The sequence below is a fragment of the Gallinula chloropus genome (genome assembly GCF_964237585.1).
Source record: "Gallinula chloropus genome assembly, chromosome: 2".
NCBI lineage: Eukaryota > Metazoa > Chordata > Aves > Gruiformes > Rallidae > Gallinula > Gallinula chloropus.
This window is the reverse complement of record NC_140086.1, coordinates 158,933,385-159,004,421: the sequence shown is the minus strand read 5'-3', so window position 1 is coordinate 159,004,421 and position 71,037 is coordinate 158,933,385. Positions and strand designations below refer to the sequence as shown.

The 71,037-nt window shown below is 48.9% G+C and overlaps 2 protein-coding genes across 2 annotated transcripts; one reads left to right on the top strand and one right to left on the bottom strand.

The window, feature by feature from the left end:
- Positions 1–13,040: 13,040 nt before the first annotated feature.
- Positions 13,041–14,909, top strand: LOC311189126 (uncharacterized protein; the record flags this gene model as incomplete). The annotated part of the gene is made up of 1 exon (XM_084260706.1): positions 13,041–14,909. The coding sequence occupies one exon, from the start codon at positions 13,041–13,043 to the stop codon at positions 14,907–14,909; it is 1,869 nt and encodes a 622-aa protein (XP_084116832.1).
- Positions 14,910–30,271: 15,362 nt separating this feature from the next.
- On the bottom strand, positions 30,272–61,167 carry GARS1 (glycyl-tRNA synthetase 1). The gene is made up of 17 exons (XM_084260546.1): positions 60,959–61,167; positions 57,267–57,368; positions 53,819–53,921; positions 52,416–52,557; positions 51,312–51,400; positions 48,890–48,966; positions 47,059–47,204; positions 45,374–45,523; positions 43,677–43,839; positions 42,137–42,301; positions 40,502–40,649; positions 39,325–39,463; positions 37,178–37,263; positions 35,107–35,216; positions 34,019–34,112; positions 32,930–33,120; positions 30,272–30,643 (listed from the first exon to the last, which is right to left on the bottom strand). Exons 1-17 carry the CDS (start codon positions 61,133–61,135, stop codon positions 30,518–30,520), a joined length of 2,208 nt encoding a protein of 735 aa, XP_084116672.1. The 5' UTR covers positions 61,136–61,167; the 3' UTR covers positions 30,272–30,517.
- Positions 61,168–71,037: the final 9,870 nt, after the last annotated feature.

The window sequence follows — 71,037 nt, the reverse complement described above, 5'->3', positions numbered from 1 at the left end:
TACATGCTTCAAGATCAATGGAGAGCGCCTAGTTCCACTCCAGCACAAGCCAGTATTAGAGTTCTCATTGACTTCAATAGCAGAACAACAAAGCTCTGGCACTTCAAAGGTTTCTTTTATGGTGCTTATCCTGTTAATAAGCACCATCCGTTCCTTTCAACAGGGGAGCCATCCACTGATTTGCTAACAGGGCTTTGCTCTCCAGGGATGTAGCCTGTGTTTATATAATCATGGCAGTTCGCCTACACAGGCGGAGAGGGGACTAACAGCTTCCTACTGCACACAGAAGGAGCCCTGGAGAAGCAACAGGGGATTTTGCTTTCAACAAAGGCGTTGTGCTTGTGTTGAAAGACCTCCCAGTCTTCAGTTCTGCAGCACAAACTGCTAACTCAGCCCAGTCCCAGTGGAGGAGATCAGCGCTTGGGTTCACACTGATTGAGACTGATTATCACACCATTGGCATCTGTATTAGTTAAGGAGTTGGAGAAGTCCTTTGAAGAGCCCAAAAGAGAATGGTTGAAGACCATCTGTTCTCACCATTTTTAAAGCTGGAACAACTCAATAGCATTATTTCATATGTGTATATATATATATTTACTTAAAACTGTAGTCATTTGGACATGGTTCTGGGCAACCACCTCTGGGTGGTCCTGCTGGATAGAGCTGTTGGAACAGCATCATCCGGAGGCCCCTTCCAACCTCAACCAGTCTGTGATTCTGTGGAATCCCTTTAAGTACAGGAATAAAATATCTGTTGAACCTACCTAATTTTTATTGGAGAAGAAATTTTGTATCACCCTGGGCACCCCAGGGTTTTACATATACACACAAAAAGAGTAAATCTATACAAGACCTATGAAGGAAATTAAAGAAGAGATAGACAAACAAGCCTTGCTCTGAATTCACATCTCAGGCCAGAGCAATACAAGAATCCCAGGGAAGCAAGACAGACTCAGGTACCAATGACATGCTCAGATGTACCACAGCTTTACAGGGTTTCTCTTCAAAGAGGGGGAAGGAATATCCTTGGTATTTGCTGTCACAGAAATTGACCTCTCACCACTGCAGAATCACACTTGCAGTGCTCTGGCATGTCCAAACGACCACATCCTGGCATGGGGAATCAGGTCTTGTGCATCACCTAAGGGAAAAGGTTTTCCTAATGCCTGGCCTACATTTCACAAGCTGCAATCTGTGGTCACTGCCACTGGTTGTATCATCTACCACTGCTGAGAAGAGCATGGCTCCTCCAATGTCTTTGCAACTCCCCTGCAAGTACTTGCAGGTAGCTGTTAGATGACGCTTCAGCCTCACTTCACCTGGCTGGATAAGCTCAGGTCCCTCAACTTCTCTGCAGGCTTCCCAAGGTCCCTCTGAATCTTAGGATCTTAGGGTCAAGAACAAAACAGTTCAGGCTGGAAGGGATCTCAGAGGTCTACAACTCAACCTCCTGCTCACAGTAGGCCCAGCCTTAGGGGCAGAGTTGCTCAGGGCTCTATACAGCTGGGTCTTGAAAACCTGCAGGGATGGCCACAGCACCACTTTGCTGTGCAGCCTGTTCCTCCTCTTAACTGAAGATCACAAGCATGCTGGACAACATGGACTTTGTGGTGACCCTTGGTGCACTCTGCTTATCACTAGCTGTTAGGTGGACACTAAGCCATTGATCCACACCCTTGGCTTATGATGGATGGCCTCCCACTGCAGATTAGCACTAAACCCCCATTTACTTCTCCGGCTGTTGCTCAGTGATAACAGGTCTCTTGCCTTACTCTGATGCTTGCAAACAAACCAGTACCAAGAGCCTCAAATTAATTACCCAGAGAATGAAATCACACATTCAAAGAGCAAAGCTACTCAGGCTGCTTTCACATCCACTCTGCTCTTGCAAAGAAGTCACTGTTTTGTTCATTTTGAAAGCCAGGGTTGGGGTTTTTTTTTGCTACAAATAAAGGACTTGGCTTGCTCCAAAACAAAGAGAATTAAAATTAAATGGGGAGAGCATGAGAGCTGTGTGAAGGTGTTTGGAATGCTATGCAGAGCTATGGGTGCCTGACAGCACGTCATAGCCCACGCTGACTGAGTGGCTAACAAGGAAACAGGGCTCTCTTCATTCCCAGCCCTATTTTCTGACCTTTAAAGAAACCTCTCCTCTGAAGTAGCATGTAAAGTACAAGGACCAGGATGCCACTCATTTTTCTCCACCTCTAAAAGAAGCGTAAGAAAACAAGGTGATAAACCCTCAAATGTCAATAATCTTTTCTTCTCTGAGCAGGCACCCAACAAATCCATGTGTCTACTGTAACCTCACGTTGCAGACACCCCCTCGCTGGGAATGTGGGCACTTTACCATGACTTTTCACCTGGGAAAGATGTTAAATATTTATAATCAACTGCCAAAAGCCACCCTTGCTGTGCCTCTCATAAGAGCTAACCAGCAGCGATGTGGAGTATAGATGAGGGTCTGGGGGTCCCCTTTCAGGGTGCTGGCTGAGTCATTAGGAGCATGAAAGCTACTGGTCCTAGATGCTTTTGAGCAGGAGGGCTCCCAGACTTTTTTTTTCCTTGAAAAATCGGCTTCCACATCCTGAATACCTCCACAAGACCCCGTTTCTTCGACAGAAAGTTTGGTATTAAGGCTGCTTGGCTTGAATCCAAAGGATTTTCTGGAGGCATTGGCTAAAAGCACTCTCTAAACGTGCGAACAGCTAGGCTTGGCAGGACAAAGGCTTTCATTCCACTGGCCTTTCACATTATTTAGAAGCAAATTTGTGAACTGCTCCCTGGGTCTTTGAGGAAGCCACAAAAGCTGATGAGAGGTCTTGCTTGGGTTGTCCTCTGCCCCAGGCAGTTCGTCCTCTAAAGATAAAACCCACTTTGAACATTGTCACTGTCTAAAACCCACTTTATTATCCTTATTAAGTCTTGTAGACTTTATATATAGCTAAATCCTGACCACCCTTTCTCAAGTGAAGGGGAGTGAATGAATCTGAGGAGGGGTGATAGAGGGGATCAGAGTGAGGAAACCAGTTGCAGCTGAAAGAGGAAGAGGGAACTGCCCATGGCAAAGGGCATCCTTTGAGCATGGACCAAGCATTTCCATAAGGGGGTACTTTGGGTGGGCATTGGAACGGGTTGCACAGGGAGGTGGTGGAGTCACTGTCCCTCGGCGTGTCCAAGGAAAGGTTGAGTCAGGTACTTAGGGACTTGAGGTACTTGGATGAGGTACTTAGGGACATTATATCAGTGATAAGGGGATGGTGTGACTTGATGATCTTGAAGTTCTTTTCCAACCTGATACTATGATTCTTGTCTGCTTGGGTCAGAGGACTGGGTGACGCTCTTCTCCTGGGATATATTCTTACTGCATGGAGGATGTATCTGGGAGGCAAGGAGGAAAGAAATATCCTTTAAACTAGAAGGCAAGGAAAGAGACATCTCAGCACAGCAAGGTCTCTCCAGGCAGCCTAGGGGATTTAGTTACACATCTATTAGCAGCTCTCCCACAGCTATTCACAGCTCTCAGGGCAGCACGCAGCAGCAGCACGCTGGGGTTCCCCAGAGCCCTGCATCTTGTGACACAGGCAGCATCAGAGGAGTGATATCAGGTCCTTGGCTTCCCGGTGGCAAATTCACACCTGCCTCTTTGCTTTAGATGAATCCCAGAGAGGAGCGGGGTGGGCAAGAGTCAGGAGAAGAGGGGAGCCAGTGCATCAGGGTTCAGTCCTTGGGGCAGGTGGCTGACTGCAGGATTTACACAGCAGTATGTGCACGTCTATGTCTGAGCCAGGCTTCCTAGGTAGCATGCAGAAACAAGGGGGGGGGGGGGAGGGAGGGGGGTGGGGGTAGGCTGATTCATCTCAGCCTAAGGCAGATGTTTAAATTAAAGCACATGAATCATGCCATTGAAATTCCTCCACTGAATACAAGCTCCTCACACTACCAGGGAGCCCAGCTCTGCTGCAGGTATTTGAAAGCAAAGTCTGTGTCTTCTCAGCAATGCCTATGGCTGGGTTTGCCCATACTGCCCTGCAGGCAGGGAAACTGAGGCACCAGCATGGGACAGGCTCACGCCTAGACTCCACTTTTATAATCTGGACTTGGAAGATGAAACCAATTTTAGGAATAAATGCTTGGTTCCCTCTCAGTAGGATGTGGGGAATTAGACATTATAGGGATCACTTACTATAGCTACAACTATATTGCACGTGACTATGAGCAGGGAGGACCTATGGGATTTCTCTGTGAAGGAAGGATGAAGCAAGGAGAGTAAGAGCATTGGATAGCAGCTGCTGTGTTAAGAAGGCATTGGGAAGGCTGCTTTGTTAAGCAGCAGAGCTGTGCTGCCTTACACCAGCTTCTGAGACATTGCTCTGCTACTGATGTGCTGTCCAACCTTGGGCATGTCACTTAAACCTCAAGTTTTTTTAAGCTACCTTATGATGGGGTTGTCATTTTGGAGAAGAAAGTTGCACATGAGATGAAGAGCGTGGGACTCAGGGGATGAAAGGGTGACCGGTGCAGGACTGGATTATCACAGAATCATAGAATGGTCTGGGTTGGAAGGGACCCCAAGGATCACAGAGCTCAACCCCCCTGCCTCAGGCAGGGCCACCAACCTCCAGGCCTGGAGCTACACAAGGCTGCCCAGGACCCCATCCAACATGCCCTTGAATACCTCTAGGGATGGGGCATCTACCACCTGTCTGGGCAGCCTGTTAAAGGATTCCAAGGTCTTTCTGCATCCCAGTTCCCTGCTTACCACATAGCAGACCTGGAGATGTTTGATCCCTGCCACAATGCTGACAGAACTTGGGGCACAGTGAGCAGGGCAAGGAAGGCTTTCTGGTTTGGGGACATTACTATAACCCTTCCTCTTCCCTCTGGACAGAAGCCCTGCAATCACCAGCCCTGACAGCACCTCTCCCTAGCAAAACAAAACCAAAAAAACCCTTGAGTCTTTACACAAGAGAAGCCCATCACTTGTAGGGCAGACGTGTCTCTGTGACCTGGTCAGGCTCGAAATCAGTGTGGGACACACTGGTGCTTAAACCAGTTTTTCATTTCCAGCCCTTATCAGGTTGGTGTGGTGGATATGGAAGTGGCCACAGACACTGTGATTAACCTAATGGCAGCAGGATAGGAAGCTGTGGGCTTGGGCTACACAATGTGGGCTGAAGAAAGAAAAGCTTCCCTTCCTAATCAGATGCTCAACAGCAATTAAAGAAAAGCAAGGGGGATGGAATAGCATGGAAAATTACTTGTCATTTAAACACTTTATTCTCCTTTATCACATTTGCCTTACTGCGAGACTTGTTCCCTGAATTAATAAAAACAGACCAGAGTGTAGCTGGCACCTATCATGTTTGCAAATCTCAGGAACAATTGCAGACTCACCTGAACAAATAACTTCTCTCTCCATTGCCACGCTGCCCAGCTCTCCTGCATTGTGTGTCTCCAGTACAACAAGGCACCTCGCGCCCTCGAGCCTCCTGATGTGATTAACTGTGGCATCTTTAATAAAACCCACGGCAATATTTCCATCCAAAGCAGAGTGAAGATTTCATTTCCCCCCCCTCCTCCCTTATTTTACCCAATTCCATTTTTATTCCATTGTATAATTAATCAGGCACCGGAGCATATGACAGCTCAGCTTAAATTTAGTTCTCACTTCTCCTCTGCAGCCCTGTTGGATATAGTTGGCTGGTCAAACACAGAGTTGGATTTGTCTGGGAAAAAAAGCAGCACAGAAATTACCAAACTGGAGCATTCCTTTACTCCATCAAGGATAGCATCTTGTCTCCAATGTGATAAGTCAACGAGGTGATGGAGGAGAAGGCAACACCAAAACACAACTTGCCTAAAGGGGAAGCCATTCCTAACCCTGGTGGTCCTCTGCCAGGTTTAGCATAGGATGGGAATGGTTGGACTTGATGATCTTAAAGGTCTTTTCCAACCTTGTGATTCTGTGGTTCTGTGAAAGGGTGGCTGTGCCCAGCATGTGAAGGATGCCCACACATCCCTCCTGCAGCCTGGGTAGCTGCTGAGCTTTGCGGTCACACTGAGAGCCCGTGGGGCAGTCTGATCTACTCAGACCTTGCCCAGGAGAAAATAAAAATGGTGCATGCAAAGCCTGGAAGGCTTAGACCTGGCACAAACACCAGCAGGCAACATGGGCAGATTTTCTTCTGCGAAGTGCAGAACTCCAGGCATGAAAAGCTAAAACATGAGACTGGTTGTGTCCCTGTCCTTTACACCAGGGCAGGGCAGCACACAGCTTGCTTGTGGGCTTTGTGTTTTACCCTCTCTCCATGTAGAGTTTCTTTCCTGGTATCACGGTGTCTACAGGTTTCGTTCCTTTCACTTTCCCACTGAAGAACAAACAGGTACAAGCTGGTTATCAGCTGCACTACTGCACTAACTTTCTTCTGCTCCATGACCCCCTCTGCAGCCCCACACAGATCTGTTCCTCCAGGTAATTATTCCCACTAGTGGACCTAGAGCTGGGCTCTTCGCAAGGAAAAGCTTTCCCAGAGCAGGACAGGGCTTGGACATGCCAGGCCAGCACCTGTATGTTTCTTGGACTGAATGTTCATGTCAGGACAGCTAGAAGATTTGGCACATGAAGGATTTGGGGAGTTGGAGGGTTTAGTAGGAAGGGGTGAAGAAAGGAGAATGGGAATGAAATCCTGGTCTGGGGAGACACTGGGAAGAAATTAGAACCATAGAATCATTAAGATTGGAAAAGACCTCCAAGACCACCTAGACCAACCGCATCCCTACCACCCATATTACTGAACCATGTCCCTAAGTACCTCATCCAACCTTTCCTTGAACACCCTGAGGGACGGTGACTCTACCACCTCCCTGGACAACCCCTTCCACTCTAAAGTTCTACTCTAAACAAAGCAAATATATAGTAAACAGCAAACAAAGGCAAATATGTATGTGTGTGTATGTGTGTGTGTGTGTATATATATACATATATATGAGAAACAGAGTGATAAACAGAAACAGAGGGAGAGGAGATATACAAAACATATTCATACATATATTTATACATACTACGTAAATTCCCAGATGCAAGGACGCCTTATTAGATCAAATGTGAAGGATTAGCCTTAAAAAATACAATAGAACAAATCAAATTGCCCAAAGTGTGGGATTTTCTAAGTGGGAGCAGGCTGGGAAGAGCTTTCACTGGCATCTAGTGGTATGTTGCAGAGGCAGAGTCACTGCAGCTGAGGCACAGCTTCATAGAATCATAGACTGGTCTGGGTTGGAAGGGACCCCAAGGATCACAGAGTTCCAACCCCCCTGACACAGGCAGGGCCACCAACCTCCAGCCTGGATCTACACAAGGTTGCCCAGGGCCCCATCCAACCTGGCCTTGAACACCTCCAGGGACGGGGCATCCACCACCTCTCTGGGCAGCCTGTTCCAGCCCCTCACCACTCTCTCTATAAAAAACGTCCTCCTTCACTTCTAAGATGGGTCCCCCTGTGTTAGTGGAGACTCTGCTCAGGTTGGGAGGTCACCATTTCCAAACTGGGCTTAGAAAGATGTTTTTTTGGACAGTTAGTCTAGCCCTTCCCTGATGGCTGTTTCTATGAAGCCCTGTTGGGGATGACCATGAGGCTGAGTCTGGTTTTGACCATACGAGCAAAACCTCAGCAAAACCTTGGTGGCTTATTTTCTTGGGCTTTGTTTGAGCTTCAGGGACAGTGAGCAGATCTGGGCTGTTTGAAGGAGAAGGGGACATCTGGGGGGACTCACCTGGGAAAATGCAGATCTCAGTGGAGAAAAACAGCTTTGAGGGCACAAGTCATCTGTCCTACTTGGAGACGCTGGCTTTAGGATAAGATGAATTGTGCTCCCATGGGTGGATGGACACTGACACAGCTGAAACAGCATGATCCTGACAGCAAAGGAGTCACACAAATATTGCCCCTGGATGTTCCAGGTAAGCCCCTCATCTATGTCCCATTTCAATCTCTGTCCCTCCATGGTGCCACTCACCAAGATAGGGACAGCTGATGGAATTGCTGACTGCCATCATCCAAAGTCCCAGGGAAAGGCAGGATTTGTGGGAAGGTATAGAAATGACAAGGGTGGAAAAGGGGGACAAGTTGCCTATTCAGTCCTGCACATGACGAATCTCACTTCAGCACACCTGAGGTGTACTGTGGCCAACCATCTCAGACTCTCCTGTCTGTCTGGGACCTGCTGTGGCTCTTTCATGCATCAAGATTGTCAGTGACACTTGTCTATCTTCTGCTGTGCACGTACTGGTATAGAGATGGTTGTATGACTTCCTCCTTCCCTGGGCTGGGATACAAGCTGGCATACAGGAGCACCTTCATAGTGGTGCTGCTGACTCATACTGCTGGTTTATACTGGGGTAGGAAATACATCAGCAGACTTTAACCAAAGCACATACAGTGTGTAGACCAGATCTGAACCCCAGGTAATCTTCACCTTCCTTATGTGATTTGAGTCAGACACCTTACCACTTCCTGCCTCAGTTTCCCTGAATGGAAGAGAGAGATAATAGCTTGCTTGCAGCCTTCTGTCTCATTTAGCACAGGTTCAAGATGCTATGTTATGAAGGACTGAGTGCTATTGTTCAACCTCAGGGATGTAGGACAGCCCCTAAAAGTCTTCCTGAAGCATCTTTTCAGCTTGCACTGTGCTCCTACACCCCTCCCAGAGAAGCACCCTGGGCTAGAGCTTCCTGATGGATCTCCAAGCCTTGTTGTGCAAGGCAGATCCAGAGCTGGGTGCTTTCTGTGAGGTCCTACTGAGGGTCAGCCTCTCTGGGAGGTGCTCACCACTCTGCTAAATCAAGTCCATATGCCTCAGTGTCCACCCTTGTCAAATCTACTCGCTCCTTTTGTGCTTTCACTGAGCATCCTTTGCTGGTAACTAGGCACCAGTCTCAGTTGCTACCTCCTCCCCCGTCTCCGGGGGGTTGTAGGCTGCTGGGGACACAAAAATACTCCCTGAAACGCATCTTCCCTCTCTTGACACTTCCTGGAGCAAGTCCCAGACACACAGCCTGGGAGGGAAGGAGGATGCTGGCAGCACTGCGGGATGTTTTCCTTCCTGCAACAAAAGCGTCAACACTTCCAGCTGGGGCAAGAGAGAAGCGGCCTGACCCACTGGCTGCCCTGGGGAAGCCAAGGCAGGATTGCGGGGGGGGAGCAGAGATGCTGGGGAGAACTACAATTCCCAGAAGGCAGTGCGAGCTGGGAACCCTTCCAGCTTCCCACCAACATAGCTGTGCAGAAGAAAGGCACATCGGGGAGAAATTCCCTCCTTCTCCCTCCCCACACTCCCGCTATCGCCTTGGCGATGGCGTGAAAATTCTCCCCGGTGGGGCGAGTCGCGAGCGGCTCCCCTGTCCTCCCTCTGCGCCTTCAACCTTTGCTCTTTGTCTTTGTTTCGCTTCACCCTTCCTCCGGTAGCTCTCACTGCACTGGCCACAGACTTCCTTTAGGTCAGCCCGGCTGCGGCTGCAACACAACTTGCAGCCAAGTCGAAAACACTGTTGTGCCATTGAGACTGCCCAGGAGGAGAGAAATGCCAGCCAGAGATTGATGGCCAGCTCAGGTAAGATGCTTTCAGCCAACTGCCCTTGATTTGCCCAAATAAAAGATGAAGCAACTCCTTGGGATCTGGTTCTGCCCTTGATTCAAACCCTGAGCTCAGGGGACCGCAGAGCTGGAAGTAAAGGCAGGGTTTGGATCTGTAGGGTCTGGATGCTGGAAACAAAGAATTAAAAATAAAGGATGAAAGTAGGCAGGAATTTCTTATTGTACCCTGATCTGAATTCAGGGATTCGTTGCTTTTTCCAAAACACTGCTGCTGGCGAGATGTTTCCTCTAAGGGACCAGCGTGAGCATCCCTGGTGAGGAGAGAGGCCATGGACACAGCAGGGAGCCCAGCGCCTGCTGCACCCACAGCTGGGGCTGAACACATCCCCTCAGCAGCAGGGAGATGTGATAGGATGGTCCTTAGTGGTGGGAGGCTAAATCTGCTATCTGCTCAGGGAGGGGTAATGACCTTCCTCATTAAAAATACACTAATGAACATTACTGACCCTTCTTTCCAGCCTGTGTGATGCTGAGGCTTTGCCTTCTGAATTAACACCTGCTGTAGGTGTGATGTAGCTGCTCTCCCACTTAGGGAGGGAGCCTGGTCGACCCCCCCTGAGTCTCCTCTCCACTAGCAAACACTAAATCCAGTTCCTGCTCCAAGCCTGGCTCAGTATAACTTTGCAGGTAGTTTTCTGGGGGAAGGGTTTTGTTGCTTTTGTTCTCCTGTGGTTCCTCTGTACTGGCCTGAAGAATGCAGCTGGGACAGGACCAGCATGAGGTGATGGCTCTTACCAGCATCAGGGAGCATCCAGGTGGGTTAGCTGAAAGGGAGACACAGCAAATTTCCCCATTACAACTGTATAACCAAAATCTGGAATAGCTGCCCACTGACTGCTCACCCCTGAGGAGCGATGCTTGAATGTTTGCAGTGCACATCTCCCATCGCTGGTGCTTTGAGCTGTGCCATTCCTCCTCCCTAGCCCCATGCACCTCGGTGACAGGCTCCCCAGGGACTCGTCTTCTCAGCCACAGCCTTCCCAGAGATCCAGGCTCCCAGGGACAGATTTCACTGACAACCCATGCCCTTGCTGGCAGCCTGCCCCATAACTGGTGATTTTGGCAGCGGCAGCTTCAGCCATCAGTAAAGGCTTGCCCAGCCAGGCATACTCTTGTTGACAGCCATCTCCAGCACCACTGTCTTCCTCCCCTCAGACTTTCTGGCTCTGTTTCCCTGCTGCAATCCAGTCTTGACAGGAGATGTTGCTCACATCTCCATTGGCCCTGATTTTCAATATATTTTTCTGCTGTCAGTTGAACCCCCTTGAAAAGGACAAAGTCTCTTATGGTTTCCATGTCTCACTTCTCCAGCTGCTCACTGAGGACACCACTGACATGTGGTATCGACAGGGAGCTCTGCCAGTGATGTGTATAAAGTAGAATTTTTCCACTTCACAGGGAGAGAAGTGTGTTTGTGTTGGTGCTCAGGCACTGTACTTCAGGGTTAAACGTACTACTTTGCTTTGCTAACAACTTGAAGAAAAGCTGGAGGACTGTTAAAGAGCACACTTTGCTAAGCAGCATCCTTGGAGAAGAGCTGAGAGACTGATAAAGAGGAAACCTCCTGCCCCAGCAGGCATGAGAGCTGGGGGATGGCCAGAGGCCTGAAGGCAACAAAAATGGGCAGAAACTGGGGGAAGGGAAGCATAAAATCATAGAATGGTATGAGTTGGAAGGGACCCCAAGGATCACAGAGTTCCAACCCCCCTGACACAGGCAGGGCCACCAACCTCCAGGCCTGGATCTACACAAGGCTGCCCAGGGACCCATCCAACCTGACCTTGAACACCCCCAGGGATGGGGCATCCACCACCTCTCTGAGCAGCCTGTTCCAGCCCCTCACCACTCTCTCTGTAAAGAACTAATTCCCCCTAATATCTAATATAAACCTTTAGCTTCAATCCATCCCCCTTCTCCTGCCATTGTCTGCCCTTCTAATAAATTGATTCCCCTCCTGTTTCTCTGCTCCTTTCAGGGAAGGAAGGCTGCAATGAGGTCCCCCCACATCCTTCTCTTCTCCAGGCTGAACAAGCGCAGCTCCTTCAGCCTCTCTCCATTGGGGAGGTGCTTGAGCCCTCTAATCATCTCCATGGCTTCCTCTGAACCCTCTCCAACAGTTCCACATCTTTCTGGTATTGGGGGCCCCAGATCTGGACATGGGACTCCAGCTGGGGCCTCATGAGGGCAGAGTAGAGAGGGACAATCACCTTCCTGTCCCAGCTGGCCACCCCTCTTCTGATGGAGCCCAGGATCCCATCGCCCTTCCGAGCTGCAGGAACATAGTGCCCAGATCCCTCTGAAAGGGAAGGGTGGCAGGGGGGAGTTTGCAACCACCCACCCAATTAAAGGCCCATGCAAATGGCCCTCACATGCCTTCAAGGAGCATGCATGCTAATTTCAATATGCTTGACCAACAGCAGAAGACGCAGTAATTACTAACCAATTAGCATAACTTTTTTCTAATCCTGCAACAAGGTTGGTGTGCTGCAGATTCTGTGTGCAGGGTGCCAGCTTTGTGGACTCACCACTGAGCACCCATCTCTGCTCAGACATGGCACAGCTCAAATACCTCTGCTCTGGGCACGTGGTGGCATCCTGCACACCAGGTAGTGACCCCTCTTTGGGGCAGCACCAGTACTGCCCATTCCAGTTTCCAAATGGTACCCAGTTTGGTTTTCTTCTAGGTTTTGGGGGGTTTTGGTTGCAGCACAGTCACTCCTCAAAAAATGCAAATAATTAAAATAATTACTGCAAAATGCATTAATTAATTAGCTTATTTACTTCTAAATCTTCTTGGTGAGAGGGTAGAGGACTATTCTGGGAGCAAGTCACCAGTGCAGCAATGGCAGAGCTGAAAGCTTAGTGTCACTGCAGCAGTGAGTGCATCACTGATCTCCCACCTGTTGATGGAGCCTAGATGAACCTGTGCCTTCTAAGGTCATGGGTTCAGTCTTGCTTGGAGCACCAGGGTGCCACCTATAGTGTTTGCACAGTGAGCAAGAATTAATGGACTTAATTAGTGGAGAAGAATTAATAACTTAATAATTTTCCCTCTATTTTTTCAGTTTGGCAATCCAAGCCTCCAGCAATGCTAGGGAAGTTCTCCAGGAGATCAGAGGAGGCAGGAGGTGGAGTGTCAAACATGGTGTCTGCAAGCTGAGGAAGAAGGAGCCTGTAAAATGAGGACTGACACATACTCCTTGTTGGCCCAAAGCTGGCGTACAGCCCCAGCACCCTTTCCCTTATGGGGAATAAAGTGCAACCATTAAAGACACTCTGATGTGTGTGTCCTGATGGTCTTTGCATCCTCCCAGACAGTCCATCCTCAAAACACTGTGGCTGCTTTGTACCTGCCAGCTGCTTGGGTTGCAGGGCACTGCTGCCATGAAGGACTTGGTTAAGCCTGTGATGCTAAAGATGCACCCATGTCAGGAGTGTGGTAAATCCTTCAGCAAGAAAGGAAACCTGAAGAGACACCAGCGGATCCACACAGCAGAGGACCTCTTCACATGCAGGGAGTGTGGGAGGCGCTTCACCACCCAGGGCCACCTCAGAACCCACCAGAGCATCCACACAGGAGAGAGGCCCTTCTGCTGTGGGGAGTGTGGGCGCTGCTTCTGCCTGGAGATATGCCTGGCCGCCCACCAGAAGACACATGCCAAGGGTGGTCCCTACCTCTGTGCCCACTGTGGCAAGAGCCTGAGCACAAAGATCTACTTCAACATCCACATGCGGACCCACACGGAGAAGAGACCATTCGCCTGCACGGAGTGTGGGAAGAGCTTTGTGAAGAAGGGGACCCTGACCACCCACAAGGAGATCCACAAGAGGGAGAAGCCCTTCAAATGCCCCGACTGCAGCAGGTGCTTTGGGCAAAGTGCCACACTACTGGCCCACCAGAAGATACACCTCCGCGGGGGGCCTTTCATTTGTACTGAGTGTGGGAAGAGCTTGAGCACCAAGCGGTATTTCAACGTCCACCAGAGGAACCATGCTAAGCAGAAGCCACTCGAGGGACATACCAATGGTGTGTCTCTCCAGGTCATCCAGATTAAAGAGGAGCCTGATTTTGCCTTCAGGTTAGAGGAAAATATGTTCCATGAAGATGTAGCCCAAGGGTGTAGCACTCCTAGGAACCTATCCAATCCAAAAAGCCCTCCTTGGAAAATCCAGATGAAGGAGGAAGCAGAACGACCCACTGCTGACACAGAAAATGTTACTGCTATAGCCTGCCAGAAACCTTACATCAAGGAAGAACCACCAGAAAACCCAGAGTATGGAAGGTTCTTTGATCCAGAGATCCCACTGATGGCTTTACAGGGAAGACAGCTTAAAAAGGAAGAAGATGCTGATGGGCAGCATGAATGGGAAGTCCCCATAGCCTGTAACCGGGTGCTCCAAGTAAAGGAAGAAGCACAGGAAAAGTCTGAGTTTGGGACGTATTATGGACATAAGCCAAACCTCAGTGCTATCCAGAGGATCCAGATTAAAGAGGAACCTGGTGTGAAGGCAAATAACCACGAGAGCCAGAGCCCAAAGAGGAAGCAGGAGAAATGCCATCGGCCCACCAAAGAGAAGATGCTGCAGAACAGGGAGAAACCCATGCCCAAGAAAGATCCCTCAGCAAAAGGAGCTCCCAAGGGTGAACGGATATTCCCCTGCCCCGAGTGCGGGAAGACTTTCAATCAGAAATCCAACCTGACAAGACACAGGAAGATCCACACGAGCGAGGGGCCCTACAAGTGCGGCGAGTGTGGAGAGAGTTTCCGCATGAACCGCAAGCTGATCCGCCACCAGCGAGTCCACGTGAGCGAGCCCTTCAAATGCCCCGAGTGCGGGAAGAGCTTCACTCAGCGGTCAAATCTGGTTCGGCATCAGAGGATTCACACCAAGGAGGAGCCCTACCAGTGCCCTGAGTGCGAGAAGACCTTCAACCAGAAGGCCAACCTCTTCCGTCACCAAACAATCCATGTCCGCATGGGGCCTTGCAAGTGCACCAAGTGTGGGAAATGCTTCCCCCACAAGCGCCACCTGATTAAACACCAGCTGCTCCACTCCCGAGGTGGGGCCTACAAGTGTGGGGCCTGTGGGAAGCGCTACCGGCTAAAGAAGTACCTGAGGAGGCACCAGAAAATCCACACGCGGGAAGGAGCTTCTTCAGCAAAATGGGGGGAGGCCACAAGGACTGGTAGTGAAGCCCACCACACTGAACAGAGAGCACTGGCCTCCATGAAGAGCGAAGAGGAGGACTGAGCACGTGTGGGGCCTGGTCCTGAGGGAACATCGTTTGGGAAAAGGTGGAGACAAATTCTGCTCACCTTATATGTGTAGTATCTGGGGGTGGGTAGGTCAACCTCGTGGGACAAGTGAGGTCAAGGGGGCAGAGCCCTGCTGCTTTTCTGAAGACAACCCTTGGGGTTTCATTTGCTTACCACTATGGGATGGGGCTGGAGAGCTCTCGGAGATGAAGGGTTAAGAGCTTGATACCTTTTATAATGGTATGCTTGCACCTCTAAATGCTGCCAAAATTGTGGACGCTAAAATGGTCTTGTGTGGGCATCGTATACCATACTTCTGAGAAAGCTGAAGGGTACCTCTCCCACCTAGAAAAAGATTTAAAGCAACAGCCAGCTCTGTTTTCCTTCACGTAGCACTGGTCCACACTTCGACCCTACTGGGCTAATAGACCCTAGCAAACTGGATGTTACACTACTGCCAGCTAGACCAGGGCTTTAAGCCTTTAAAAAAAAACCCACAACGCTCTCAGACTGGCTTAAGCCAGGCCCCTACGAGTAAGTTGTGCAAAATCAGTGATGTTTTTTCCAAAGCTAGCCCAGAGTCCAGCAAATAGTAGCTTGGTTTGTGACCCCCACAACCCTACTGTGTGCATGTAAAAGAGAATGGCTTTTCTTAGCATCAGAGAGCTTTACATCTCTGATATACAGGTCGCTTTGCCACTGCAAGTCCCAGAGGCGTCAGTGACTTCACCAGCTTGAGTGACATCGGTGCTGTTTCTCAGCCACCTGCTTCCCTACCTGTTATTGTGAAGCTCCTGCTGGGATGCTGACTTCATTGAGCACAGTTTAGGGAAGTAAAACCAAGCAGCAGAAGTAGTAGTAACAGTCTTCAGACCTTATGAACTAGAGAACTGCAAACTATTTTCCTGTTGGGATGCTTTCCCTTCCTCTCCCTGGTGAGACTGTGCAGCTACTCAAAAGCATGTACAGGTCAGGAGTCTTTATTGCCCACTGCTAATGATTTGATTTGAGTGCTCACTAGTCAGATGGGTCCTAGTGTCTTGAAAGTCCTTAGTGAAGTGGAGATGTGGAGGGAATTCCCAATCCGTTGAGCCATTTTGACTTCCCTGCAGCACTGCTTCCTGGACACCTGGGCACTGCAGAACAAAGATACATTAGGGTTCATTGTGTTGCTATAATATGTGGAGTCCAAGAGGCAAGTGGAAAAATGTCCCATGGTGAAACAGGTAGCTCTACCTCTCTGGTTTTGTGCAGGTAAAGAAGCCCCATCCCCAAAGCACACACTGCTTCCTTTTCCCAGGACACAATGTGGATGGCATCCTTTTGGAGCCATCTGAGAATCATGTCCAAGACTTTGGGCAACTATCAGCTGTAATGCTTTACACCCACGCTGCTGGTTGTCTCTGCTGCCTACTCTGGAGCAGCTGCTTCTCTGGGAAGGGAAAATGAGGGATGGAGAGAAGGAAAGGAACAGGAGAAAATGTTCTTGAGCTTTGTCTTTACCAGCTGCTTGGACATTCATGTGTTGAGGGGCTTTGTTGCAGTGACTCAAGCACAACACCGAGTACAGCTGCCAAACCCCAAAAGCACAGAGTAATTTTCATGTTTAGAGACCCTCAGACTTTGATATGTCAGGCCCAGGACATGATATCAAACAGCAAACCTCACCAACAGCCTCTGAAGGAGCCCATCTCTGTACCCCCATCTATAAACCACAGCCAAACTGCTGGAGATGAAGTTTTCCCTCAAATCCATGAGACCTGGTGGAGGTTTGTTTCTGGGACAGAAAATGCAGACATACAGGCAGAAATTACAAGTTTAGGATGTTCTAGGGGCATCTAAGGGATGCCCTCGTTAGAAAAATGGGCCTGGATTAGATGGTGGGTAGATGGTTCACTATAGTATTAGAAAACTATATTCCTTGGGAAGAACATGGATGAGCCATGCTAGCAAAGCAAAACAGCTTCTGGTAGGCTTGCTGAGGGGCAGAAGTCCATCAGAGGCCTTTTGTGAGGAGAAACTATCCATCAGTTGGCTGGCATTTATTTCCTTTCCATTAGCTTAGGGTAGCGCCGTAGAGCTTCTTACCAGCAAGAGGAACTGGTATGGGAGGTTTGCTGGTTGTAATACTGTGTCCCTGCACATATACAGGGTGGTGAGCCAATGTCCAAGTCTTTCATGGGTACCACTGGATCTTCCACTGTTGACCATGGCCAGTGTGGGTGTCCCAGCTTTGGAGGAAAATCAGGGTTGATTGATGGTTTGTAATATCCCCTCAATAAAGTCAATATTTAAAGAAAAAAGGAAACAAGGTGAGTGTGGCTTTTGTTTAATTTTGTTTTGTGGGTTTTCTTCATAAGCTATCACTGAAAGCACACTACATTCTACCCACAGTGCAACAGGGGAACAATGCCAGAGCAAGCTTCATGCCACTGGTAACCCAATGGATGTTGCTGGTGAAGAACTGACTGCATTGACCAGCTCTCCCCCAGCTGTGTTAAGAGCTCAGACCTCTACATACTGAAACACAGGGCTCCAGTGTGTGACCCACACACAGGTCCCATATGAGGTGCCCAAGCTCAGGGCTAGAAGGATAAAGGCCTTAATGGGAGGCCTTGACCTTTCTGGATGACCAACTGGAGGCCAGGAAGAGCATCTCAAATTAGACCAGACACCATGGTGTGAGAAACTGAAACAATGTCCTCAGTGTGGGTGTTTTTATCCATAAGCTAAACACCTTCAGTGTCCTGCCCATGACAGCACAATGCTCGAAGTGCAAAGGGAGTCTTCCTTGGCTACAACAAAGATCTGTCTGGGACATTACCCTACACCTTCCTCCAGGATGCCTCCAAAGAGGTGCCTTGCAGATAGCTTGGGCTGCCAGCTGTGATGCCTGCTGCTGACAGTTGTGTTGGGTTTGGATCAAGACCATGGAATAATACCAGCTCCATGAGAAAAAAAAATCAGTTATCTGTTGTTTGAACAGAGCCAAATCCTCACTCCTCAGCAGACAAACAGCCTTCATTCTTTTCTCCCTAAACCCATTCAAAGAGCTCCCAGAAAATAATAAAATGCTTGAATTCCAAATCACTGCCCCATTCTCCGCTGCATGGATTTTATGCAGAAAACCATATCTGTAAGCACTCACTGAACAGGGTGAGTCACCAAGAGAAAAGAAGGACCATAAGGTTTGATTTTGCCTTCAGGTCTATGCAGCAAATTCAGCGTGGTCAAGCTGAAACCAATGGAGTTACATCAAAGTTAATCAAAGCTCTGATGGATGACTCTTACAAAGAAACATTCTGGTCTTGCACAGTGGGTCAGGTAGGGCTTTGTCTTGAGACAACTGCTCTGCTATTTCTAGCCAATCCACATTGTTTCTGTGGATTTCAGGAGGAATTTTACTGTGAGACTTTGTTTTGATCACCTTGTTGATTCATTGACTATCTGTGTATGTCACCTCAGCACCAGTTCTGTCTCCACCATGTGGCACAGCCTGGCTGGAGGAAGGATGTAGATAGGCTGTGTTGAGGAGCACTGGTGCAAGAGTGTATATTCTGTGCTTCGATGGGATGTATGGTGCTGATTTGTGCTCAGCATGTTCTGGTATGGTGGGAATGAGAGGGTCTTTAGGGCCAGAGCAAACATCTGCTCCGACATAAGTGCCTTGGGATGTTTACTTGGCCTTTGAGAACATGACAGTTCCCATGAGAACTTCTTTGAGACTCCCAGGCTGCAGGGAGCCTGGTGTCCCCACAGATGGAGAGTGAGGAGAGGAAAATGACCAGGGTGAAAAGTGGGTGAGCATCACATACTTGGACACGTGCTTCATCTGTTTGCTTTCAACAAGCAGCCTCCATGAGGAATGAGCATTTACCACCACTTTAGCTTCTTTCCATCCTCTCTGGAGCCACAGTGATGCAACCAGGTAGCACCTTCTGGGACCAGGTTATCAAGCTGCATGGGCACACATGGTGCACACCACAGTGTTCCCAAAAGCACCTGTAAACCTCTCTGCCTGCATCTGTGCACAAGAGCTGAAGCACAGGAAGGAAAGGTGAACCAGGAGAACTCGTTTCCTTACCACGAGCCCATGTCCACTCATAGCTACAAGCTGATTCTTAATTGCAAAACCCACTAAGCAGCCACTTGCACGCCTGCCTCTGTTCCCAGCTAAGGATTCAGGCATGACCAGAAGCTGAGGAGTTTGTGATTAATTTCCTTATCCCTGGATAAGAGCCACCCAAAATCAGGTAGCTCACACATACACCCCAGCCCTACGGATGTAACAGGTAAGATGGTCACTCTGCAGGCAGCAGCATCTTAGAGGTACCAGTGGAGCAGAGCTGAGCTCTCTGAGACTTTCCTCCTGTCTATGAAGTGCTGCACAGTAGAAATCACCCCAGACCCTACAGATGTTCCTTATTGCCTTTCTCTATTGAAGCCCAGGGGGACAGAGAGCTCTCATGGGGAGCTCTTGTTCCAAGCAGGACCTGCAGAGGTTCACCCTTTGCTTTCCCAGCCCTTTCCCCATCTTATCATCCTGGGGAAGCGAGATGCTCTCAGAGACAACAGACACACCTAGCCAAGATGGTCCAGGAGCTCAGTTCCTGCAGCACTGTCTGCATCCCTTTGAGCCCCTTTCTCTCCTCCTTTTCTGGGTAGTTTTAGCAAGGGCTTCCTGTGGCTGGGGGAACAGGGAGTCCTTGACATCTGCACTCCTGAGAAAGATGGGCTTGGATTGCCTCCTTCATTAACAAGGCCTTGTCTGCCTGAGAAACTCTCAGCCAGCTAACTCTTAATGAAGGTAAAGTAAATGGGGCTGGAGGGAGGCTGTCCCTGCAGCTGGGACATTCACTGTCCCTCTGTCCTTTGCTACACTGACACTGGGAGTTGGCAGGGAAGAAGAAAGGGGAGGGAGGGATTCACTGATGCCTGAAAATATTTCTCATCGATAGGAAAGCCTATTTCCAGCAACATTTCCATGGGGTATTTCCCAGTCCTCACCAGATGCTCCTTGAGTGTACTCACTCTGGTTTTTATGCTAAGCACTCTTGTGTTTCCCAGGCCCAAGGACACACCATGATTAGTTGCCTGTCAGCATGGGATTTCTTTTACCTCAAAGATTGTCTTGTTAAACATCTAGCAAAGTCTGTAGCAAAGAAAACAACAGTGTACTTTTCATCTCAACTTCTCCTTCCAAACAATAAGCCAAATCCAACTTTAGCTCAACATAAGGGGGCCCCTTTCTGCTCAACAAATTGCTTGCAGATGCTGGGGCTCAAAGCAGCTCAGACACTCAGGCACAGCCTAACTGACATTGCTGAACTCCACTCCAGTTTCTTTTCCTGTTTTCCATGAAAAAAAAGGTTGAAAAAGATTTATTATTTAAGTTTACATGGAACAAACTCTTGGCTTGCCAGCAGATGAGTTGCTGCCACGTACTCATCCAGGTTTACTTTAAATAAAGGGCTCTTGAGATTTCCTAAGTGCCTAAATAAAAATGGGTGGATGAATCTGGGGTGTAAGTGCTTTCGATGGAAACAACAGCACACGTTTCCAACACCCCAACAGCGAGAAAGGGTGGTGGGTGTGACCAAGCCTGCTGTATTTCCATGGTTGGCTACAACCAGAGTAGTTGTCTGGATGAAAGAGGGAGTAAAACAAGCACTCTGCCTTCCAAATATATAGGCAAAACTTGGAAATGAACTGAAGCAGAAGCTGAGGGGATAACTCAATGCCAGAGCGCAGAGCTGAACACAGAAGTCCCAATAGCAACCTCTGCTTGGTGCTTTCTACATCAAGCCTGCATGGTACTTTGACTTCCCTTGCTCAGCAGTAGTGCCAACAGTCAGTAAGGTCAGCTCATTGATCCAGCCAAAATGGAATCTTACTTTGAGATTGCACCTGGAATATTGTGTCCAGTTCTGGTCCCCTCAGCTCAAGAAGGACACAGAACTCCTTGAGAGAGCCCAGTGCAGGGCCACCAAGATGATGAAGGGAGTGGAACACCTTCCTTATGAGGAGAGGCTGAGGGAGCTGGGCCTCTTTAGCTTGGAGAAGAGGAGACTGAGGGGTGATCTCATTGGGGTGATCTCATTAGTGTTTATAAATATGCAAAGGGTGAGAGTCAGGAGGATGGAGCCAGGCTCTTCTCAGTGATGGCAGCGAAAGGACAAGGGGCAATGGGTGCAAACTGGAGCAGAGGAAGTTCCATGTGAATGTAAGGAGGAACTTTCACTGTGAGGGTGACAGAGCCCTGGGACAGGCTGCCCAGAGAAGTTGTGGATTCTCCTTCTCTGGAGACGTTCAAACCCACCTGGATGTGTTCCTGTGTGATTTAGTCTGGGTGATCCTGCTCTGGCAGGGGGGTTGGACTAGGTGATCTTTCGAGGTCCCCTCCAACTCCTGACGTGCTGTGATTCTGTGAAGCTGCAGTTCCTGCTCTTCGCTGTATCTAGGGCAGTTCAAGCACTTACTTCACAAATGACAATTCTGGATGTGCTTTTTCTCCAGCTTTGGCACCAAGATGCAGTTTTATTTTTTTTTGCCCAGCAGGTCTACAGTCTGGTGGTTTGAAGAAAGTAGAAGCATCATGAAAGGGATGCTAAAAACAGGAACCAGATCAGGAATCGTAATCGGCAAGGAGAAGTGAGAGCTTCTCCCCCCCACCAAAAAAACCCCAAACCCTCAACAAAGCTAAATAAAGACAAGAATCAAGATATGTTGGCTGGAAGCACGGTAGCTGCAAACATTTATTCCCTGGCAGCAAAGCAGCTGGCTCTGCACATCAGGCCATGCTTCTGGGGAAAGCTGGGAACAAAAAGAACATGGCCATGTGGCCTCCAGACCCTCAAGACACCCAACCAGGTCTGTACACCACACATGGGAAAAACAAAGGCAAGGGGGTGTGAAGGGGACTCTGCCAGCAAAGCCAGTGCAGGGAAAACAAGATAAAGAAAAGAAAAGTCATTTTCAGGAAGTAATATGTACCAAGCCATCAAAACACACACCTGTGGGAATAGCTTCTTGAAGAAGAGACAACCTACAGCCCACCAGGGAACGGTTCAAAGTTGTCTACAGGGTTGGAAGGATTCACACCAGGACCAAGCCACATCCTTACAATGAATAAGACAAGCAAGGCCAAGTAGACACCATCCCCAGGGCCAGGAGAGCTATGCCAAGGATAAACCTTATGAGACCTTCACTGTGGTGCACAAGGTGGTGCAGGTCCCCAGGTAAGAGTGGGGATATAGTAGGCTAACATACCCACCATGAAAGGTGGCCCAGGCTGCTCATCTCTGCAGTAGGCTCTGCTTTCTCCTCTCTGTGGTGATAGTGTCTGAATGACTAGAGGGACTGGGGATGGCTAGGGTGAACAGGAATGTAAAGGTCCCACAGAATCCCTACTGGCAGCTGCTGTCCTGATGTGGTGAAAATCATTTGGGCTGATGGGACTTCGCTCCCCTTCAGACCTTGAACCATGCATACAGATTTCTTCATGTCTCCCACCACCACCACACATCAAAATGGAAGTAAAAGCTATTTGAGAAGTGATCCAGGATATTTAACTGCAGAGGCCCCGTGCTGGAGCAGGTGGAGACATGCAGAAGATGCTGTGACCTGTGTTGGAGCAAGCCTCTGATGGCACTTGCAGCCCATGGAGAGAGACAGAGACACCGAGGTGAGGAGGGAGAGAGATCCACGCTGGAGCAGGTTTGCTGTGGGGGCTTGTGACCCTGTGGGGGACCGGGCTGGAGCAGTCTGGGCCTGAGAGACAGAGAGACATTCTGTGATTTATGACTGCAGCCATAGCAGTGACCCACACTGGGGCAACTGGGAAAGAGCTGAAGCCCTGTGGGAAAGGACTGATTTGGAGAAGTTCATGAAGGACCATCTGCTGTGGGTGGGACCCCACGGTGCAGCAGGGGAAGGGGGTGAGGAACCCCATGTAGTCACCAGACGAGCCAAATGGGTAGTTACACAAAATCAAGGCCCGTTTTCATTTTATTCTTTTTCCCCCAGTAGCTGGATCTGATGTTGAAGATTTCCCTCAGCATTCCTGGTGCTTTAATCGGCTTTTACTTCCTGCCTTTGTTTTGCTGGCAGTAAATTCATCAGCCCTAAATACACGGACTGAGAACAGACTGTGACAATAGTACACGTACCTACTACATGAGAAGCAGGGAATTAAACCATTCACTGGAACAGAGGCCAGGGTGGAAGGCTGCTGCTTCCTGAAAGCTTTGTATCCTTTTAAGCTTGCTCTTTGGTGCAAGGTGTTCTTGCTCCAGTGATCTTTGCATAGCTCTGCCCTGTTTCTGCAAGCTAAGGAGACACCAAGCTGGTGCCTGGGCTCAGCCCTTGCTGACCAGCTGCCCCCACCTTGTCCTTTCCTTGGACATTTTCTCTCAGGAATTAAATGATGGGGAGGAATAAATTATCCAGGTCCCCTTTTTCTAACTGATCTGCATTTCTTTAACTCACATTATGTCTTGCTAATAATCCTGCTGCACATAAACAAACTCAAGCTGGGGATGATGGGAAAGTGGTTACCATACGTCTCATGGAAAACTTCTGCCCTGATTAGGTGACCGCTTTTCCAACCAGGGGATTACGAGTGATGAGTAACAGATGAGTAACAGACAATGTTACTGGAGCAGGGATGCAAGGAGAAAGGGCTTTGCCTAAGCATTGTTCAAGAAAGACCCAGGAGGACAAAGAGTAGAGCATGAGCATGGCGTGGTTGGACCCTCCAGGTCTGTGTTTATGGGATGTGGTTGGGCAGTTCTCCATTGGCTTTCTAGAAGAGTTTGGCTGCCAAGGGGGGAAAGAAGAGGAACCCCTAGTCTAGCAAAGCCTCTCACCTGTGCATCTTCTCAGTGTCAAGTAAGACAATAAACCAATGTGGAAATATATTTATTTTTCCCCTATCTCAGTGCTTGTGGGTCCACCATGCTCTGAGGGTGGCTTCACCTCACCTGCATTTCTTCCCAGTGTTCTTTAGCAGTTTTCTGAGCCACTCTCACCAACCAGGCAAATTCCCAGACCCTCCAACCTCCAGCAGTCTCCATTTCTCTGTGCACCAACCACCCAGTCGAGAGAACAGGCTTGTTCCTTCCCTCCTAGAGAGGGACGTTTGTTATTCAGCACAAAATATTACGTTGCCGTGTTATTTAATCCAGTGGAGATCCACAGGCAGCATCTGTGCAGAAGATAACGTGTTTCGGGACAGTTTAGTCCTTTTCTTATCTGAGTGATTGCCATTATGTAAAGACTTTTCATTCAAACACAGAGATGGAGTTTCATAAGCGAGGGACCAAAATAATGCCAAGTAGCCAACCATCTCCCCTTGATCGCACTGGATTAGTACAATTAATCTGCAGGTATTAGTGGCCAGCAGGGTTTTGCCTGGAGGATATAATATATATTTATTATTTCATATCTGATTTTCCCCAAGAGGCAGAAAATTAAATCGTGGGCTTTTCTTCTCATTGTCCTGGTTGGGTTTTTTTTTTATTTTTTTTTTTTTTTGCAAATGGAGTTGCAGGATTTGGAAAATTACTGAGGGGCTCCTGATCAGAGAGGGGACAGCGAGCAGTGAGACCTCAGCTTGGTTTTTATGCCTTCAGAGAATGATGCGATTGAGAATTGCTGGCTGGATGAATACAAGGTGGTGTAGGACCCCAGCCAGGACCTGCTGGGGTTAATGGGAGGGTAGCAAATGCCACCAGTATAGCCAGCCCTGAAGGTGCTTTTCAGATGCTGTTGCACTGGAGGAAACCAAAGCTCAGAAATACAGAATTACTTACCTGGAAAAAGATCAGGAATCAGCACCTATTTAACCCAATCAATTGGCTTAAGCACAGCCAATTAAGAAGAGAAGGCTCTGGAGGGAGCAGCCTTCCAGTACCTGAAAGGTGTCTGTAGGAAAGCTGAGGAAGGACTGTTCAGGAGGGAGTGTAGCAGTAGGACATGGGGTAATGGTTTTAAACTCAAAAAGGGGAGATTTAGGTTGGATATTAGGAAATAGTTCTTCCCCATGAGGGGGGTAGATCACTGGAACAGGTTTCCCAGAGAGGTGGTGGAGGCCCCATCCCTGGAGATAGTCATGGTCAGGATTGATGGAGCTCTGAGTGACCTGATCTAGTGAAGGTGTCCCTGCTCGCTGCAGGGAGGGTGGACTAGATGGCCTCTAAAGGTCTCTTCCAACCTAACACATTCTATGATTCTGTGATTTCTAGCACTTACCAGTTAAGGGTTGGCATGGGTGGGTTTAGCTGCAGGTTGATTGGTGTGCCGAACACTGGGAAGACAACTGATTGTGGCTCTGGTTCTTCCCATACCTCATCTTCACAGGCCAGCCAATGGCCACCAGGAGATGCAAAGCAAAGAGGGGAAGACCAGCACCAACACACAGTGGCCTGTCCTCCAAGGACCTGTTTAATAGTATCACAGAATGCTTTGGGTTGAAAGGGACCTTAAAAATCACGAAGTTCAAACCCCCATGCCATGTCCAGGATCACCTCTCACTAGACCAGGCTGCTCAAGGCCCCATCCAACCTGGACATGAACACCTCCAGGGAAGGGCATCTACCACCTCCCTGGACAACCTGTGCCAGTGCCTCACCACCCTTGTAGTGAAGAATTTCTTCCTAATACCCAATCTAAATCTGCCCCCTTCCAATTTAAAACCATTCCACCTCATCCTTTGAAAAAGTCCCTCCATGCTGGAAGGTGCTATAAGATCTCCCTGGAGCCTTCTCTTCTCCAGACTGAACAGCCCCAACTCTCTAAGCCTGTCTTTATAGGAGAGGTGCTCCAGCCCCCTGATTGTCTTTGTGGCCTCTTCTGGACCTGTTCCAACAGGTCTGTGACCTTCTTATGTTGGGGACTCTAGAAGTGGTCCTGCTGGTCACGCTCCTTTTGATACAACCCAGGATACAGCTGGCCTTCTGGGCTGTGAGTGTGCATTACTGGCTCATAGAATCATAGAATCATAGAATGGTCTGGGTTGGAAAGGACCCAAGGATCACAGATTCCATCCCCCCTGCCACAGGCAGGGCCACCAACCTGGAGCTACACAAGGTTGCCCAGGGCCCCATCCAACCTGGCCTTGAACACCCCCAGGGATGGGGCATCCACCACCTCTCTGGGCAGCCTGTTCCAGCCCCTCACCACTCTCTCTGTAAAGAACTTCCCCTGCCTGAATCCACAGCTGGAATCCAGTGATGCAAGCTGAGATCCTCCTTCAAAAAGCCCAACAGGTTTTGCCAGTGCCTTTCATTTTCCATAGCTGTATGAGCAACGTGCTCCCATCCTCTTGCAGGGGGGAGAGCTGCTGGTTCCAGCAGAAAGCAGAGCGTTACATGATCAGCTGGGATAGGAACATGGAAATGAGTGTGGCAGAGCGATGAGGAGCTAGATGGAGGTTCAGCAGCCTCTCTTATACATACTAAACTCTGCCTACCTGGCGCAGAAGGTGAATCACAGGTCACAGCAAAGATAGGAATCGAAAAGGTTTAAGCTGAATTTTCAAAGTACATCTGTTGGAGCTGCCTGGGTTAGGACAAGCCTGTCACCTCCAGCTTATTTAATTATTTGTTTTAGCCAGGGGGGGATTTTTGCAAGGCACAGGCTGGGCAAGCTTCAGGTGGTACCTTCAGGTGGTACTTTCAGGTGGTGGCTGTGCTCCCTGCCCCGGCATCCCCTCAGCAGAACAAACCCAGCGTTTTCAGGATGCCTGTTTGTAATGAGCACTTAAGACCAAGACCAATCCAGCCCCCAAAACTCCTCTGATCACGCAGGTTGCCCAGCTGTAAATAACTGCATTTCATCAGATGGATCCCCCCAAACCCCATGAGCTCTTAACAGGGCGGGGGGCAAACCTTGCTTTACTCCCCAGCTATACTCTCCTCCCCTGGACATGAACTGTGATAAGCTACGTTTCTAAGAGCTTCCTGGGATTGCTGTCTCCCACTAAAGCCCAGGCTGCGGCAGCATTTTCAGCCCGTGAATTAACACCAGCGTTAGAGCAACTCGGTGGTGGGGGTCTAAGGCTGAGACACCCAGAGGAGTTAAAAATAAAACATAAGAGTTTCAGTGGCTAAACACCTCCCTGGCCCTTGCTATTCTCTGCCTGATAGCACCCTCTTCTGGGAAGCTGAAGGGTGCACCCCGCTCAGCTGGCGGGGTTCTCTCCTTAACCTGCTTTTCCAGCAGACAAGTAAGAACCTCAGGAGGTGTCAGAGGACTTAATTAAAATCTGGCACGGTGCAGATTCTCTCTGCTGCACGTTGTGCTCAGCTGGGCACATCTCGCAGCGACACGGCTGGGAGCTACGAAGGGGATGAGCAGCTCAGCTGCCCAGGGACGTGGAGCAGGGCCAGGGAAGCCCCCACCAGCACCCACCCATCAGCTTGGAATCCAGCCTGCAGTTCCTCCACCCCCCCCCCCCCCCCCCTCATCCCTCGCCTGCTGCAATGGCAGGAGCATCTTGCTGGTGGCCAGGGCTGGTCAGGTCTCCACCCAAACGGATTTCACTGAGTCATAGGGGTTGGAAGGGACCTGAAGAGATCATTGAATCCAACCCCCTGCCAAAGCAGGGTCCCTAGGACAGGGTGCACAGGGAGGTGTCCAGATGGGGCTGGAATATCCCCAGAGAAGGAGACTTCACACCCCCTGGGCAGCCTGTCCCAGGGCTCTGTCACCCTCACCAGGAAGAAGTTCTTCCCCATATTGGTGTGGAACTTCCTGTGCTCCAACTTGAGGCCATTGCCCCTTGTCCTGCCCCTGATTTATCATAGTGCAGCTGCTTCCAGGGCTTGTTGGGACTTAAAAACCTTGTTACTTAAACTACAAACCACACACAGGGTTTACCTGCGTCCTGGGCTAGCCCTCCCCTTTGAAGGTCAAGCAGTGAAGTTGGGGCAGAGTTTGCTAATTAGTTCCCTGGTGATGGTTTCCCACTGATGGCTGCAGGCTTTTATTCACCCTTACATTAAGGAAATAGTATTGCCACATTTGCTGGCAGCATGGAGGTGCTGAACTACCTTTCTTCTCAAGCATGAGAGCAGCAGGGAGATGGACAAACAGGAGTTTCCAGCTCTTGCTCCAGAGCCAAGGATGGGAACCAGCAGGTCTGACACACAGAGGGTCTATGGATGCAGCCCAAAACCCCCAAGTCATTTCAGGGTCTGCTTGGATGCTCCAAAACAGGGACACCCACTTTGCAAAGCCCCACTGCCCATCTGTACTTCTCTCCCTGCCTGCAGGCTGCTGGCTTCATGCAGCACCTGGCACGCAGGCACCCTGGCTTGTCTGCTCTGTGATTCACTCAAATTAATAACCAGGCTTAATTTATTACATTATATCTGTGCTTCTTAGAGCATTTGCCACAGACAACGACTCTCACTTGCCCCAGCACTAGGGATGCAGAGGCTAAGAAAAGCTCCCAACAGGTACCCACAGGTACACATCTCCAGGCTTGCACACTGGAGGTCCTTGGAGCACCCCAGGTTGAAGAACACACCCTGGTGTATTCGCCCTGCTCCAGGTGAGACACCTCTTCCCATTTCAGACAGGAGGCAGACCCAAAGAACTGCCAGTTTGAGTCATGGATGCAGCTTGAGGAGGGAAAGGACAACTGGAAGAGGTGACCCCCCACCCCATACCTGCTGTCAGCACTGGGATAAATCAGTGCAGCCAAGCCCAGCAAAGCAAACCCAACTCAGCAGCAGTGATTTATGGGCTGGTGCAACCTTCCCCCTCCCTGCCTGTGTCTGCCTTCCCTTCCCAATGCCCCCAGCCCATCTGCTCCTGCAGCTTAGCTAAAACTGAAGGGAATTACTCAGAAACGTTCACTAATTACTGTTTGCCTGCCAGTCTGGTGAAGGTACCAGCCGTTAGCACAGAGAAAGCAGCTTCCAGTCCCACGCAGCAACTGATGTGTTCAAGCACCCTCTTCCCCATTCCTTTTTTAAAGCCTTGCTTTGGAGTATCAGACCTGCTTATGCCAGGCTCTACCACAGCTAAAGCTCCTCAGAAGAGGTTTATGCAGCAGAGCCAGGAGCTGCTGGTGCCTTTCCCCCCCCAGAGATGTCGGGCAGGGGCAGGCAGGTAAATCCTAACCTGCAGCTACGCTGTGCAGGTCCTTTCCCCTGAAACACCAGCTTTGCTTCTCCCCCACTGGGATTCTGGGGAATTTTTTAGGGCATCCAACCCCAGCTTCTCAAGAACATCTGATATTCCATATCTAATACTCCATGATTCAGAGAAATTCATCATTATTTTGGCTAAAGCTCCCAGGTTGTCATCTCGCTTCCCAGAGCAGCACTGTCTGCAGTCACACTTTAAAGAGAGCTCCTGCCAACGTGCAAAACACTCAGCCAGCACCAACGATTCCCAGCTTGGCTTCCCTGAGCCCTGCAGAAGTCATTCCTGGGAACCAGCCATGGCACAGGGTAGGGAGAGGACCTGGCTGAGAGCCATGCTGGCTGTTAGGGCTCCCTGGAGCTGCAGTGCCTGCACCACCAGCCCAGGACATTATCTATCACTGCAGATCTCTCACCAGCCACATCCAACACAGCAGCAGAGCTCCTGTTTTCTAACCTGCCTCTAAATGAGTGTTTTAAACACAACCAAAAGCTTGGGAGAGGATGCTGCCTCCACCCTCTCCAGCCCAGGGATGGCAGTGCCAGAGCCTAGAGGACATCTGAGCAGGCTGAGACAAAAGAAGATGAGACCTCCCCTCTCTGCATTTAGTGGGATGAGAGCCTGAAACACAAGCAGGCATGAGGCCGCTCTTACATGGCCTGGGTCAGGCAGGTTTAGTGCTGCCCAAGCCAGCCCCAGCTGCAGTATGACACTGTCAGTGCCAGGTTTCAATTGCCGCAGTGCCTGGGGAAGCTGGAAGGTACCTGGCTCTTTTCCCACCTGCTTAGGGCAATCTCACTCCCTCAGCCAAGCAAACCAACCACGATGAGCAAGAGATTGAAACAGAAAGGGATTTCTCCACACACCCTCCACCTCTTCTGCATCAAATGCTCCCAACTCCTGCAGGAAACAGGTCTTAAACATCCACAGTGAAAAGAAAGCACCCAAACACCTCTTGAGGCTTGAAAACACCGCACAGTGGTGGTGCAGGATCATCCCTTCATAGATTCGAGGCCAAGGGACTTAGTACCGTCCTGTGGAACAGTCTGAGGTGATGTGGCTCCAGGTGAAAAGGTGTAAGGGTCTCTGCCTTCTTGAGGGGCTGCAGCAAATCTGCAACAACCACAGCCCTAAGCAGGAGGAGGGGTGGGAAAAAAAAGAGACATTGGTGAAGAAAGCACAAGGCTGCATGAACACAGAGAAGCAGGCATATATAATGGCGCTTTTATTCGTAACACCTTTAACTTGAACTGCAATTATTTCAGGTTTTGAAGTTAAATTCAGGCAGCAATTGAGGAAAAAAAAATAAACCAAAAAACAAACAGAACAAATAATAGTCCCTGTGTGCACAAACAACGGAGCTTTGAATAATACATGTAAGTTTATTTCATATTAACATGGACAGTAAAAAGTGGACATTTGAGGGGATTTTACTTCAGGTCCTTTTCTTTATTCCTCTATTGTGTCCTTTTTGCCAGTCTCTTGTCCCTCAAAGGGTGGGTACTTTGCCTCAACGTCAGCCCAAGTTAGATAACCGTTGGCCAGGTCACGAATGATGGCTGGAAGTTCAGAGATCTGCAGGCAAAGACAGAGAGACGTATCAAACACTGGGTCATCTGAATCAAGCTGCTCTGTTGGACACTCTACAACTCTCTCTACAACTACCTGCAAGGCGGTTGCAGAGATGTCTGGGTTGGTCTCTTCTCTCAAGGGACAAGTGATAGGATGAGAGGAAATGGCTTAAAATGGCAACGGGGGTATTTAGGTTAGATATCAGAAAGAATTTCTTTACTGAAAGGGTTGTCAGGCATTGGAACAGGAGGGATTTAAAAAGCGAGTGGAAGAAGTGCTTGAGGACATGATCTAGAGGTGGACTAGGCAGGGTTAGGCTGTGGTTGGACTCAGTGACCTAAAGGGTCTCTTCCAACCCAGGTGATTCTATGATTCTATACTTGGGGAACACAAGTAACTTTTACATCAGCAACAGAACAGGTTCAACATCATTTCTGGGGAGGAAAAACCATGAACTAGGAGGACATCTTCAATCACAGTCTGTCATCTCAGCAGAGACTGCTCTGTTACTTAGGGTGACCCAATGCAGCTGTCATGTGGTGGACCACAGCATCCCTGGTAGTGTCACGTTACTGATGTGGAAGGGAAAGAAAATAATGCAAGAAATGCTGTAAGCCAGGGTTTAACCAGGGCCTATTTACTCTATCACAGAAGGGTAGGGGTTGGAAGGGACCTCTGGAGATCACCTACTCCAAAACCCCTGCTAAAAAGCAGGATCACCTCAAGCAGGTTGCACAGGAACACATCCAGGCAGGTTCTGAATCTCCCCTGAGAAGGAGACTCCACAGCCTCTCTGGGCAGCCTGTCCCAGGGCTCAGGCACCCACAGGGTGAAGGAGCGTTTCCACATGTTGAGATGGACCTTGCTGTGTTCCAGTTTGTGCTCGTTGCCTGTCCTGTCACTGGGAACCACTGAGGTGAGTCTGGCCCCATCCTCTAGACACCCACTCTTTGGGTATTTAAAAGTATTGACCAGATCCCCTCTCAATCTCTCCAGGATAAACAGCCCTGGCTCTCTCAGCCTTTTCTCACACCAGAGATGGTCCAGTCCCCTCATCATCTTCACATCCCTCCACTGGACTCTCTCCAGTAGTTCCCTGTCTTTCCTGAACTGGGGAGCTCAGAACTGGATACAGTAGAGAGGAGCAGCACAAAAGCAGTTAATTGCCTTTTCTTTGTGTCTCACAGCACATTACCATGGTGGAAAGCATCAGCTGGGACCTAAAAAATTTGCAGAAACTGAAGGACAACAAAGTCCCATCCTTGCTACTCAGCAGGGAGACACCATCCAGGTGACAGGGAGACAGATGGGTGCCCTGAGGAGCTGGTGCTGCCCGTCACACTGAACCAAACCACAGCAGCCCCAGGCAGTACAGGTGTGCAGCTACAACAGCTCAGCCCAGCAGACCAGCACTAACCCTCCTCCTGCAGGAGCCATGCTGTGTTCCCAGGGGGCAAGGGGAGAAGGGCATGACTGCACATCCACAGCTCAGAGTGGTTTTGCTCACAGACAACGAGACATCCCTCAGGGAGGTTTGCCATACCCCTCTCTGTACTATGGCTGCACTAGCAGAGTGTGCTTAGGGCGGGTGTGGCTTTGGGACAAGGGTTCATCAGCTTCACTGGTGCTGCACAGGCCATGCTGGCAGGAAGCAAGCTTTGAGGAGTGAGGTCTGTGCTGTGCTCTGCCAGTCAGCCTGCAGCAGGCAAAGACCTTGGGCCTCTGGTGTGTGGGGATTCAGAGGAGCCCTGCTTTCAGAAGCCAAACACAACCCAGCACAGGCATTCCAACATGTGGAAGAACTTGTACACAATGAGGGTGACAGAGCACTGACACAGGCTGCCCAGGGAAGTGGTGGAGTCTCCTTCTCTGGAGATATTCAAGACCTGTCTGGATGCCAACCTGTGCAATATGAGCTGGGGAGCTGCTTTGGTAGGGGGGTTGGACCCGATGATTTCTCGAGGTTCCTTCCAACCCCTATGATTCTATGATTTACTCAGCAGCCTTCACTGGGAAAGAGGAGCTCTAGGGAGCAGCACAGTCAGGGCAAGACATGGTTTTCAAGTAAGAGCAACACCCCACACCCCAGAAAACAAAAGCCTCTCCTCACTGTAGCAGCAGGGCTGGCATCTTCTGTTGGACCAGTATCTCTTCCCTGGGGATTTCTCAGAATAGCTAAATCACCTGTGAGAGCTGGAGGACAGAGTCCTTGCTGGATCAGCACTAGCTAGCACTCTCCCCTAGCCCCTTAGAAACAGACTTGGCCCTGTGAGCAGCCAAAGCCCTTACCTCGGCTCGGATCTGGCGCATGGAGTCGCGGTCTCTCAGCGTGGCAGTGTGAGGCGTCCGGTTAACGGTGTCGAAGTCGATCGTGATGCCAAAGGCCACGCCAATCTCGTCAGTCCTGGCGTAACGCCGGCCGATGGACCCAGAGGCATCATCCACCTTGTGAGAGATGCCGTTCCTGGTGAGTGCTTCAGCTAGAGGAAGCAGAGAAGGGGCGGTCACCAGGACTGGTTACACACTCGGCAGGCAACGTGACCCTAGCAGTGGCCTCCCACACCCTCACAGCAAGACCCGAAGAGAGGCACCATGTACCCCAGTTTCAAGCATCAGCTGAGATCCTCATTTTCACAGTGCTCCAGTCCCTGCCAAGATTAAAAGCTCCAGCCCAACTCATAGGTACACTGCTGCTCTCACAGCTCTCCACACTGCATCATTTGACTCTCACCCAAAGAGCAAAGTCATCAACTTCTTTAACATGTCATTACAGCCCCACAACTCTGCTTTAACCCAAACCCACGCCAGCCTTAGGGGCACGTCCAGCACAGGGACGTCTGGAGCAGAGCTGATGCCAACAGCAAAAGGTACTGACATGCTCCTGTCCTGCACGTATTCACTTTTAGATGGCATCACTGGGCATTACGACAGGATGCTTGGAGGCTCAGCAGCTCTGGGACTCATTAATTTATTAATTAGCTGCAAACAGGAGCGAAGAAAAGAACTTTATTTAAACAAACAAACAAACAAACAAAAAAACCCCAACTACCAAACCAAAACCCCACTGCTCCCACCAGCTTCCCCTAAGCAGTAGGAAAGGTTTCTTTTTGACACAGAAGGAAGAGAAATGTCTTTTACACTGCAAACCAACATGAAAAAGGGCAGGGAGTTGAGCTTTTTGAGGTTACTCTGAGGAGTTTTGATAAATACCCAAAGCTGACTGATACCAACTACTCAGCTGTTTTAGTTCCACAGCTCTCCCATCACACACATCAGTGCCATGTGATCCCAATCCTGCTTTCTCCCAGCAGCACCGAGGAAGAAGCCTCTCTTCCCAGTGCACATCCCCACTGGAGCCAGAGCACTTAGTTCACTTACATAATTCCTTGACAAAAGGCATGAACTCCTGATTCTGGCTCAGAGGAAGAACGGAGCACTTGAACGGTGCTACAAGAGCTGGGAAGCTGAAGAACTAAGGAGAAAAGAAAAAGCACAAATAAATACAGGATTCATGTTCAGGGAGATTCCTAGGAGGGGATGAGGAGCTCTGAGGCTGGAGGCTGGGTGACCTGCAGGCAAGTAGCTGGCCTGCTGTTGGACATTACCATCTGGGGCACCAGCAGTAGCACTTCATGCCACTGAAGCAAGACTCATTTTTCCCCAGCTGTCCTCCACTCCCCCTTCCCTCCTCACAGCCAAACATTACCTCCCACCCAAAGAGGTCTACCAGAGCCCTCCCTGAAGAAAGTGACTCTCATTTGAGTATTTGTGTATCCCAACTCTGAGCTCCTGAATCTTGTTCCCCAACTCCTAACTGTATCACATCCCGTGGAGCCAGAGACACCAAGGAATGCTGTTACATTTCTTTTCTACAAATGTAGTTGAGCAGCCAGAAACAAAGAGGAACCAGCATCAAGTTCACAGCCAGCTTCCCATGGGCCACCAGCAACAGAGTGGAGCATCAGTTTGAGCACTAGCTGGAACAGGCTGGGGGTTTCTCTGTAACACATTTCCCTCTGGCCCCTGCTACAGCAACGTTTCAGGCCAAGATTTTAGGAATGCCCATAGCATGTTAAATTTCATGGGGCACTGAGGAAACAGTTAGTCTATTGTCCATCTTGCTGCACAGAACTATGATTCCAGGAAAAGCAAGAGAGAGAGAGAGAGGGGAAATAAAACACTGAAGAGATGCCTTTCTCTGAGTGCTGGGTCACTGCCAAGTGTGAATCCAGGAGGAGGAATTTCTCCCCCCCTTGCCAGTAATACAGTGATGACCTCATGCACACACAGCCCCAGAACGCTCAGGGCGTGTGCATGGCAAAACCAGCCAATTCAACATCCCACCTGGGTTTCCCCATCTCTACTGTGGTTTATGCAGCCTTATTTTAGTCCTTCCCCTGGATGTCAGGGAAAAGCAAATGCTTGCAGCTGGTTTCAAGCTTGGGGCCAGCCATGGGAAAGCTCACCGTCCTCTGCTCGTCTCCTTCCCGGATGTGGAATGTGTGTTCAAACACTGTGTACATGATCCTTCCAATACCAAATGAGGGTTCAATTACATTTGGGACGATTTCTTCCACTGGAAGACAAAAGAACCCATGTCATCATTAAAGAAGAATTTATAAATTAAAAAAGTAATTATGTGTTTATTGAATCTGCCTTTCTGCACAATTGTTCTGACTACATGTAGCTGGGCACATGGAAATAAAAGGTGAAACATTTCTGCTCTAAATAGAAATACCTGAAGTATTTCTAGCCTGGAGTTAGTGCACATACAGAATGTATTCAGGCTGTAAATAAGAAGTCAGGGTCCCTTCTCTGGCCCTGAGAGCAAACAGCACAGCACAACTTGCATCAATGCAGATAAACCGTCTTCCATTTCACAGGATCACAAGATCATAGGGGTTGGAAGGGACCTCCAGAGATCATAGAGTAGTCTGGGTTGGAAGGGACCCCAAGGATCAGAGAGTTCCAACCCCCCTGCCACAGGCAGGGCCACCAACCTCCAGGCCTGGATCTACACAAGGCTGCCCAGGGCCCTATCCAACCCGGCCCTGAACACATCCAGGTATGGTGACTCAAGCCCCTCCCTGGGCAGCCTGTTCCAGGCCCTGACAACTCTTTCAGTGAAGGATTTTTCCCTAACATCTAATCTGACCCTGCCCTGGTGCAGCTTGAGCCCAGCCCCCCTTGTCCTATCTCCTGTCACCTGGCTGAAGAGACCATCGCCCACCTCTCTACAACCTCCTTTCAGGTAACTGTAGGCAATGGTAAGGTCTCCCCTCAGCCTCCTCTTCTCCAGGCTGAACACCCCCAGCTCCCACAGCCACTCCTTGTAACATTTGCTCTCCAGCCCCTTCCCCAGCCTAGTTGCCCTTCTCTTGTTTTATTTGTGCACTGACCAACCAGTTTACAAGATGAGAGGGGGAAACCATAAGCTTTGGCTGCTGCCTGCAAGCAGGAGGTAAATGTACAAATGTAAAGGAAAGCTGGTACCTGGGGTTCTATTTGCTGGCCGCCGGCAATACTACAGCCCCTAACAGTTACAATCCTTATTCCATCTATGAAGTTGTGACAATGCAAAGCCTGACACAGCAGCAGGTGCTGAGTAAAAGGCACCTGGGCATCTCCAAGGCTCAGCAGCCACAAGAACAAATATATACTGCACACTCCTCCTTAGGAGTGTTTATTATGCTCCCAACCTTGGGCAGGACGATCCACTGGTTACAGCATGAACTGGGTAAAAAAAAGTCTACTTCAGTCTCCAGCTCTGTCAAAGACTTCCCAAACAACCTTGGGTGAGGTGCTTACAGAGCTGACTGGAAAGACAAGACTTCTTAGAGGAAATAAATCCCTGCATTTCAGCAAGTCACCCTCTAGCCCTGTTTTCCACATCAAGACAAAAGCTCTGTGGATATGCAGGTGGTTACCAAAGCTGGTATGATTACTGACTTACAGAGGAACTGATGGAACCTGTCAGCTTAAAAAGTCTGGTGGGCACACAGATGTCTGAAGACCTGACACCTCTGAGTGCAGAGGTCTGCCTGCAGCCCTACCAACCCACCCGCCACACTGCGAAGATCCAAGCTCCCAAAGCTGGTGCCCCTTCCCCAGCTCCTCCATCACTACAGCAGCTGCTTCTCAGCACCAGGTGGGGCCTTACAAGTCCTAGAACGTGCAGCTGAAGCAGTGTGAATACAATGTGCCACCCAAAGCCTGTTACAAGGGTTACTGAACAGACCAGGTGGGATGTGGGCAGACAGGCCCGGATCACCATAATCCCGCTGCGGTGTGGAAGCTTCCCAGATCTCTTGTCAAATGTCATCATTTTCTTATGCCATCTTTTCTAATTTCCTTAATGACATCAGGTATTTTTCCTCTGCCACTGTAAAATACTAACAGGACAATGCAACTAACCCAGTCCTCATTCAAAGTGCATCCTGACCAGCCTCTTATTACAGAATCACAGAATTTTAGGGGTTGGAAGGGACCTCAAGAGATCCTATTTTTGATGATCAAACAACAAAGATATGAATTTACCATGTAATGTTTTCTGAAATCTCTTCACAGTAACCATGTCCTTTGTTAATATAAAAGTTTTCCCTTCAGTTTCAACAGTGAATTCCCTGAAAAGGAAAAAGGAGTCACTTAAAAGCTATGGCAAGAACCAAACAAGTTTTATTTCCTTAGAAGCTACGGCAAATGCCAGAGATCAAAAACCACGTGGCATACCCATTAAAAGGAAATTACCTTAATAATAAAATTACTAGATCTACATTAAAAGCAACAATCTTCATAATCCCAGTGAACTTAGTTGTGGTTCACAGCCTGAAGCGAACTCAATTAGGAAATGGAAGAGTCTCAGGACGAAGCATATAGAGAGAAAGAGAAAAACCAGGAGGCACGTGAAGAGGCCAACTGTAAGCATGGTTGAGTGCAGTGGGCTTTGGGTAAAAGCTGAGCTGTGTCAGAAGGCACCGTGCATCTTCACAGGTACCGAACAAGAGGGAGGACAGAGCACAGCTGGTTTATTGCTTATTTCTACAGCTTTGGGTTTCGTGGTCAGAGAATCCCAGAATCGCAGGGGTTGGAAGGGACCTCCAGAGATCGAGTCCAACCTCCCTACCAAAGGAGGGTCCTAGGACAGGTCGCACAGGGAGGCATCCAGACAGGTCTGGAATATCTCCAGAGAAGGAGACTCCACAATCCCCCTAGGCAGCCTGTCCCAGGGCTCTGTCACCCTCACTGTGAAAAAGTTCTTCCACATATTGGTGCAGAACTTCCTGTGCTCCAACTTGAGGCCATCGCCCCTTGTCCTGTTCCTACAGACTACTGAGAAGAGCCTGGCTATCTCCCCTTGTGTCCTACACTCCAGGTATTGATAAACATTGATCAGATCCCCTTTCAATCTTCTTTTCTCAAGGCTGAATAGCCCCAGCTCATTGAACCTTTCCTTGTAGGGGAGATGCTCCAGGCCTTTAATCATCTTTGTAGCCCTCCTCTGGACTCTCTCCAGGAGATTTGTCCTTTTTATACCAGGGAGCCCAGAACTGGACACAATACTCCAGGTGGGGCCTGACCAGGGCAGGTCTTGTAACTACTTTCTCTTGCTCCTTGCAAATTTGTAACTAGCACACGCTCCCTGCCAAGGAGAACTTCGGCTGCGTTGACCTATCAGACTTCAGGAAGCAAATGTCTCTTACTATCAAGCATCCCAACAGAAACTGCTGCTGTGAACCTGAGGGCTTCACATCATTTACAGAAACGTGGTCACACCAAAGTCAGGTCTGACACACTGATGCTGTCAACAGTCAGCCACAATACCCTCCTTGCTGGAGTGTTCAGACCAGCACAACACAAAGCCTGACGTGTTCAAGATGAGCATGTGCTAATTACCCTCATTTGGATCCAATACAAAACAGGATGAAGTTTATAAGGGCTTTGCTCTGAAAACAGCTTCAACTGGATGCTGAGTTTAAACGCAACCGTGACTCACAGCTCACTATTAAGTCAAACCCAGGATACTGTTTATAACTCATCAATAGGTCGTTTCAGCTGGATTCTGGATTAAGTAAATTCACTTCCTTCTGGTTTGATGCCCATATTCTGCAATAGTCTCTCTCCCCATTTTTAATGCTACTGGTTTTTCTGTAAGTTCACAGTTAGTAACATGAAAAAAATAAATCTTAGCTCAGGGAAGGGGCTTTGGAGCTTTGACTGAAGTCCAAACCTAGCCAAAGGCTGTGAAAGGTCCTAAAGCACACTGCTAAATACTGGAGGATGCTCACACATGTTTTGGTTCTCATTTAACTATTTTGTTCCATCTCTCAGAGAACTGTTTAGATAATTTAAAAATGAAGTTTGAAACCATCTGTCAGCCCTGGTCAGCTCTCACACTGGAGTAGGGAAGCTGGCAAACACTTCCCATTTCACTGAGGTGTCTCTCTTATGGGATGATCCTACTACAGCTCATTCCCACACAAATAAACAAGCATTTGTATACCATGGTTGCACAGTTATGGGCAAACATCAAGAGATACGTTGACAGATGACCAGCAGTGATGAGGTGGAAGGTGCAGCACATTTCAGACAATCTACTCAGCCTACTCTCTCAAGGAAGCTGATTCCAGGCAGCACCTTCATCAGAGGTGTCAGAGAAGGGTACCACGCACACACAGCCAGCTCACCCTTTCTCGTTGAGGAGCTGCTCCATCTCAGTGATGTAGCACTCGTCACAAATGGAAAGGTATTCCATCACCACCTTGGCGTCCTTCTTATATGCTTTGCCAATGGCTCCCTTATTTGCCTCAAATTGAACAATATTGACTGTTTTGTACAAGGCAGTTAAGGAGTCTGAAGTCACAGAAAGCAGGGCCTGGCTTTCTTCCATAGAATCAGAGAATGCTTTGGGTTGGAAGGGACCTCAAAAACCATCTAGTTCCAACCCCCCTGTCACAGGCAGGGACACCCTCACTAAATCAGGCTGCCCAAAGCCCCATCCAATGTGGCCTTAAACACTTCCAGGGATGGGGCTTCCACAACGTCTCTGGGCAGCCTATGCCAGGGCCTCACCACCCTCAGAGTAAAGAATTTCTTCCTAATGTCTAACCTAACCCTGTCCTCTTTCAGCTTAAAGCCATTGCTCCTTGTCCTATGACCACACCCCCTAGCAAACAGTCCCTCTCCCACTTTCCCATAGGACCCCTTTAAATATTGATACACCACAATCAGGTCACCCCAGAGCCTTCTCTTCTCCAGGCTGAACAAGCCCAACTCTCTCAGCCTGTCTTCACAGGAGAGGTGCTCCAGCCCCCTGATGATTTTCATGGTGTACTCAGGACTTGCTCCAACAGCTCTACATTTTTCCTGTACTGGGGACACCAGAGCTGGACGCAGCACTGCAGGTGGGGTATCACCAGAGCAGAGTATGCTATCTCAAAGCTTATTGCTCCACCACACAAAGAAATCTCCTCTGCTTCTGGATTAAGGAACTTCCCTCCACAAGAGGAAAGCAACAATAAAAAAATACCAAAGGGCAGAAGGTCAGAGATTTTGGAAGAATACAACTTTTTTTACAAGCACAGGTAGAGCAGAACCATGGAATGATGTGAAGTAACCTGGGATAGTAACCCCACGTTCATGTTTAAACCATGCTTCACAGTCAAAACAGAACTAGAAAAAAACCCAAGCACGACAGTAAATCCCCTTTCATCCCCTGAATAAAGTCACCCACACACTCAATTCTTTGCAGGTTATTTCCCAAAGCTATGCTGGTCTGCAACTCTAGGTTCACCCTGTTACATTTACAGACCTAACTTAAACCAGAGCTGCACAGCTCTCCCAAGGCTTTTGCTGTCAAATCACTTTTCATTCCCAGAGAATGTGGTTTATTCTGAAAGGATATAGGTTCTTTGAGAGGCTTCTCAGCTATAAGAGGAACTTTGGTGGCACGGGCATGGCAGGAGAGGTCATAGCAGGAACGATCAGCACATCCAACGATCTCAATCCAACCCTGAAAAAACAGAAGTGGAAGTTTTTACCAACTCACTTTTTTGTCCACTTAACCATCAAATATGTTTATTCACCCTTAAGCCCTCCCTGCTCCCATGACTGTTTTTTCTACATGATTAGCTCTGTTACAACAAGCAGCTCTCACTCACTAGTTGCTCCTTCATTGGAATGATTCTGTTTGTTTCCAGAGGAAATGAGCAGTTATCCAGTCAGCCTGTGCTCAGGGCTGGGTTTTCCACCCAACTTGGCAGAACACAGGGCTGTGCCAACAGCTCCAGGCTGGGGCCTGAGCACACAGTCCTATCACTCACAGGCTACAGGCACACGGGGGTTTTACCACTCAGCCCCATCAGAACAGCCAAAAGCCCAACTCAGGAGCTAGTAAGACACAGACCACATGCAAGGGAAGCACTCCATTGAATGCTTCAGCAGGTATGACAAGGAGGAATCTCCAAACACCATTCACACACACAGGACTGATGAAGCCTTCCAAAACTTGCAGCAAATAAACCAACACCTGAAGGTACTTCTCCCCCTCCTGGTGAGACCACACCTGGAATATTGTGTCCAGTTCTGGGCCCCTCAGCTGAAGAAGGACATAGAACTTCTTGAAAGAGCCCAGCACAGGGCCACCAAGATGATGAAGGGAGTGGAATGTCACAGGCTAACTCCACAGACCTCAGCAAAATCCTTCCCATCTTTTGATCCTTTCCTGGAAATAGATGCCACAGAGTTCTCTAGGCATTTTCAGGAATCTGCACCCACCCTAGATGCCTTGCAAAGGTGAACCAGGAAGAGGAACACACACTATACCACATGAGGGAAAACTAATAAAATAACTTTGTCTTTTTTTTAGCTGAGATTTGACCTAAAAAGCAGAATCTGTACCCTCAACGAGGTGAATGACTTCAGAATCAATACAGTCTAGTTACTGTGCTTTCTAATGTTTCCTTTGAAGTATCAGTCCAATTGATATATCTGACTGAGACTTACTAAGGAGTTTGAAAGCTCTCCAAGAGAACCTAAAATGAGTCTAAGAGCCTTGCCTCTACCTACCTACTGCTGGTTTACCTGAAGGAAAAAAGACACATCTTTCAAAACCCAGCCAACAATAGAAGAGAAAAACAAAGCATCCAATGCAGCCTGAAGAGAAAAGCTCTTAATGGCTCAGCAGGAAGATAAAGTTCTAGGGGATTTTTTCTCCCAGCACCAGCTGTCTTAACTAGTAGAAGCAGCTATTCTCAAAGCTTGGAAGTGGGAAAGGAAAAGCAAGCATTCCAGCAGGAAGGAATCCACCCTGGAGTAACGCCTCGAGCAAAACAAATCCTTCACCACTGCTGTTACAGAGTTTATAGTCTTTGGAAAGCATTGGGACTTTTCCTTTAACTCCAGGTGAGGTTCAATCAGCACAATGTCCACAGGCAACTTCAGGCTCCACAAAAGGAGTCTGAAGCGTGGACATCCAAACTCTTTTGCTTTGCCACTCACATAAGATGTTTTGGACTCTGCATCCCAGCAGTCACAGGCATAATGAGCCATCTCATTCTCCATGTGCTGTCGGAAGCGCAGCTTCTCTGGGGATACGCCGACCTTTGTAAGGAAGAGGTAGATTCTGCCAATGAAGTAACCTAGAACGGAGTTATTGATCACACCCTGGAAAGGAAAAGAAGCAGGAAGGGGAAAAAAAACAAAGACACAGAGACATTAGTTCCTAAGGAAGCAAAATCATGATCTGCTGTACCCCTGCAGACAACCTAACACGTTACAGCCAGAACTTCTTGCAGCTGTCTGTGATAAAGTACTACATCTCCCCTGAAACTATTCCATCTTTTCCAATTCACCTCCTGCCACTGGCAGTAGCTCTCCACCTGAACAAAACCAGCAAGTTATTGTTGCTCCAGGACTCATTAATTGTCTCTGAAGATCACTCACTTGAAAATACTCTGCTGGAACCAACAGTGCCATAACTGGTACTATGGCAGTGCACGGGAACTGAAGCTATGGGTCAGGACCCCACACAGCTGTACCCCAGGATTCAGTCACAAGACAACAAGGGGGTGGGGGTGCAGGTTTTTTTGTTGGGCAGGGTATTGGTGGTTTTCTGTTTGGGGTTTGGCACGTGGAAGGGGCTGGTAAACCTACTCATTCCTAACTTGCATGCGTGAAGAATGAGGTAGTGAAACCTCAACGTGCAACTCATGTACTGATGGGAGTGTGCAGCAGGGTATTCCTGCCCCTCTGCTCTGCCCTGGTGAGACCACAGCTGGAATGTTGTGTCCAGTTCTGGGCCCCTCAGCTCAAGGCAGACACAGAACTCCTTGAAAGAGTCCAGCACAGGGCCACAGAGATGATGAAGGGAGTGGAACACCTTCCTTAGGAGGACAGGCTGAGGGAGATGGGCCTCTTTAGCTTAGAGGAGACCTTATTAATATCTATAAATATGTAAAGGGTGAGTGTCAGGAGGATGGAGCCAGTGATGGCAGTGACAGGACAAGGGGCAATGGGTGCAAGTTGGAGCAGAGGAAGTTCCATGTGAATGTAAGCAGGAACTTTTTCACTGTGAGGGTGACAGAACCCTGGGACAGGCTGCCCAGAGAGGCTGTGATGTCATCTTCTCTGGGGACATTCAAACCCCACCTGGATGTGTTCCTGTGTGATTTAGTCTGGGTGATCCTGCTCTGGCAGGGGTGTTGGACTAGATGATCTTTCGAGGTCCCTTCCAACTCCTAATGTTCTGTGATTCTGTGGTCAGACTCTCAATCACTGCCAAGCTTCTGGCAGACAGTACCACTTACTGTTCCCCTCCCATTAGGCAAGCGTGAAGCTGAACCTCCAACCACTACCCCAGCACCACCTTTCACTACTGCTAAGGAAGGCAAAGCTTGGATACCAGTCACACTGATTCACTGCAGAGGACTCTTAAATTTGGCAGCAAACCCCAGCTGGCACCAACACAACAGTTGGTAATTTAGCCTCGAGAGCAACAACCAGAAGAACAAGCTCCATGAGACTGCATGAGGAACGTTACCTGTTGGACAGCATCTCCCAGCCGCATTACATGGGCGGACTGCCCGCTGACCTGGGCCTTGGAAGAGTACAGGAGGATGTTGAGATCTGCCACGTTCTCAAACTTGGGGTGATTTTTCTCACTGGGATCCACAAAGTGCTCGATTTCTGCCATGGTGAATTCCCTAATGGAGATACCACATGTATTAAGTATTTTATGCGTTAGCTACAGCCCTTCTAATAAATGCTCATGCTTTAGCTTCTCACAAGCACGTCAAGCAGTTTAAAAACACAGGCAAACTCAGAGCTAAGGCAATCTATAGACTGGAACATGAACCAGTCTTGACACTGGATTTATTTCCATCTCAAAATTCCTAATAAAACTTCCTACAAGCTCATCTAGAGATCTCCCAGCTACAGCTATCACCACTGTGATCGAGAGCAGAGAGTATTGCCTTTGGAAATACTTCCAGAAGTTCTTCAGAGTTTTTCCAAACTGATGTAATGGCCATATGAGAAACAAACATTTCCTACAGGGTCAAGGGAGAATAATCCACTGATTAATTCAGTAGCCTTAACTCTTATGAGAGGAGCCCAAAATAGCCAGGTGAGGTGGTAATTTCTTGAAGATAATTATACTGTTAATTTCTGTTTGGGAGCTTGGCTCTATTACAACTATACTTCACACTGACCCTTCGCTTTCTTGTCTGAAATCACTTTACACTGAACTAGCTTGTTATCAAGAATGTTTTAGAAAGCTCTAGGTAATCATTAACTTTAAATCACAGGCATGAGGATGTAATTCGCTATGAGAGTGTAATAACAGCCTCCAATAAACGTGCCACAAGTGGGTAATTTGGATTTGAAAATACATCTCATGGAGGAAAGTTCTCATTTCCAGATGTGCAAGAGAGGACAGGAGGACTGAGGAAATTCCAAAGAGTTTCTTTAGTGCTAACAAAGCCACTGCCCCTCAGTGACAATTATGGCACCGTATTAATCGATTACCAAGTTTACAACCCATAGTGCCTGTGGTACAGCAGAACCACACTGGCTGTGCGGGGGAGCTCTCGTTCCAAGACAGAGGAGCTCCATTAAAACACAGAGCTTATCCTTAAGGAAATGCAATAATCACTTTTACCCTGAGATAGAAAGCTTTCAAAGTAATACTTAGTAACCCTGAGCCTTCCTGCTTGACTGACTGTGGGACACAAACACACGTTCTGAGTCAGGTTATCTCCCAACTTCCTCTCTGTAGTAAGTCAGCAAACTGCAGAATCTGCAGAACTGAGAGAAGGAAATGCTGCTGCAAAACCAGTTGTATTTTAATTCCAGATTCCAATTTTAAAGTAAATTGTGTGAACATCATTAAACAACCAAAGTTGCATATCCTGTAGAGAGCACAGCTTCCTTTAATGTGATTCCTTTAGATTACGATGGAAGCCAAATTTCCTTAGTAAAACAGAGTTTGATCTAGGTGTCTCTAATACAACAGCTATTTCAGAGAGGCAACTTCTCACCAGCCAGGCTTAGATAGAATTCTGGAGCTAAAAACTTAACTGAGTTCTTTGCTCATGAACCCTGAGACTCACTAGGCACATTATCAGGAGTCCTCTGGAAGAAAACCAGCATGGAATAACTGTGTACAAACAATGGGGGAAAAGGAAGGTGGTACCTGCTCCCAGGTACCCTTCTGCTGGAAGAAGAAATTGGCAGTACCTCACTCTGATGAGGCCAGAACGGGGTGAGATTTCATTTCTGAAGGAGTTCCCAATCTGGGCAGCAGCAAAAGGCAGTTTGCCTTGGTTAAACTCCAGAAGACGTTTGAAGTTGAGGAATATTCCCTGTGCGGTTTCTGGCCTCAGATAGCTGAAAGGCAACAAAGGGAGCAAAAGGAAAATTCAGTAAGATAAACGGGTGGGGAAAGCAGCAAGAGAAGCAAAACCACAGTTGCTATAAAATTTCAGGGTTGTGGTTCCTCTCACAGAGTTACAGAACGTTAGGAGTTGGAAGGGACCTCGAAAGATCACCTAGTCCACCTCCCTGCCAGAGCAGAATCATCCAGACTAAATCATACAGGAATGCATCCAGGTGAGTTTGAATGTCCCCCGAGAAGATGACATCACAGCCTCTCTGGGCAGCCTGTCCCAGGGCTCTGTCACCCTCACAGTGAAAAAGTTCCTCCTTACATTCACACGGAACTTCCTCTGCTCCAGCTTGCACCCGTTGCCCCTTGTCCTATCGCTGGCATCACTGAGAAGAGCCTGGCTCCATCCTCCTGACTCTCGCCCTTTACGTATTTATAAACATAGATAAGGTCACCCCTCAGTCTCCTCTTCTCCAGGCTAAAGAGGTCCAGCTCTCTCAGCCTCTCCTCATAAGGAAGGTATTCCACTCCCTTCATCGTCTTGGTGGCCCTGTGCTGGACTCTTTCAAGGAGTTCTGTGTCCTTCTTGAACTGAGGGGACCTTCTTAGCAGAACACTAGGAGTTGGAAGTGACTTCTAAAGATCATCTAGTCCAACCTCCCTGCCAGAGCAGGATCACCTAGACTAAATCACACAGGAAAACACAGTCTCCAAAGTGAATTGGATGACGTGGCTCTTTCTGAGATGCAAACATGGAAAAAGGCATGTGAATGAAACACAGTGGCATAGAAGAGGCCACAGGGAACACACCCTCCTTGCCTCTGCTATGTGGGCCTGAGCTGTAGCAGGCTGCTCAGGAACATGGATTTTGCAGGCAAACCACGGCCTCTGCTGTTACACAACCTGTGAAGTGGCATTAGCATAAGGCCCCTATAACCCCTACAGCAACTGGAGACTTCCAGAGAGGATACCACCTACACAGACTATTTCACATACTACACATATGACACCTATCTCCAATCCCATCCCACAGGCAAGCACTGTATTTTCCGCCTTTGACTGATGGGAAGAGAGCAAGGGGAGGAGCAAATTTAGTTTTGGAGACCCTAACTCAGGCCAACAGCCTCTACACTCTCCCACACTAACTACAAACACCTAGTAAACGATGCTGCCACTGGATCACCCTGCTAAGTAACTTCATCTTGAAACAGGTATGCTGACACGGGTTCTCTATAGCCATGGAGTTGCTGGGGGGACACAGTATTACTGGCTATATGGAAACAACTCCAACCAGTAAGGGCACTGCTGTCACCCACACAGTCTGGCTGCCTCAAGGATTTTTGTGATTTTGCAACAGCTCCTCATTCCTCCTACCTTCTATCAAGAGCACAAAGAACACCAGAGAAGTCTGGGACTGAAAGGCAGAGGAAAGCTACTGAAGAAAAAACTAATATTTCAGTCCTGCTGAGACTTTGTTTTCATTCCAAGTGATATATGAAGAAGGGAAGAGTGTGAGCAGAATGAGATTAGTACCCACCCAGGCATGTTTCCTCCGGGCCCAATGGAGGTCTTGAACATCAGATTGAAAGAAACAGGAGGGGACAAGTCATTCCCAGTGATGGGTGATTTCACGTTGTAGTTCACAAAGAGATCTGCGAGTTCTTGCTGGCCATAATTGTCCAACTAATATCAAAACACAAGAGAATTGTTACTAGATAACAGGAATGAATTATGTCCTCTTCATCATCTACTGAGCACAATCCACAGCTCTGAATCACCTGCCCAAAATATTCCCTTTTAACCTAAATTTTCAAGCAAACTGAAGTTCGAACTGATGATAAAAGATCACACTGCCCATCCACAAACCAATCTTGGTAATACAGATCCACAACTCAGTCATACTGCAGGAGATCTGAAGGCTAGGAGGAGATGCAAGCACTGAGCATGAGAGTGGGCGTAAAGCAGAAGAGTCACTGGGGCTGCATCACCACCCACCAGCAGCTTCTTTTGAATGCTTCCAGCTAAAACACGGGGAGCAGCGTGTCAGAAAGGAAAAAAACCACAGCAGTGAGAGAGAAGAAAGCTGAAATTTCTGCAGGGCTTTGTCTGCATCCATTTCTCTTTGCTGCATCAGAGGCAGTGTTCAAGCTACGTGTTGGAGGCTGTGTTTTAGAGCTGTTCTGCACTTCAGTTAAATAGAGCAAATCTGCAGCACAGAGCTTCTTGCTGAAAGATTTCCCATTTGCTCTGAAAACAATTTGGTAATGACTGGATGTTTTCACAAGTAGGATGATGTCAGTCCCTTCCAGGACCTCACCTTTCCCTTTCTCTGGAAGGTGGGAAACAAGCAGTAGAACCACAGATCTAACTGCAACCTAACTGCACAAAAGGTGGAATTTTTAGCATTGCTTTATTCATTTATGTACTAGCCTTTTGCATATGTACTTTTAAATGTGGTTTCCAGACTTAAATACCACAGAGGATCTACAGTTTAGCAATGATTTAACACTTGAGTTCAACACCAAATGAGTTGTTCTAGCATTCACTGTCATGATCAATACATCAGAGTAAACTCAAGACAAAAACAGTTTACTAATAAAGGGGTTCCCCTAGATGATGGTGAAAGTTCAGTGTTGTATTGTGGAAAACCAAATGGCAGCTGCTCAGTGATGCAATACAACAGGAAAAAAACCAAGTCACTCTTTCTGGAAGGAAATATTCATTCTATGCATAGCTCTGGAAGCATTTATCTTCGAAGCCATGAGAAAAAAGCATTAAAAACAAAGTAAGAAAAACAAATAATTAAAGGGAAATGTCTGTACAGCTGCTCAGGAATGTCAGCCTGGAGCACCAGCTATTCTCACAGCAAACAAAGGAAAAAGTCTGCACAGGGTGCTAGAGATATAGGAACAAATCTCAAGTGCTTCAAAGCTGAGATAACTTTAAAACATACCAATTCAGGCTAAGGTGATTCAGAGAAACGTGGATAAAACTCCTCACCCATCTCTGCTCCTTTGATTCATCAAGGGCGGATTCAGAAGACACAGGCTTTTTGCCAGGGTGAGGTGGAAACAGAGCAAACCAGCTCCGAGGACAGAGCTTCAGCCCTATGAATCCAACATCCAAGAGGCTAATAAAATAACTCCCCAAATTAGCAGAAGGGAGATGTGATTCAGCAGCAAGTTCACAGTATTTGTTAACCAGTAAGTTTTCAGTGTTCAGGAGCATGCAGAGACTACAAGTATCTCTGAGGTGAGGATTTCCAAGCATATTTTGAGACACAGTAGGGATGTTGCCTCTGGACTAGAAGCATCACATTTCCTCTCACACTTCCTCAGAAGCATTCACCATCCCATGCAGGCACCTACCTGTGTTAGAACATTTTCCATTTCTGCCTTTTTCTCTGCTGTGCACTTCTTGTCAGACATAAGCTTTTGTAGGTGAGCTGTAAGCAAGAAAAGCACCTAGTGAGTTTACACTACAACCCCATCACTGACCCCAATCTAAAAACAGGCAAAGATCCTTCAGTATGGCAAGTGTATGCCCACCAGTTGTCTTGCCAGTGTCTGTTGGGGCAACTCCACTCATGTCAGCAGGGCAATGCTGACCTACAGCTGAGGAGTGAAGCCAGTTCACTGCACTGGTGTGCCACAGGGAAAACAACAGGTCACAGAATCACAGAATTGTAGGGGTTGGAAGGGACCTCCAGATATCATTGGGTCCAACCCCCCTGCCAAAGCAGGGTCCCTAGGACAGGTCACACAGGGAGGCATCCAGATGGGTCTGGAATATCTCCAGAGAAGGAGACTCCACACCCCCCTGGTCAGCCTGTCCCAGGGCTCTGCCACCCTCACTGGGAAAAAGTTCTTCCACATATTGGTGCAGAACTTCCTGTGCTCCAATTTGAGGCCATTGCCCCTTGTCCTGTTCCCACAGACCACTGAAAAGAAGCTGGCTATTTCCCCCGGTGTCCCACACTTCAGCTATTTATAAACATTGATCAAGTCCTCTCTCAGTCCAGGCTGAACATTCCCAGCTCACTCAGCCTTTCCTCACAGGGGAGATGCTCCAGGCCTTTAATCACATTTGTGTCCCTCTGTGGGAATCTCTCCAGGAGATCCCTGACTTTTTTATACCCAGGCGCCCAGACCTGGACACAACACTCGAGGTGGGACCTGACCAAAGCAGAGCAGAGGGGGAGGATCACCTCCTTTGACCTGCTGGCAATGCTCCTTTTGATGCACACCAGGATCCCATTTGCCTTATCTAGTTTCTTTCCAACACTCGTTCTTCTCAACCCAAGCAGTGCTTTGCAGTCCCTTTCTCCTTATTTTCTTTCTATACAGACAGCAAATTAAAGGCAGTGTCTGATCCAGAGCCAGCAAGGCTGATTTTACCCACATGCACTCAGCGGCACATACTGAGTTGGTACAGGAGTTAGATCACATCCTGCTTCAAAGCCCAACATCCCGTGTGAGACACAAAGGCAGAGAGCGATGCCAAGACTTCCCACCCTCATTTGAAAAAAGCAATCCCACTTTTTAGCAGCAGGAACAGCAGGTGGCTGTTCACCAGTGACAGGCTGCAGAAAAGGCACTGACACTCTTCTTTGTGACGCTATTCAGTGAGGGAAGTGGGCAGAGGGTTAGATGGGCATCTTTTGTTGTTTGGGTTTGTTTTAATGAAACAAAAATTCTAAGTGGATATTAAGAAAAGAGCTTCAGTTCCAATACAGACCATTCTACATAACTTCCAAGGAAAAGGTTAGAAAACTAAGGATCTGTCCTTTCACCATGGAGCTGTAAATGAAAAAGTTTTCATACAGGTTTCCCTTCATGTGATCTTTTTTTTTTTGTAAACAAAATTTAATCAATTACCAGCAGGAAGTGTGAGAACTCTGCAAACCTAGGAAATCACAGCATCACTAGGCTGGAAAAGACCTTTAGTATCATCAAGCATAACAGTTCCTGTCCTACGCTAAACCATATCCCTGAGCACCTCATCAACCTGTCTGTTAAACACATCCAAGGTTAGTGACTCAACCCCCTCCCTGGGCAGCCTGTTCCAGGCCCTGACAACTCTTTCAGTGAAGAACTTTTTCCTAACATCTGATCTGACCCTGCCTGATCCTGTCCTATCTCCTGTCACCTGGCTGAAGAGGCCATAACCCACCTCTCTACAACCTCCTTTCAGGGAATTGTAGGTGGTGATAAGGTTTCCCCTCAGCCTCCTCTTCCCCAGGCTAAACATCCCCAGCACCCTCAGTCGCTCCTCATATGAGCCTGAAATCTACTGAATCCATTCCCAAAGGCCAGCTGGGTTCTAACATATGTGAAAGTCAGCAGCTGCTGCCTAAGTGACCCTTGCACAGGAAAAACATGCTCTGCCCCCCTGTACCATCATTACATCAGTTCTCAGCTCTGAACAAAAGCAACTGAAACTCAGGAAAACAGACAAGAACACAGTAGAGAACAGGGACCTTGTTATACAGGGAGTCCTCAGCTTAGACAACACAGTAATCTACTGTGGCCTGATGACACAGGATTTGGGACAAAGGAACCCAACTCTGTGTGTTTCTACTAGGGGCATAGGATGTACCTTATTTAAGACACCAACACAACACTTGAGTGGAGTGAGAACTCATGGTATCTTTGGTATGGTACAATTAACAAACTCAAAACTCATGACTGGCTACACCAACTGCCTTTCCTTGGGAAAGATACTCTTTTCCCACATCTGTACCAGTGCCAGAGGCCCCCCAGCCCACTGAGCCTTGGAACAAACCCAAACCTTTCAAGAGATGATCAGCGCGAAAACATTCCCCGTTTTTCACATCTTTCACCATGAAGTCAGCAAACTTGTCTACGTGGCCAGAAGTCCTAGAAGAGATGATACAAAAAAAAAAAGAGAACATGAAAGCTGCCACTGGACAGCCCCAGATCCTGTATGATCCCAGTGGACAGATCATTATCAAAGAGAAGCCCTTCAGACTGTGCACCCCTGCTGTGTGCTCGCTCTCACTGCAGGTTACAGAGTCACGTTACGCAGTGCCAGCCCACAGAAAATCCCACCTGTGAAAGAGTATCAAAGGATCTAAATCTTAAGATGTGTCACTAAGAGGACACTTAGTGCCTGTAGGGACTGCACCGTGATCAAAGCAAGACACAGATGGACTTTTGAGGAGCAGCCTGTAGTTCAGGTGGACAGGTTCCCACTGTTTTATACCATCAATCCGTGAAGTCCTCTACCCATTATGCCATGACCCAGAGTAACAGAGCAGAGTCAGTTCAGACTCTCATTCCAAAAGCTCCTGACATATTTAGCAAACCTGGTGAAAAATCTCAGCAGAGATACATGGAAGTAAAAGGGTCCAGAATCTAAACTACATTCTCACCCTTGAAGATGGTCCCTCAAACTGGTCTGTGGATAAAAAGAGGGCTTCAATCCCCAGGGCTAATGAAACATCATTTGCATTCAGAGCTCAATTAACTCATTGCATACTGCCATCCCTCTGCAGAGAAGGGGAGGATGGTCAAGCAACCTGGGCACTGTCCTAAACTATGCCCCAAGCGTCCCAGATTTAGGCAAGTCACTTAATCCTTCTTCTTTCCTTCTTCATCTTTCAGAAAAAGGGATAATGGCAATTTCTTACCTAATGTCAGAGACATTAAAACATCAGACTCTCACATACAAGTCCCACTGCTCTCCCTGGTTTAGGGAACAACAGCTTCTCACACTGACCCGTGCACTGTTACCTAATTATTTTGCACTGCAATGGTGTATGAAATTGGGTGACCCAGCCTCAAGATCCCTGTGGGAATTTTTACAGAAGACTGTAAAAAGCAACTATGACCAGAAATGACACACTGCAGAAAAAGAGAGACCCATATTTACTTCAAAACTGGCTCTGGTGTGAGCATGGTACAGTCAATCTCCAGGATTTGCTCTTCCTGAATAAAGTGATGTCTCCATGCCTGGATGATGTTGTTTTTCAAAGAACACCCAACAGGACCGAAGTCATACAAACCGCTGACACCTGCAAAGGGAAAGAGGTAAAAATATGTGATAGGTGCAAGACTGTATGAACCTGAATTGCTTGGAGGGAATGTCCTCCCTTCTCACTGTTTCCATCAGTTGGTTTTAGGGCAGAGGTGGATTTTTTGGGCATGAAGCATCAGCTTCTCTGTGCTACACAGGGAAGTGGAAGCAAGCTTCATGAACTGCCTAGACAGACACTGCCCTAACCCATACAATCCAGTTGCAGAGTACACTGGTTGTGGGAGAAGCTGGATTATATTTTCTGGAGAGTTTTGTGGGAGCAATCTATCTGACAGAGGAACCTGAATGCAGAAGCAATACTGCATATGCCAGAGCATTATGTTAGTGTCAGCAAGAAAGTTTATCTGCCAATCACTAGTTTGGGCACAAAGATGAAAAAAATAAAGAAAAAGTCAATAAAACACCCCAGAGTTTTTATTTTAGTATCTTAAGTGAAAGAGCAATAACCATACAGGCACCATGCTGCCCCTGCCTGCCCAAAGCTGCCTTAAACCTGCTGGGAAGGTTTAATAGCCGCATTTGTTTACCCATTCAATAAAGGTCACTGGCAAAGTTCATTCAGGTAACAGGTTCTAAAGGTCACCAGAAGTTCTGAGCATTATCTCAGAAAGATGGATTGTTACTAGGAAATAAGCTTATCACCCCCTTAAACGTCCAACATAGAATCATAGGATGCACCAGGTTGGAAGGGTGCTTTAAAGGCCATCTAGTCCAACCCCTGCAGTGAGCAGGGACACCTTCACTATATCAGGTTGAATCAGAGCTTCATCAAGCCTGACCTTGAATGTCTCCAGGGATGGGGCTTCCACCATCTCTCTAGGCAAGCTGTTCCAGTGACCCACCACCCTCACATTGAAGAACCTTTTCCTAATATCCAACCTAAACATATACTTTTCTAGTTTAAAACCATCAACCCTCGTCCTAGTGCTACAAACACCCCACCCCTCTGCACAAAAACCATCTTCTACAATGAACATGCATCTTAAAGTCCACCCATTTACACTCAGAAAGCAAGAGACAAAATTTGAGCCACTTCCCCATACAAAGAGTCTATGAAGGGGAGGACTATTGAAAGGCTTGCAGACTCAAGCAATAAAGTTTAAAGGCAACTTTATAAAAAACAAACCTACTTTATGTTGCATTAATAGAACATTGCAAGAGCACAGCATTTGGCACAGCTAGAAAGATCAGAGCATTAGCCTAAAGGGATGAAAATGTGTATTTCTCCAAATCCATACCTCCATAAATAGAAAAGGCTTGATCATAGAAAAACCTCCTTTTCAGGGTATCTTCCATTTTAACTCTATCCACGACGTCATCTTTGGGCTGTAAGGCCAGCTCCTGAAATTCAAGCAAACCAAAACCAGGTAACAGCTCCTGTTTCTGGCAGGAGGAGGAATCCTCTTCATTCCCCACTGCGAGTCAGAAGTCTGTAAAGACCATTTTGAAGCAAAGGTATCCTGCCAACACATTCTTTCTCCAAAGAGCAATGGTTACACTGAGAGTCAAGCACTTAATTATGAATGCTGATGACACAAACCTGGGAGGGGTGGCTGACACGCCAGAGGGCTGTGATGCCATTCAGCAAGGCTTAGACAGGCTGGAGAGTTAGGGTGGAGGGGAGAAGTTTAATGAGATTTAACAAGGGCAATTGTAGGGTCTGACATCTAGGGAAGAACAACCCCAGGTACCAGTATAGGTTGGGGACTGGCCTGTTGGAGAGCAGCATAGGTGAGAAGGACCTGGGGGTCCTGGGGGACAGCAGGGTGACATGAGCCAGCAATGTGCCCTCCTGGCTAAGAAGGCCAATGGCAATGGGGTGTATTAGAAGGGGGTGGTTAGTAGGTCAAGAGAGGTCCTTCTCCCCTTCTACTCTGCCCTGGTGAGACCACACCTGGAATAGTGGGTCCAGTTCTGGGCCCCTTAGTTTAAGAAGGACACAAAACTCCTTGAAAGAGCCCAGTGCAGGGCCACCAAGATGACGAAGGGGGTGGAATACCTTCCTTATGAGGAGAGGCTGAGGGAGCTGGGCCTCTTTAGCTTGGAGAAGAGGAGACTGAGGGGTGACCTTATTAATGTTTTGTTCTGTGATTCTCTGAATGTGATTGCCTGAATGCAGTGTTTTAGACACTTGGGAGGTGGACTCATCTGCCCTAACCTTCAGACAACTAAGTCTGAGCTCGTTATCCACAGTTTTCTTTGCCATCGGTGGAGAGAAACAGCCATTTCTTCTGACCCATATCCCTCTCCTAACTACAAAAAGAGCTCAAAGTGACTAGCTCAGAACACAAATATCTAACTCTCAGCATACATAAAGCTTTCACAAAAGAATTTTTACCATGAAGACTACAAACATCATCAGCTTTGTGTAGGAAGACAATCTAGTCACAAAACCTACACTTCACAGATATGCCCATCCACACCTGGGAAATTCAGTTATAGGGTGCCTACATCCCCCATGAGATTCTGTGAAAATGTTTCCCAGCAAACTCACTATTTTATCTGAAAACCTACAAATTTTGCAAGGAACTCTGTCAAGAAAGTTAATAGACTTGAAAGATTTCCTTCAACAAAGATGTTTCGATAATTACAGCAGAGTTAAGCCAAGAAGGTCAATAAATTAATTCAGATCTTCCTAAGTGACAAACACTTCAGTTTAACAGCCTTTTGGTAATAAAATAAGTACCATGCAACCAGTGATTTCACATTTTTAGTTATTTTAAGCATCTATAAAGATAAATAAACATGGTCTAACATTAAAAGTACTATAACTCTGCTGTTCCCATGAATTAGCATAAGCCAAGGAGTCACTTCACAAGAAACACACGTGCAAGAAAGCACCAGAACAGGACTTTTTAAAGCATGAAAATTAATTCATTTGGCACTCTCTGCCTAAACCAACAGAATTGCATTTCACAGTGACCAGGCATTCTTGAGAGAGAAAGGATGGGTTTTGCCCAGAGATAGGACAGGAAGAGAGCAACACTGACACAGCCTGATTTGGAGCTGGCAGGGAGCAATGGCCAGCAGCACAGGGGCAAACAGAGCCCCTCTTCTACTGCCTAAAGACAGCAGTTAATGAACTGGTGCAGAAGTCAAAGAAACAGACTCTTCTGCCTGGCACATATTCCTAAGTAGAAGGCATGTTAGCCTTCAAGGGGGAGAAAGACCCTGTAAGGAGCTTCCACTGACTGAAGACATGGTCTGAAGACATCGGCCAAGGAATTTTAAACCTTCAAGTGCTCTGTGCTGTTCAAAGCTTCTCATTCAGTGCCACTCTGCTGTCTCTGAGTAGGAATTATCAGGCTTGAAAACCATACCAGCAGCTGCTGCAGCTAATGAGCATTCACAGTGCTGCTTCCTGCAAAAGCTGCAAGCGACTGTGATGCATGACTGGAAACACTGTCCTGTATCAGAGCGCTGCACTCACAAGGGCAGACGTTGGGTTTGCAAGGTCATTCTTGCACTGACAGGGACACAACCCACACAAATTGTGTAACTGGCAAGCACAACTCTCTGCTGCATCCTACAGGCACTCTTCCAACAGAAAGGTGGGGCTGACAGGGATGCCAAGACTCCTAACCTGCCTTGCTACATCTCTCTACATCAAGCTTCCGAGGGCTGGGAAAGAGAATTGGGAAAACATTTAGAAACTACTCATTTTGGGACGAGCTGGCTATCAGCACAGGTTTCATGGGATGGTTTCAAAGCACAGTTCTGTGCTGAATATTAAAAAAAAAAATTAAGAAGACATCTTTTTATGTGGGTTAAATGTATGCAAACAGCTGCAATGCCAGACCTGAGAGTGTGGCTGTTTGCCTCACGTGAGTACGTAGGACAAAGAGGGTCAACTGGTTTCAATTCAGGTACAGTCACGTTCTCACAGTTAAGTGCAAGCAGCAGGGTATCTAGTTCTTTATTTTTAGGAGTACCACCAAAGCAAATAGTTTTTCTATGAAATACAAATTAAGGAGAACCTCACAGCTTCTTCAACGACTACACACACCTAAAGGCTTTCAGGCTTCGGGAGTTTCTTTTTATTGTTTCAGTCTGAGGGTGGAGAGGAGGGAAAATAAACTTAAGGAAGTTTATTTTTACTTGTTTATTGATCTAGAGACAATAAAAACTTGAAGTTCAATCATTTCATTTGCAGAAAGACTTTCAAGAGCACAACAGCATTTAAAACAGGGACACAATCTCAATACACCCTTCTCTTTGAGGCTGAGAAAAACCACAGGGTATCTGAAATGTCTCCAAAAACTTTGTTGAAACTGTAGTAAAGAAAATGTTGGTTTTTTTTTTTTAAAGAAACATGTTTTATGCCAGTCTGGGAATTTAACTACAGCACAAAGAATCTGAAGATGAAAGTCACTACAGCTAACAGCACGTAGGCTCCCTGTGAGTGAAAAAGGTGTAGAAGGAAACAAGGATTAGCAACCTACACGTTGAATTTCAGCTTTGACCATGAATAACTCACATTTACTTGTTCACACATTGGGATTAAATGCTAACAGATAAAGAAGGATGTTGCCACTACCTGGCAACACACAAATGGTATCAGAAGCAATTCAGCCTGCCTTGCCATGATTGTTAGGCCCAAATCAATACTGTAGAAGAAGTACTAAGTAGAGTTTTCAAGGCTCTTCAGACAAAAACAGGGAACTTAAATTTAATTTCCAGACTCACCTTGGCTTCTAAGATCCTCTTCCGAGCTTTGAGCTCTGCTACAGCTTTGTCTATATCCACCTGGGGAGCCTTCTCTTCTTTCAGTTTCCTTACCAGTTCTCCCTAGAAGGAGGAGACAGAACACAAGATACAGATTTCTCAGAATGCCATAGACAAGAACTCTCCCACCTTCAGCTCTCCCAGGGGCAATCCAAAAGGTGGGTTTTATCCAGTCTCCACACAGGTCTCAAGAGGTTGCTGCAATTGGTAGAACTGAGAAACACCCAGTGTTATCAGAACTAGACATCATTAAGAGAAATTCAACCCCACAAAACGTCGCTGTTAAATCCCAGAGCAGTTATTAAATCTCGGTGTGCAAATACACTCCTCTATGCACCACTCACAGTGGATTTCCACAAGCCCTAGACTTCTGTTTCTGAGGATGTACTGCATGGATTCTCAGATGGTTGATAAAGGCTTTGTGCTCTCTTTCTCAGTGAAGAGACTTCTCTCCCTTCTACCCTTCGCTGTTCTTCAAAATTTATGATCATTTAAGACTTCTTTTCCTCTGTCATATCTCTTCAAATCTGGCCAGTAAGTACAGAAGTTTTTGCTACTGTTTTTAAAACTTGTCCAGTAACTCTGGAAAAGAATGGAGTAAGAAAACCTCAAACCAAAAACCAGCCAAAAATGGGAAAAAAAAACCCCAACACAAAACAACAAAACCCCCTCCCCTCCGAAAACAAACCCCCCCAAACCCCAATGCCTAGATGTTCTAGGACAGCAAAACCCTGCTGTGGGCTTACACCAAGGTCATGACCCAAGTCAAACCACTATCACCTTGTCAGGGTTCCCAAAAGGTTTCTCTGCCCTGTGGGGATGATTCTCCCCTTTCATCCTAGGGAAGTGCTCAACCCCTAAATACCCAACAGCACCACCCCTAAATACCCAACAGCACACTTTTCTGAACACTATCCTCAGCAGTCATGCCCAGCTTGCTCTTGGAGATAAATTGGATAAAAGTCTTCTTTTTGGTCCACTCTTCTTCAGCCAAGACCACAATCTATCTTGAATTACTGAGAAGGACAAATGAGCTGACCCAGGAGGAAAAAGCACAGAGATGTCAATGCCATCTCACGTGGGATGTTCTGAGGATGGGATGGTCCAAGTGCAGCATTCTTCTTGCATCTTGCACTTGTCCAAACAAAAAGGAAGAGGAAAAAATAATCCAAAGATATCTCCACAACGTCAGCTTCTGCGTAAATTCTGAGCTTTTCTGGCACAAATATTACAGGCTACTGAGAAACCAAAGAGAAGAGAATACACAGACCACCATTCAGTAATCAGGTTAGAAAAGCTGGAAGTGCTTCAGAGACCCAGGGGCTCAAAGGCTAATTTTATTAATAAAAAGGGGGAAGTCTCAAAAGAGCACATCAAAATGAGCACACACAAAGAACAGAAAGAAAAGTGAGAAATCTTTTAGGTTCCCTAACACGGTCAGCTGCAAGAAGGGACCAAATCTGCTGTTTCCTTCCTGTTAACTGGTTACACCAAAATGTACAAGTTTCACTCCAGGGCTGAGGACTCGCATTGCCATTCCTGCGAAACGTGGCAGAGGGAGGGATCTGATCTGTTTTTCTTTCTTTTTTTTTTTTCTTTTAAAGTAGTAAGTCGAAATTGCCTTTGTTGAGCTCAGGGAAAAGCATCAAGGCAGCAGCAAAGCAGCTACTGCTGACTCAACAGAGCTACCACCCCGCTGCTCATCGCCGAGCATCGACAAGCAGCGTACAGCAACTCTTTGTCCTGCTCTGTAAGTAAGAGGGCTGAGACATACACAAGGAAGGTGGGGGGGGAGGGGGGAGGAAATCACTATAACCACCACAACCGAAGCAAATAATTATGTTTGCTCACAGGACTCAATCTAATTAAAGCTACGATCTTGCGCCCAGCCCAGAGGAGGAACGCGCAGCGGCACTCGATGTGGCAAATTCTGCTGCAGCTTCGTCCCATACACCAGTCAAGCAGAGAGGGATCCACCCCTGGATCACGGCAGCTTATTGCATCAGGCAGTGCTGCAGGAAGATACGCTGCTCACTTTCCTCTCTGTAGGCTGACAGTCCCCTAGGTTTAATTAATCCGCTTCTCCAGGAGCTGACAGACAGGGTTCCCCGCGTCGTATCAGCTACCCCAATGTCAGTACTCCCATGCCTTTCCCCTCACAAAAACATCCCCATATATTACTACTGTTGGCTGTGCCACAACCTATCTGCGGTCCCAGCTACACAAATCTACCCACAAATCTCTCCTTGGCACCCCACGGTCCTGCCCCAATCTCCCAGGCAGCCAGAAAGAAGGGGCACGTCAACACCTCCCAGGCAAATGCCAGCACCCAAGACACAGGATTTTAAAAAATAAATCTGCTAGTTCTAGAGATGATCATGTTATTTACAAGGAGCCCTCCTGCCAAGGCATTATGCCGTACAGTGATTCATAATACAAACTCATTGAAGTGCTGGTGCCGGTGTAATTAGAGGGCTATAAATCCACCCATTTAATGGGAAAACAAACGCGCAAATCTAGGAATACACAGGACACACACGTAGCTGGGTGTGCAGCTAAGCTGAACACTATGGATTCAGGCTCTTAAAGGAGGCATGCAGGGGACCCAGACACACAGGTCCGGCTGCTAAAGCGGGGAAGGGGAATGCCCATGTGCAGGCTCCACTGCCATTAGCAAGGGTACGGAGAGCAGGAGCCACTGAGGAAATGACAAGATAACCAAATCTCTCTCGGGTAAGAGGGAAGCTAAAGATAACAACTTCATCTGCGAGGGAAAGGGAAGGTGATGCAGCACCAGCTGATAGCAGACAGCCACCTAGCAAGAGAGAATGTCGAAACGGAAAGCATGCAAAGAGATTAATAACCCTTATTGCATCAGGCAGATATGGAACTAGGAAATATCGCAAACCCCCCCCAAAGCCAAGGTGAACTCAGCTCTAAAGGAAAGTCACCGTGTGACCCTGTGGAAGGGGGAAACCTGTGGGGGCCCTAAAGCGTGACCAAGTCAGCCCTAGCTCGGGCAGGGGACAGACGTCCGGCCCGGGAAAGCAAAGCCAGGGAGAACCCCAGAGCCAGATCTTCGAGACAGCTCGAACCCACGCCGCCATCGCCACGGGGAGGGAGCAGGCACCTGCGGGAAGGCTCCCCAGGCAACCCCGCGGCCCCTCCGGGGCAGAGCAGGGTCCGGGGAGACACCCTCAGACCCCGCACCCCAGGGACCCGGCGCCGGCAAATCCGCTGCCAACCCCACGCACGGCTGAAGCCCGCAGGGCACCGGCGCCCCGCGGCACGGAACCAGGGGGTGTGGGAGGCCAGGGCGCCGAGCGGAAGCCACTCCGCAGGGAGGGGGGCAAGCCCGGCCGGAGCACAGCCTGGCGGGGCTCGGGGAGGCAGCTGGGCTGGGGGGCTCCCGGGGGGACCCGGGGCGCCGAGAGGGAAGCGGGGGCGGCCACACACAACGCGGGGCACGACGCCACCCCGCAGACCCGAGCCGAGGCAGCGGCTGGCCGCTCCGGGCGGGCCCGCAGCACAGGCGATCCCCGTCAGCGGGACCCCCGCACCCCAGCCCGGCCGGGTCTCGCCCCGGCGGTGTGCGTGTGTCGTGCCCCCCCCCCCCGCAGCGGGTGACCCCTCGCCGGGCCGAGGCGGGTTACCTGGTGCCGCACTGCCTGCCGGAGGGGCGCGAGCAGCGCCTCGGCTTGCGGGCCGTCCATGGGGGTCGCGGCCGGGGGTGGGGGGGGCCGGGAGCGGAGCGCGGCGGCGGGCGGGCAGGCGAGGAGGCGCAGGCGGCGCAGCAGGGCGGGCAGGGCTCTACGGGGCGGCAGCGGCATGGAGAGGCGCGGCGCGCCGCCCTGCCCCCCCCCGCATGATGAAATCCCGTCCGGCGTAAAGCCGGCCCAGCGTCCCGCCGCCGCACTTTCCGCACGGGAGGCGAGGCCGCCCCACCGCAGATTCGGCACGGCGCGGGGTCAGGCGGCGGGGCGCTGGGGGGGGGGGGGCGCGCGGGGGCGCTCGCGCGCCTAAGGCGGGCCCGCGCCTGCGCAGGCTGCGCAATGCCGGCTACGTGCACTCGCCCCCCCCCCGCGCCGGGGCTGTGTCCCGTCCCCGCCCCCCCCCACCGCAAGGTCCCCAGGGTGTGTGTCTGAGGCGCGGCAGCTCCTGTGTGCGTGGGGAGAGCTCCTTCCCCCCCTTGTGTGTCTTTGTGGGGGGGACAGCTCTGGCCCCTGGGGGTGTGTGGGACGAGGGAACAGGTCCTGCCCCTCGGGGGTGTGTGGGGGTGGCTCCTGACCCCCCCGGGTGAGCGTGGAGAAGGGGGGGTGGCTCCTGCCCCCCCCCCCCCCGGCGTGTGTGTGTGTTTGTGGGGCAGGGGTGTAGCTCCCATTCCCCCCCGGTGTGCGTGGGTGGGGGGCAGCTCCTGCACCCCCCGGCTGCCGGTGTGGATGGACAATATCTACTGCCCCCTCCCCATGTGTGTGGGGCAGGGGTGATACTTGCTGACCACCCTCCCCCACCCTGGTGCTACCTGTCACCCCTAGAACTGTAGATACCCCTTGCGAGGGGGGAGCACCCCCATCGCAGCCCAGACACACACCTCCCGCAGCTCCACATCAGGGCTCTGCACCCCCAAGCACCCACCGGGGCCACCTCATGCCATGTCCCCTGGCCATGTCCCCAGCACACAGCCCCGGTGTGGGGAAGAGCCAGGGCCCAGGGGCTGATGCTGCTTTTCCCCATCAGCTGCAGCATTTGCACCCCAAAAGTTTCGCAGTTCTGGGGCCTGGTCGTGTTTCACTTTCCACAAAGGCACGGTCATGGGTGGGCAGCGCCCCACAACCACAGACACCCCCCCTCCCCAGCTGGGTGTGGGGCAGGGGGCCAAATCCTCCCCTCCCATGCAGACCTGAGCGTGGCAGGAGGAAGGGCAGCCCTGGGTTGGAAAGGAGCTGTGATGAAGATCAGTGCCACAGGAGAACTTCCCAGCCCTGGGATTTAAAGCCCTCCACGAAGGAGAATCCAAACAAAATTTAAGACCAATTAAAACAAATTATGCTTCCCCTGCACGCTTTCCCCACTGCCCTATCCTCCTCCCAATCGCCCCTTCGCCCCTTCCCAACACGTGGTACCCACGGCATCGGCATCGCTGATGTGATGCTGGTGTAATTGGGGTTTGGAGGCTGCTATTTTGTACCTGTCTGTTCATTTGAGAGACAACCTCAACCTCGGAACGAACGCAGCTGAATATTTATCTGCACATTCTGAGCGGTATATTTGTATTTCAAATACTTAATTGTTATTTTTATTTGGCTGCAAATTGCTGTTTTTATTTCACTGGCGTTACCTCCTTTGAAAGTGCTCTTGCGTGAGGTTAACGCTGAGCTTCTCTCTACTCCTGATTAGGTTTTTTAATTAATCCGATGCTGATAAGAGCATAAGGATGCTACAGCCCCCTTCTAGCTTGTCACAGTCATCTGAGATGGAAAGATAGTGGAATCAGCCCCAGAAGAAAAATGCCTCATGTGGGGGATCAGGAGATCAAGGGCAAACTGACTGGTACAATGGAAGGCACCCAGGCAGGATCCCAGCAGATGGGAAACCCCTGTGACCAGCTCAGTTCTCATGTGCTGGACCTGCAGGAACAGGTAGCAGCGCTTCTTCAAAATGCTTTGCTTTTTATTACCCACCCCCGAAGAATTCCTCCCTTTCTCCATGTCTAAGGTGGCCAACAGCATCCTGGCTTGTATCAGAAATCGTGTCACCAGCGGGACTGGGGAAGTGATGGTCCCCCTGTACTTGAGGCTGCACCTCAAAGTGTTGTGTCCAGCTTTGGGCCCCTCACTACTAGAAGGACATTGAGGTGCTGGAGTGGGTCCAGAGAAGAGCAGCAAAACTGCTGAAGGGGCTGCAGCACAAGCCTGATGAGGAGCAACTGAAGGAGATGGGGTTGTTCGGCCCAGAGGAGGCTGAGGGGTGACCTGATCACTCTCTGCAACTGACTGCAGGGAGGATGTAGTGAGGTGGGGATTGGTCTTTTTTCCCAAGCAATGAGCGATAGGACAAAAGAAAAAGGTCTCAAGTGGCATCAGGATTGGATTAGATTGGATATTAGGAAAAATTTCTTCCCTGCAAGAGTGGTCAGGCATTGAAACAGGCTGCCCAGGGAGGTGGTGGAGTCACATCCCTGGAGGTTCAAACAACAGGACATGGGTTAGTTGACATGGTGGTACTGGATTGACAGTTGGACTTGATGATCTTAGAGGTCTTTTCCAACTCCTGTGATTCTATTGGCAGGCTTGGCCCCAGGGCAGCACCTTGTATCTCCATGAAGAAGATGAAGATGGGTCAGGCACCACAATGGCCGGGTGAACCACCAGTACTCTGTGACATGCCATCAACACTGGTGAACATCTCATGACTGTGCAAAGCCCAGCTTTCCCCCTCCTTTTAAATCTGATTCCAGCTTGGTGCCTCTTTGCACTCAGTAAGCACTTTGGAGGGGGAGCAGTTTGAGGGTGTCCATGTTTGGTCTGTCTCTCCCCCCTCCTCCAGAAGGACCCCACAGGCCTGTGGGGCAGGATGGGATCATAGGGAGTGTGTTATTCCATCCTCTTCTGGGGTGGCCTTTGAAAAGCCACCCCCATTTCTTGCATAAGGGAATTTGAAGAAAGAGGCACAGGGGTGGGTGGGTGGGGACAGGCATCACCCCCAACCTTCAGTTTGCAAACAGAAACAAATGCAGAAACAGAAACAGGTGCAGAAACAGAGAGGTATCAGCCCCCTCCTGACAGGTCTGGGGCTGTTAAGGAGATATAAGGTCACTGAAGGGAGAACCAAAATGTGCCTGTGTGTCATCTCCTACTGTTCCCCCACTCTGGGTCCTGGTTGGGAGCAGCGAGGTCACAAGATGGGAGGCAGGAGAGGGGCTGCGGGAGATGGGAAGGGATGGATGGGAGAGCCTTGCTCCAGCCACTGGTGGGGGGGGATTTCTTTTAAGGCAGGGAAAAGAGGAAAAATACTCCTCTGCAGAGGCCTAAGGAGGGGGAAGGGAGCCATGAGGGGGGATACACAGGAGCATGTGGTTCCTTGGTTCAGCCTGGTTCTATCGTTTGCAAATCACAGAATCATAGAATGGTCTGAGTTGGAAGGGACCCCACAGATCACAGGGCCACCAACCTTCAGGCCTGGATCAACACAAGGCTGCCCAGGACCCCATCCAACCTGGCCTTGAACAACTCCAGGGACGGGGAATCCACCACATCTCTGGGCAGCCTGTTCCACCCTCTCACCACTCTCTCTGTAAAGAGCTTCCCCCTAAAATCTAATCGAAACCTTCCCTCCTTTAGCTTCAATCCATCCACCTTGTCCTGCCATTGTCTGCCCTTTTAAATGATTCTCCTCCTGTTTCTCTTCTCACTTCAGGGATGGGAAGGCTGCAATGAGGTCCCCCCACAGCCTTCACTTCTCTAGGCTGAAAAAGCCCAGCTCCCTCAGCCTCTCGTTGTAGGGGAGCTGCTCCAGCCCTCTGATCATCTTCGTGGCCTCCCCTGAACCCTCTCCAACAGTTCCACATCTTTCTGGTATCGGGGGCCCCAGCTCTGGACACGGGACTCTGGCTGGGGCCTCACCAGGGCAGATGCACCAACACTTGCGCCCCGCTGCCCTCACACCCCCGCGCTTTTTCTGGCTGATGCTCAAGACCCCGCTGGCAGAAACCCCCTCGAACCCCCCGAAACACAAACGGGTTCCCCTGCGGCGGGGGTTAGAGGTGTGTGTGGGGATGCGGGAGATTTTTGGACTTCGCTTTGGGGTGTTTTTCCCCGCCTCAGGCTACGCGGGCGGGCGGCGGCCCCGGCCTGGTGCCGCTAGATGGCAGGCGGCCCCTCGCCGCCAGGCCCCGCTCCGCCCCGCTCCCCGCAGCCCCGGCGCGGGGCCTCCGGCTTCCCAGCGGTCCCGCTGGGTTTTGGGGAGGTGCAGCGTGGGCCAGAGTTTCCGTACCGGGATGCTTTGCAAAATAAAAAACCGAGGGGCACCCGAATCCAAGGAAAAAGGGTCTTTCGCAATGCGGGGCGACGGCGGGGACGGTCCTATGAGGCTCCGCCGCCTCCGGGCTGCTTTTCACCCGAGACAAAATCCTCCCTTTTCCTTCCCCTCCCGCCCCCGCTTTTGGTTTCTTTCTGTTTTTCTTTTCTGGTTTGTTTTTTTGGGGGATTTTTCCTCCCCCTCCCCTCCCTTCTCCCTCTCCAAAACACTGGCAGTTTTTCCCTAGCTCGCTGCAGGCATCAAGGTAGCAAAGCCAGACAGATGCATCCCTCCGAACACAAGCTGAGCTGCTGCAATGTGTACACAAGGTTCAAGATGATTCCCTGGCACCAGGGGATTTTTAAGGCTGGCAGTAAACTAAGCAGGGCCTGGGGCACACACAGAAACGGCTTAGCTTGGCTCTTCTCTGTAGAGATGCGATTTTTAGCCTCCAAAACAGGTTGGCTGCATCCAGCCTGCTTCTAGGGTACAATCCCCAGCTCCTGGTGTCCCCCCAAACTGTGTTTGAAGAGAGAAAAATAGCTGGCCCCATCCAAACCCATGGGAGAGAGGATGCAAATAAACCACAGCATAAATCTGTGCTCAGGCCCTGCTTCTCTCTCTGGGTGTAAACCTTCTTTGCTCCTTTCGGTGCACCCTTCCTCCTACAAACTGTTCAAGGGGAGATCCTGCTCTGTCCCTGGTCTCCACGATGCTAAGTGCAAGGAAGGATGCTCTGAGAGTCCATCTGCACTGCAGGGCTTCCATGTGCTTTACTTTTGTCACCCCCATTCTGGATACAAAGAATTGGGCTATCTGGTGGGGGGGGGGGGGTGGTGGTGCAGACACACTGGATGTTACTGAAACTCACCCCCCTCTGGGACAGGGCTTTTTTTGGATTGAAATAGGAAGCACAAACCTCACCCTGAGCTTCCTTTAGGGTTTGGTTCTTCCTAGAAGTTTCTCCCTGCCAGAATTTTCTTTTCTGCGCCCCTGGCCCTGATCCAGCCAAATGCTTAAGGCCACTCTCAGCTTCAAACCACCCAGCTCCCTGCATTCCCACAAAGGGACAGGTCCCCTTTTCCCTTCTTGCCTTGGGAAAGCCTATGCCTCTCCATGCTCCTGCCATGAGATGATGGGCTTCCTCCTCTTGCTGCCACAGTGTAAAGCAGGAGCATCTGCTTGTTTTGCTGTGCACCATCCCCATACCTATGCAGAGTGAGAGTTACAAAATCAATGGTGTATGCTGTCGGGGCACATGAATGCTAGATGTGAAGATTTGGGGTGCCTGAGCACCTGCAGCCCTGAGAGCTAATGTATGCAGCTCAGCCCATCCTCATCCTCTCTGCTCTTCTCACCAGGGGATGGTCAGGTAACACTTAAACTGCCAAGAGTGTCCGTGAATATTTGATCTTAGCTGATGTGGCCAAGCAAAATCCCAGTTGCCATCAACTTCAGGAACTCCAAGAGTTGTCCCCATGTCAGTGATGTGGCACAACACCCGTTCTCCAGAGACTAGGGCCACCAGTTCATTTTCACACAGGCCACTAAGAAAGCCTGATCCATTTGACCACACCCGTCTGACAGCTTGGACCACGAGGATCTCTCAGGTTTGGATCTGCAAGACCTCTGGTAGAAATTCATGCTGTTTTTCCCTTCCACTGCTGTGAATTTCAATTCTGCAAACCCTCATGCAAGGAGCTGAAGTGCATATTGATTAAGGGCCTTTTATGGATGCCTTGCAGAGCATATTAAAAATAATTTAAAACTTGCATTCCAGTATTAATGACTCCTGTCCCCAGCACTTTGCAGTGATTCAGTCTTGACTTTTAATTGAAACACTTTAGTTGAGACAGATTCCTTCAGCCAGAGAAGATGAAGTGTCTCTTCAGGTGCCTACCGCTGAGGTGCTTTTGACCTCGACGTTCCCCAGTTGCAAAGCAGCTGTGGCACTCCCAGAGAGGAACCTCTCTCCTTCAAGTGGGTGTGTGTGGGTTGCCCTCCCGAGGAGGAGTTTCTTCAGACTTCCCTTCTGGGTGCTGCTGATTTGAGCACGGGGTGTTCCAGAACAAGCGCTGTGCAGCCCCGGCACTCAAGGCAATCACAGCAGAAGGGTAATAAACCTCCTGCAGTGGGACAGGACCTGTGTTCACATCCAGTACTCACAAAACAGTGGCACCTCGGTGCAGGTGATGCTCTTCAATCCCCCTTCTGACAGCACCGATACAGGAGCCGAACAGATCTGAGTTGATTGTCGCTGTCACCATGTTGAACGTGTATTTGTGTCGTCTTCTGCCTCTAGGTCTGACCCCAGGGGGCTTGTTCCTAGCCTTGAGGCTCAGGTCTGAAAGGGTACTTTGGCTTGAAAACACCCCCCAGAGAGGCTGTGGCATTGCGTAGAGGGAGCAGCAAGCGATGGCACGATGAATACGGCTCAGCTTGGCAGAGACAGCAGCTTGTTTCATGTTTGCTGGCTCCACAGTGGCCAGCATAGGAAACAGGGGTCTGCATTGTAGTTTGGTGTGGAAGATCAAGATCTTGCATTTTATTGAGACTTATTTTCAGCGTTCTCCTGCTGCTCCATGACTGAAACCCTCAACATGGCATGGGAGGGGGGTTGACTTTGTATTCCCTTTGCCTCCAAGGGGAGACAAGCCCATAGTAAGTGCAAGACTCCACATGGGTGGTGTGATGCCAGATTCAGTGCTCAGTCCACCATGGTCAGTGCCTACGTGGAACACTTGAGTCCCCACAGCCCTGTCACTGTTTGTGATCAGAGAGGCAGCTGCATCTGTGAATCCACCTCCTCTCCTGAGCTCTTAAAGCAAATCAGTATTTTCCATCCAGTCTCTGGTGGGACAGGCCATTGAATGTCAATCAGTGCCTTCACCCCTGTGCATAGTCCAGAGCCTGGGGGAGGAACTCCAAGAGCATGGGGATTTCCAGGCTGTCTCCCACCGTGTGGCATCAGAGCAGGATAGAAGACCTCCCCCATGCATCGGAGGGGACCTCTGACCATGAGAGCTAGAGATTAGTGACAGATCACGATCTATTATGGTTCTGGTTTTAAGAAACCCTTTCTCCATCCACTGATTGCATGCTAAATGATCATTTGATATTTTATGACTCCTTATAAAATATGAACCAGCTGGGATCTGAAGTGCTTCTCTCCACCATGAGTGGCTTTCCTATAGGTCTTATCAAAGCCACCAGTCATCAAGCATTTCCCCGGCGACTGAGTTGTCCATCTAGGCCATCACACACGCAGTACAACAGCGCTTTGTATCAACACATACATCACAACCACCAGCACAAACCAGGGTGAATAATCATTACCCCAAAGGAGGACATAAAGAGAAAATATTTTGCCAGATGTTGCATTTTTACCCCTTAAATATTCATTTTCTTCCTTCTCTGTTTTGCTTCTTGGTGACTTCCTTGTCCCATCCATCACCAACAAAGTGTCTTGTCAACCCAGAAAGCAATTTCTTGACAACAGCTGGGACGAGTGCCCACATTCACTGTCCTGCTCCTCAAAGGGACTCTCCTTTGCGCCCTAAATAGACCCAAACTGATCTGGCAGAGAAGCTCCTTGTGGGGCAGCAGGGAACCCCTAATTTTGAAGATAAACTCCAAATCTATTTAGACAGAATCTGCTATAAATAAGCATTTGAGTCAGAGTGTGTTTCCAAGGCTTGTTGATTCTGGTAAATTTTGTTGTTGATTTTACCTTGGGAGTCACACTGTAATGGGCTTGACTCCCTGGTCAAACACTTTGCTAGAAACCATGAGGTTCATCAGACAGCAAAGCAAGCGTTGACCTATGTGATGTCAAGGAGATAACATTCATCCTCCATACCCAACACCCCCCTGTTTCCCTAATTCTCTCAGATTTTTAACCATCAGTAAGAACTATAAACTCCAAGGGTAGGCAAGAGTGTGTTCACATATGTCTTTACTCTGCACTGGTGAGGCTGTACCTCAAGTGCTGTGTTCAGGTCTGGACCCCTCACTATGGGAAAGAAAGACACTGAGGTGATGGAGTTGGTCCAGATAAGGGCAGTGAAGCTGGTGAAGGGGCTGGAGCACAATCCTGATGAGGAGCAGCTGAAGGAACTGGGGTTGTTCAGCCTGGAGGAGGCTGAAGGGAGACCTGATCGCTGTCTACAACTACCTCATAGTGAGGTGGGGGTTGGTCTCTTCTCCCAAGTAACTAGCAACAGGATGAGAGGAGATGGTCTCAAGTGGTGTCAGGAGAGGATTAGATGGGGCATGAGGAAAAAATTCTTCACTTCAAGAGTAGTCAGGCATCAGAATGGGCTGCCCAGGGAGGTGGTGGAGTCACCATCCCTGGAGGTTCAAACAACATGTAGCTGTAGCACTCCAGGACATGGGTTAGTTGACATGGTGGTACTGGATTGACAGTTGGACTTGATGGTCTTAGAGGACTTTTCCAACTTTAAAGATTCTGTGATTCTATAACTATCTCAAGGAGTGTGTGCTGTGGTTTGGGTGTACAGAGAGGATCTTGCCAAAGACTGCCCAGACTCCCCAAACTGCCATGCTCTGTGGACATGGGTAGATCTGAATGCAGCTCTCATGAAATAGTCCATCACATACCCTCTTCTCACCCCCAAGCTCCACAGCTTGCAGATGACAATGGCATTACTGCAGGGCTTCCAGCACTCAGTCAATTATAATTAAAAGTGGTGGATGTTTGCAATAAATGGAGCACTCAGATGGAAAAGCTTGAGTTATTCCTCTAAGAGTGCCCTAGGGTGGCTGTGTGCTTAAGGACACCCACCCCTTTGCTGTTGTACCACAGCACTGTACATCATCTTCCAAAGTGATTTCAAAATGCAGTGACATCAGTTTGCTGCTTCTTGGAGTCAAAGAGTTTTGTTCTTCAAAGAGAAAGCAAGATTCTGGCATTTTTCCCTTTTTTGTTTTGAAGGCAACAGTTGGACTTGCCTTTCTGTGCACAAAATGAGGATACTCTGTTGATAACCTTTTCAGAGATGGTACATGGGTCAGGATGCTGCTTTTCTTCTCCCTCAGGTGCTCGGCTAGGTGGTAGGTGGGATGGAAATGGCAGGTGAAGGACTGGTTCTAGGGTGTCATGCCTAAAGCTGCAGAGCAACTGTGCAACAACATGTGATGTTTTCATCCCAGTGATCCTGGGATTTTTTTTTTTTTTCCCATGTCTGGTGAAAGTTTCCAGAGTGGAGATACAGCTGTATTGCTGTAAAACCACAATTCTTCAAAACTACATGCAGATCCATGCTTGCTGGAGCTTCTCACCTTCCTAAAGGTCCATGTGAATGTACTCAACCCAGACACTCCTCAGCACCTGGGGCAATTCAGAAGCCAGAAGTGAAGTGTTGTAGCTTGAACTCATCTTTCATTATCTGGAGATTGTTCACACTAAAATCAACAACCAGAGTGAAATGTCCTACCAGCATAGCCCATAATTCATGACTGTGTTGATTTCTCTCCTAGGCTACAGTGACATCAGTAAATAACAAAATACTGGATCCTGTCAAAGAACCCAAGGAGGAGGCAACAGAGATATTGGGCAAATGCTCTCCAAGGGACATGATAACTATAGCAGCCTGCCATCACCCTGAAAAAAACCAGAGTGAAAACCCACAAGGTTCAATTAATCAAAAATGTGAGTTCAATGCAGATTTGCATTTATATATTGTCCCATCTGGAG

Bases quoted from the DNA above. Each gene is read 5' to 3' on its own strand.
- GARS1 (XM_084260546.1), bottom strand. From the start codon at position 61,135: ATGCCGCTGCCGCCCCGTAGAGCCCTGCCCGCCCTGCTGCGCCGCCTG. The intron at 52,558-53,818 runs GTATGGATTTGG...TTCCCTTTGCAG, and splicing joins AGCCTTTTCTATTTATGGAG to GTGTCAGCGGTTTGTATGAC. The intron at 48,967-51,311 runs GTTTGGGTTTGT...TCTTGCTTACAG, and splicing joins CGCTGATCATCTCTTGAAAG to CTCACCTACAAAAGCTTATG.